We start from the raw sequence: 72,089 nt of genomic DNA on the forward strand, positions 1-72,089 counted from the left end.
CCTTTAATAGTTATGATGCTAATATTTTAACAATTTTAGGTTCAAAAAGTTAGAGTCGAAATGAAAAAATATGAAAGGAAGTCAAGAAACGAGTTGGAAGAACGAGTGCAATGAATGGAATAAATGGAAAAAGAACTTAAGGAAAATGTAGAAAGGAGGCAAAAACAATTTGATGAGTTTATGAGAAAGTTTGAGGTCGGTAGTAATTAGTAGTAGTTTCAAATATTTTGAATTAATAACTTATTAGTGAAGGTTTGTTAATGTAAACTTGTTTTGAATTTATGTTATTGTGTTTGTTAAACTTATGAAATAGCCGCATTTATCTTTGTGTGACAAAAATTATAAGTATGATAATAGGCACACTTTATATTACAAAAGCATTATGCGTGACAAACGATAAGACAATGGCCACACCACAAACTACAAAAGAGTGTTTGACTGGCAAGTTCACATTTTTAGCCACATTGACAATAACCTCCAGTGTCTATATGATAGACACACAATACCTCACTATGTGTGACGAAAAGTTTGACAATAGCCACACTTTAAATTACGAAAAGCATTATGTGTGACAAACAGTAAGACAATAGCCACACTATAATCTACAAATGAGTGTTTGAGTGGCAAGTAAACATTTTTAGCCACTTTTAATGTAATATCCAGTGTCTATATAATATAATTAGCCACACTATTATTAAATTTAAGTGGCCATTGCTTTGCTATTTCCACACGGTATAGGTCACAATTCACGCTTAACACAACCCTATTGGCCACATTATTATAAAATTCGTGTGGCTGAAACATTAATTCATGTGGCTCTATACGTGCAATGGTCACTCATAGTAAATTGTCATGTGGCCATTTTCTACCGTTTAGCCACACTTATTGGAGAGGCTTCTTGATGGCCAGCAACTAATGTCTGTACCCTTTAGCCACACTTATTACCACATAAGGCCGCTAAAACTGTGTGTGGCCATATCATACCCACGGTGTCGCGACCTTTGGCCACATATGACCTGAACCAAATGTGTGTGACTAAAGGCCTACGGCCACACTTTTTTCGTGTGACTGAAGGTCAATATTCACGTAGTGATTTGAGTTGGCAAGTAGTCTAGTAAAGTAAAAGGATTAGGATTGACTTCGATTTCTCAAATACCAATTCTAACAACTTTGGGTGGTTATAGTTTAGTCACACAACCTCTCATTGGTTGATTTAAGTAGGTTATAATTACACATTCCGTTAACATATGATTTCTTTAACCAACATGATAACCTAAGAAATCGTGTTAACGATGTTAATTCAGAATTACCAAAACTAGAAAAATAGATCATAACTTATATCTCATCATTTCTAAGTACAATATAAGGATCCATGTTTCGATGAATTATCAAAGTATTCTATCTTTCAAGAACATGAATCGATCATTAATGATTGTCAATCACCAACTTTGAATTGTTGAATTAAGATAGTGAAACATTTCTCATCAAAAGATAATTGCAAAATAACCATGTACTTTACTAAACCAAATCACATGTTTTATATAATCATCAAGTAAAACAAAGCTTCTTCATAAGTTTTAGATGGTAAATGGAGTTTAGCTCATAATGAGCATGGTTGTAAACATTAGAATGGACGATGATAACAAACACATGATTAAACTAGAACAATCTAACCAAATGTGGATGAATCTTCCTTCTTAATGATGATGATGAAGGTTGATGATGATGACCTCCAAGCCTTCAAATTCTTCACAATATCTTCAATATGAGTGTCAGTGGGTGTTTTTATAAGTGAAAACCGTATAGAACTATTTTCAAGTCACACTTCTCAAATGACACAAGAGCCACTATTTATAGGCTGTCTGGAGGAAAAAGCACGGCCCCGTGCTCCACTAGGCACGAACCCGTGTCTACGTATCCCAGTTGCATGTTGTCAGATCGTACATGATGACTCACCACGGGGGTGTGCTTTCAGAGGCACGCCCCCGTGCTTTTATTGACATGTGCTTCAAATCCTTTTGTCTTTATCTGGAGGTGACCACAGCCCCGTGGCCAAGTAAGCACGGCCCCGTGCTTTTATTAACATGTTCTTAAAATCTATATTTGTTTTTGTCTTTTCTTGTTTCCAGAAGCATGGGGGCGTGTTTCTTGAGGCACGGGGGCGTGTTTCTTGTTTTTCTTGTGTTTTCTTTCGTTTTTCTTCGTCTTTTTGCTTGTTTCTTCGTTTGAGGCTTGGGTTTACCTGAAATTACATTTTATTATGTTAATTAGCTATTTGTGCTATGTTATTTGATATAAGTTGCAGTTTTTTGAGATTATTTGATGCTTAAAAGATGTATAATTTTATATACATCATCTGGCCTGGGTGAAAGGCTCAAGGAGCCTGTCTACTGGACCCAATTAAAGATATAATGGATACATGGGGGAAAAGGAAGACTCAGCAAGGAAACAAAGGGACCGGAGGGGAAAAGCCCTTCACCTAGGATTTCAATATTATACCCCATGTAATTAAACTCCCCTTCTCTCGTATAAAAGAGGAGGATGAGAAACTTGTAGGTAGGGTGTTCATGAGCCGATCTGAGCTCGAACGAGAGCTGGATCGGGCTCGACTCGAATTTTGATCAAGCTGGCTCGGCTCGAGCTCGAATTCTAAATCGAGCTGAAACCTGAGCTCGATTTCGGATCGGTTTTAAAACGAGCCAGCTCATCTCGATTCGAATTGGCTCGAAATACAAAAAAATTACGCAATTTTTAAGCTTAATAGCTTACCTTAACATACAATATTTAATTTAATAAACCATATGCAAAAATGGTTCAACCAAGTAGATAGACGTCCAAATCAGGTCCAAATACAAAAAGGTTAAACATATCCAAATTAAGTCAAACCAAATATAAAACTTCAAAGTTCAACAAAATAAAAAATGACTTCAATAGCAAGACCCGAATCAACTTGCACTTCCGTAACTCCAGCATTTCAACAACCTACCTGTTAAAGAAGAAAAGAAAGTTGATAAGTTGTCATTTAAGCTAAAAATATAACTTTTTCAAAACTGAAATATAACATTAGGACAACAATAAGTCACTCTTTGACCTGCATAATATAACAGCAGCCTCAAAACTCTCACAAAACTGAACTCTTTCAAAAGCATTAGGACTTTAATAAGTCACTCTTTGACCTGCATCAAGGCATCAGATTGCTATTTCTCAAAATGTTACTATTAATAATTATTAAAACAACAGTTAAGCATTTTTTTATGTACAACAATAATGTCTAAACAATAACAAGTAAACATAGTTAAGAAATACCTTCTATATCAACAAGCTAGTAGTAAGATAATTTGTTGCAATCTTTATTTCCAAATCTTCTTCTTCTTTTGCAGATTGCCACAAATGAAAATATTACCAGTGTTGCTACAAAAAAAATAAAGAATTATAAAATTCATAAAAAATATTAATTTAAGCTTACGTATAATGTTTGAATGATTGCTTTTGAGGCTCCCTTTATCCCATCACTTCCACATACAAGTGTTTCCACATTATCTTTTGAGAGAGAGCTACGATAATCATCCAAAATACGCCCCCGGCACTAAAGACAGATTCCGAAGCAACAATTGTAATAGGAATGCAAAAAATATCACAAGCCATTTTGCTTAAAATAGGAAACTTTGAAGAACTTTGACTCCACAACAACACATCAAAATCTTTGTCCACCAAACCTATGTAATTGGGTTCTTCCATCTACGCCTCAAGTTCTGATTTTTTTGGTGTACTTGCAATGGGTTTAGATTCGAGATAAGCGAAAAAATCTTCTTTTTCTCCAGCTTGATAGTTAAAGGATGTAGAGGTTGTCGAGCTACTTGTGGCAGCCGTCGCCGCCATAAATGCATTAGAATACTTTTCAAAAAAAGACTTTAACTTCAAAGTTACATCTTCAACTTGACTCTTAAGCTCACTGGATGAATACAACCATTGAAAAGTCCAAGTTGACTCTAACTTAAAACGTGGATCTAAAATTGATGCAATTGACATAAGCACACTAATTTCCCCCCAATACTTCTCAAACTTAGCATGCATTGGAACACTCATGCTTTTTAAAAACTCATTGTTTGATGCAAAAGCACTACTTATCACTTTCTTCACTTTAATATTTTCAATAAGAAACAAATTTTGTGTTGGATATGAAGTGCCTGAAAACAATTCAGTAGCATGTATAAATACTTCAAGCACCTTGCACACTTTTTCAGCTCGAGTCCACTTGTCATCTGTGGGGGACCATTCGAAGTTTGAATCTCTTAATGCATAACCTTGAAAGGCTCGTTTGTAGTGAATGGCTTATTCAAGCATCCGATGTGTAGAGTTCCACCTAATCTTTACATCGGTACATAAAGACCGACCATTGTTGATACCCAAAGTTGTTGCTATTTCACCAAATTTTAACAAACGACCAGAGACTTTTTCAAATACTTAACTCTTTCTCTAATTTTCAAAAGACACGAATCAATAGTCCCCAAACCATCTTGCACTACCAAATTCAAGATGTGAGAACAACATCTAACATGAAAAAATAACCCCTCAAAATGTAATTTTCCTCTCCCTTGAAAGTTATTTTTCAAAAGGCGGTTGCCCTATCATTATTTGAAGCATTGTCTAGAGAAATCGTACCTATTTTGTCCTGAATACCCCACTTAATAAGACACTCTAGAATGCTATCCGATATAACCTCACCACTATGGGGTGGAGAAAGCTCATTGAAACCAATTATAGCTTTTCTTAGTTTCCAATCAGAATCTATAAAATGGGATGTCAAACACATGTACCCTATAGTTTGATTTGATGTCCAACAATCACTAGTAAGTGAGATCATATCAACTTTTTTTAAAAGTTTTTCATCTTCTCTTTATCCACATCGACAACTTTAATAATATCTCTTGTAATTGTAGGCCTACTCACTTTTACATATAAGGGATTGAGATACTTCATTAACTAGTTGAACCAATGGTACTCAACAAATGAGAAAGGTAGCTCATGGGCTATGATCATCTTTGCAATCAATTTTCTACACTTAATAAGATCAAAACCCCCATTCAAGTTAAATTCAGATCCATTATCATTGCTAGATTGTTCAAAATTAATGAAACCTTTCTTACCTTTTTTCCTTTTCAAATGCGTACATTTCCTCAAGTGTCGCAAGAGATGTGATGTAGACCCTGACGGTTGTGGTGTGTACTTTTGCTTACAGTGCATGCATTCAAATTTCTTGACCATCTTCCCGTTAGCCTTTGTGTCAACGGTTACAAAATGACTCCAAACCCCAGATCTACCTTTCGTTTTCGGCTATCTTGATCATTTGCTGGATCTTCATCATTTGCTGGATTTTCTTCATTTGCTGGATCTTCATCATTTGTTGGATCTTCATTTTCTTGTACTGTTAGGTCAATACTTTCTTCGTCAATTAACTCGAAATTATCACTTGGGGTTTCGACACCACAATTGACTCTTTGAGGGAAGACATCCTACAATTAAGATTAAATAAGAAAAAAAAAGTTGTATGGTCATGTAATTTGGCATTCAGCTGGTCAACAAGATGTAAAAGTCGGTTTCTAAAAAACCAGTAAATCAAATGGTGCTCAAGCTTTAGGGTATAGAGGTCGAGTTCTCAATGCTTCTCATTTGTTACTGTTGGGCAAGAAATGATATTATGCATACAAATTTAAATCCAAGAAATTTGTTCCAGAAACTAACAAAGCATTTGTTACTGTTGGGCAAGAAATGGCAGTGAAGGTGAAGGGGTGTGGGGCTGGAGTCAGATGATGATAGTAAAAATGACTTAGGGTTACGGCTATAAGATATAAATATATAATAATTAATATTAATATATACATATATATACATTATTAATTATATATATATAATCATCAAGCTATGAGCCGAGCCAACGAGTGACCCACGAGCCGAGCCGGCCATGGCTCGGGCTTGGCTCCTTTCGAAACCGAGCCGAGTCGAGCCGATCCGTTTTTGTTTGAGCGTTTTTTGAGCTGAGCTTTTTTCAAGCGAACCACGAGCCGCGAGCTTTTTGAACAGCCCTACTTGTAGGGAAGCAGAAATACATTAATAAAAATTAGTCACTTGAATCACACACTAGACAACCATTCTACAAGTACTCTCTAACCCATGAATTCATCAAGGGTTTCAACATGTAATAGTAACTTCAAAACAATTTTGCACTTCGAATAGTGTAACATGAACATTGCGTGTGTACTCATTGCTTTCTTAAGTGACATAAATTGTAATAACAAGACCATTGGGTGTATCACTAGTAATTTGATTGATTGTTGGGAATTGTTTGTGTTTTTAGTTTTTTATATCTCAAACGGCAATCTTGGCAATATGTAAAAATTTTTATAAGAATAGGGATATATGCTGAAGAAATTACCCTCGTAATGGGCTAGTACAGAAACAAGAGAGGCAGACCCAATAACATAGGGTGGCCCAAAGGGCCTGTAATTGGGCTTCCGAGACAAGAAAAAAGGTAGGCCCCGACAATAGCCCAGTCAAAGGTGGCCCACAAGCAAGCATATGATGAAAAACTTTAGTAGAGACCCAACAAAGGCCCAAGAAAGGAAGCCCAAGTGATTAATGAATATTAGAACGACGAAAGCAGGTCAACAAGGAGGAGTGAAATGAGGGAAAGGAATCTCCTGGGACCTTAAGCTCCGGCAAAAGGATTCCACCAACAGCTTCTAAAGAATGGCCGACGACCACCATCAAATACACCACCGCCGCCATAGTCTCTCCGGAAAAAGGTTTTTGGTACTGTTTGTCCACTATTTCGGTAAACAAGCATCAACCCAGTTCAGGTTCTCCGGCAATATTTCCATTGTCGGAATCTTTTACCGACACTTCGTAATATTCCGTGAAGTCAAGAATCTTGAAATATTCTCTAGGGAGACTTGAAAAGTCAAACATAACGACTTATTTCAACCAAAAAGACACATACCTGCCACCCCCCGTCGGATTTCATAAAAGCTAACGCTACCAAGTTGTTTGCGCCGGTAGGCCCGTACCCTTACCTCCAAAGCACGAGATACACTAGAGAGTTGATGTTAACTGAAAAAAAGAAAAGAAATTGACATCGTGCTTGGACACATCACGACAAGCCAGAACCAACAGAGGACCGATGCCTATTCGGTGGGACGAGAGAAAACAACTTCGGGTTTATGAACCCACAAACGGTGAATCCATGCCTAGTCGGATTCGGAGAAGTTAGTTATGAAGCCCCTTCAGCTCTTTGTATTCCCCTCCCCTCAAGTGTTGGGTTCGTTCAGCCAGAGACATATTCGTATTCTTCATGAAACAACCCGATTTGAAGTTTACGTAAGCCTTGCACAACGTCCGGATCTACATCTTTTAATCAGTCACCAGGTTAAATATCTATTAACTGCCAATGCTATAATATGTTTTATGTGTGTGTGTGTGTGTGTATATATATATATGATTGAGTGCTTAGACCCAAAATTCTTGATTTATTTGATAAAATGAATGGGTCAATGGCCATTTGTATTATTATAACCATTCTGTTATTTAAGTAAACATAAAAAATCATACTCATATAAAAGATAATAATCAAGGATGGTCATGTATAAATTTATTTGATAAAATGGATGGGTCAGTGGCCATTTGGATTTTTATAACCATTCTGTTATTTAAGTAAAAAAACTCATACTCATATAAAAGATGATGATCAAGGATAGTCATGTATACCATTGTAAGCGTAAAATACTATAAGCTATGCATATGTGCAACCAATTAACCAACTGGAAGTACATGTGGTTTATCCTACAAAAAGTTTAATAGTAAAGGGGAAAAGACTGAGGGTATCTGTCGAATCCAAATTTTTAATAGATAATATTATATGCCTATGTTATGACATAAAGTAACCGATTCACTAGTGTGTTTGACTTTTCAAACAAGTTTCACGTTTTACAAGAACAGTAGAGTGATGAGAAGTTATGCTTTTCAAAAAGGTGACGTGACCTTATGTACTCGCCAACAACATTGTTTCATCTCTTGGGTCAACTATTACCCCCCCCCCAAGATACCCCTCTGCATTATCGTAAAAACTTTAGGGTGAGGCCCTTCCCAAAGGGTCCCCTCCAGTCAAATCCTTTAAAAACGAGACCTTTTACAACAAACCCTCTTCCAAGGCAATTCCTTCCGAATGAAGCCACCTACTAAACAATTGCCTCAGAACATGGCCCCTTATGGAACCATTCCTTCATAATGACCCCCCCCCCCCTTAGAAAACTATACATTTGGAACGAGGTCCTTACCAAATAATCCCCTTCATAATAGAACCATGTCCAGATGCTCCCCTCACAAATAACTTTCCATAGAGAAGGAAGACTCTTCTGGAAACATCTCATAATGCAAGAATTTCCTCCAAGAAAAAATAATTCCCTTCCATTGGATGATATATTCGAGAATACCCTTACGTGAGGAAGGAGAGCCTTCTACAATAACATTTTGCATTAAAAGAGTTTTATCCGAAGAAGAAGAATCCCCCGCCAAGGGATGAAATGTTTGAAGGTATTTCTTTCCGTCAGAATCTCATTACTACAACAATGACATCCCATACTACAAAATTTTTCTATGAAGAAGAGAAATTCCTGTCCAGGGGATGAAATATGCAAAAGGTCGCATCCATTTATAAGAAACCCCCTCCCTACACCAAAAGGGGGTTAGGGGACTAATTTGACATGACATCATTGTGTCGTGGGTTTTCGTCATTGAAGTGTCTTTAATAAGGCAAGAGGGAGCCTATTCATAAGCTTTTGTGCACAAAGACATATCTCATAAAGAAATAGCCATCTTAATATTATCCATATGGGAAGGGAATGATCCCCTTCCAAAACATTCCCTTCATTACAAAACCCCTTCTCGGACAATCCATTTGTAATGAAGCCCTTTTTAGAAAGTCTGTCGGCAAATCATTTTATGACAATGCCCTTCCCAACAAATCATGGGGATGCCACGATGGTTTTGTTCGATTCACAAGGAGCCGTGGTACAACTTTCCATTTTACAAGAACTTTTCCCTTAGAAGAAGATCCATTTTCAAGATTTTTCTCAAAAAGAATACTCCCCTTCCAATGAAGGAGGTATTGGAAAAGTCCCTTCCAAAAGGAAGGAAGGCCTTTTGGAACAACATCTCATGTTTCAAGAGTTTCCTTTTGAAGAAGAAGAAGAATCCCCTTCTAAAGAGTGCCAATGTCTCTATGGAAGGAAAAAAACCTCATGTAGCAACACTTTTGCAGCCCATGGGGAAAAAACTTCCATATCCATATTATCTTTTATAAGAAGGGAGTGGGCCCATTCCATCATCCTTCATGTGTAAGACTTCTAACATGTATTAAAACTAATTATGCTTTTTATATTTATGACTAACAAATATAATTGGTCGATCATTACTTGTAATTCTCCCACGTGGGATAAAACCCTCTTTAAGAGGCATAATACTTATAATTCCCCCGGGTAGGATAAAGCCCTCTTTAAGAGGCACGCTACTTATAATTCCCCAGGTGGGATAAAACCCTCTTTAAGAAGGCACAATACTTATATTTCCCCCAGGTGGGATAAATCCCTCTTTAAGAGGTACAATATTTATAAATCCCCATAGTGGGAAAATGATATAAATTCTCCTTCATAATGAGTGAAAGGAAGGCCCGGCAGGGGGACTTGGATCCATATACAAAGTAGCCACATTTATGAGGCTCAATAATTATAATTTCCCCCGAGGAACATAGCCCCATCTTTAACGCTTAATGCTCATAATTTTCCTAGAGAAAAATAGCCCCATCTATGAAGCTCAATACTTATAATTTCCTAAGAGTAAATAGTCCCATCTATGAGGCTCAATACTTATAATTTTCCTAGAGGAAATAACCCCATCTATGAGGCTCAACACTTAAAAATTCCCATGTGGAAAATAACCCCATCCATGAAGCTCAGTAATTATAATTTCCCTAGAGGGAAATAGCCCCTTATAAAAGGCTTAGAACTTACATTCCTCCCAAATAGGATATGTACCTTATAGAAGGCTCACAACTTATATATTTCCCAGTAAAGGGCACCATATATATATGCTACCTCCCATAATGGGGAAAAGAAATCGAGTCTTCTTCAACAATGAGTGAAAGGAAACCCGGCTACAAATAGAGAACTATCCTACTACACCCACCTCACATGTTGGAAACCTTATAATACATCCGCATACAATTTGAAAATATCATGATACACCCGTCAGCAGGAGGTGAACCATATAGCCCAAAATGTGCTTAAGGTTTAATCATTAAGCGGCCATATAAGCATAGAAACGCGTAATATGAACGTTGAGCTGAACAGTATGCCGTATAAGTTAAGCGGGCGTATAAGTTAAGCGACCGTATAAGCATGATCAACGTGTAAGTGTGTCAAACGTATAAGGTAGACCGTATATGTACATGGCGTATATGTATGTAGCGCATATGTGTAACGGCGCATAAGTAATTTGTATATGTGTGAAGCGCATATGTATATAGCGTATATGTATATGACCGTGTATGTATAGGTAACGCATAAGCAAGTACCTGTCGTATATGTATGGACTTATACGCCGAAAATGACTTATACACCCATAGTGAGTTATTGATGTGGGCCCAAGTATTGAAGACCGGGCTATTATGTTTTTGGAGGCCCAAGATCGCGCTACAAAAGGTGGCCCACGAAAACAGGCATAACTTGGCCCACAAAGCTCCGTTTCAGGCCTATTACTAGTCAAATCGAAGCTTGAGACGAGGAGCACATTGTGGCAAATGCCTACAATAGTTTGGCCCATGTCCGAAGCCCAAAAACGCCTCCTAAATAAATTTTTGGGCCTTTTATGTTTTTTCAGCACTTTTCATGTTTTTGTTTTTGGGTTTGTGTTCGGCCAATGGCCCATTTTAGGCCCATTTCGTATTAGACTCTTTATTTATAAGTTGGTTATGTAATCTGAACAATCAGACTTGAATTTTATAATAATTATTTTTCTCTTCAATTTTCCTGACCTTTGGGTGAGATTTTTAGGGTTTTGGAAGTTCATCACGGGTATTCGTTAAATCAACGTGATTCGATCTTCACTTTCGTTTTACCGCTGCATCCGTTATACGGACTTGTTAATCATATAATTTCTAGTCTTATTGACTTTTATGTGGTAAGGTTTAATCGAGACATATAAAGGTAATTTAACCATAGTATTTTATTTTATATAAACTTTAATTATTATTCTAAAAGAAATTTAACACAGGCATATTATATATTCAATATGAATAAACTTGATATATCAGAAATGCCTAAAAATATCCTGTTCATAAAGCAGAAACATAGATGTACTTATATAAACGTGGAAATATACCTTATTAGTAAAGACTTGAAATTTTTAACCCACACATAATAATTACTTACAAAAGGATCAAATATAACTTCACATTTCATTTTTTCTAATCAATGGTCGAAATCAAAGTGTAGGTAAAAAAAGAGATAATGAAAGTTATTTTACATATAGTCATTATTATCAGGCTTTTTTCAAGTTCCCCAACTTTTTTAAACATCTATAACTCTTTTACATGACAATTTTTTTAAAAAATGTTACCATAAAATCGAGCAATTATTTATCTTTAGTTTGATTACCATATTTTTTATATAAAACATAATAATTAAAAAAACACAAAAAGTGGAACATAACTGTACTAGGTTTTTTTTTACTAATTTTTATGCTGAAACTTTTGTATTGAAGTTTTTGCTATATTTTTTTGTGTTGGATTTTATGTACTGGACTTTTTGTACTTAATTTTTGTATTGAATTTTTTACTAGCCTTTTTGTACTAGATTTTCTTTCACTAGATTCTTTGTATATGTTTTTTGTTGTATTTTAAGCAATGTTGTAAAACTCGCTAGACGGTCCCCAGGCGGTTGACCCCTTGTAGGGAGTAATCGGAGTACTCGGCTTGTACTCGGACATGATAAATATAACTTTAGATAATTATTTGATATTATATATATGTTAAGATAAGCATAATTCATGTCAAAATAAGCATAATTCATATGAAAGAAAAACATAATTCAAAAAATTCATGTTTGTTGTTATTTATAATTTTTTATTAAAAATAAAAAATTAAAAAATAAATTAAAAAAATTAAAAAATTGTGGCCAAGTTGACCTTGGAGGCCGAGTAATCTCGAGTACTCCGACTTTTGTTCGAGTTGGACCTTGGGGAGTAATGGTGGCCGAGTTAGGAAAAGGCGACAAGGTTAATGTCCGAGGACCTTGGAATCGCCGATTCCAATGCCTTGGAATCCGACTTTTACAACACTGATTTTAAGAAAACAAGCGGATGAAACTTTGAACTTTAAGACCAAAATGCCATTAATTCTAAGAGCGCCTCATGGCATCTTCATAATCTTTCTTAAACTACTTAAGCAAAAACACCATTTTAAAAAAATTCCACTCCCTAATTACCTATATTTAGGGATGAAAATGAAACTCAAACCCGAAGGAAATATCCGAAACCCGACATAATTGGGACGGGTAAAACCCATCTCATTAGGGTTTAGGACGGGTTTAGGATTTCTAAAATACCCGGTTACCCAACCTGATAACATTAACATACTTAACCGATTATATACCCGACATAAACTTATTATTATTGTTGTTGTTTCTAAATTGTTTCTAAGTGGATACCTCAGCATAACAAAAAATAAAGAAAATCAATCAACATACATAAATCTATATGAAACTTGTTTAAACAATTATTTGAGAGATGTTACACTAAATATCATTGTTCATTTGTTATAATCAATTAGTTATAATTTGTTAAACTCGATAGATACCCGATGGGCTTTTAGTTGGGCATACCCGACGGGTACCCGAAACCCGATAGGTTTGCCCGATACAGACGGGTAATTATCCGACAAAAATCCGACGGGTTTGGGATTGCATAAACCCGTCCCAAACCTGACTCATTGTCATCCCTACCTATATTTAACCATTAGTTTCTTTTCATTTTAATAGTAACTAGTCAGGTGCCCGCGCTATGCAGCGGAGTACGTGCGCAAACCCGATGACGGTGCGTTTGTAACTTGAAATTGGACGCGTAACAAGTGCAAAGCCAGTACGTCTGTAACTGACAGTTGAAAACTAATCGGCACCTAAATGCATGTTACATGCATTAACATGCTTAACCGACATCATTTGTGTAACTCACGTTGATTACTTGTGCGTTACGTGGTTTTGGCCTATTGGGCGCTTACCAAGGTTGGGTAACGCTCGTTACGTGGTGTTGAAACCTGTTTATCGGGTCTGGTACGTGTAAACAATGTAATCACAGAACTGATGCCCAAAATGTACAACAATTTTAAATAAATCGATTTTTGAACTAACCTGTTTTGACCCGAAACCCATCTGGACCAAACATCGTTTTAACTCGAAACCTGTTTCGACACGATACCCTTTTGACATGACCCCTTTCGACCTGAACCCATCCCGACCCGAACCAAATTAACCAGCTATTGTATTGACATTTCCCGACTCTAATTCATTTTGACCCCATGATTCAAACCGCCCAACCTGACCCGTTGTCTTTATAAACCAGTAATCACATAAATTTTAATTTTTTGAAATTAATAAACTCTAGTAATATCATACTCAAATTAAAGAGAATAAAATGCTCGTTTTTATAAAATAATTTTCTTAAAAAATATTAACGTGTGAAAAAGTTATGGGCGTTTAAAAGTCGTGGAGGTAGTTTATTTTAAGTAAGGGGTAAATGTGTAATTATTTTATAAATTAACAAAATTTGACTAAAGTTAGAGGATCAAAATTGACTATTATGTAAGAAACTAAATTAACCGTGCATGTTGTGCTATAAAGACAACATTACCCTTAAAATTTCTTAAATATATGCATAGTATGTTGTACAATAAGCAACAAGTTAGGTACCTCTTAAAATTTAAAAGGTCCCTAACTCATGCTTTATATATAACTAGTTTTTATCCCCCGTATTACGGGGGTTATTTTATATTGTTTGTTCTAATATTTATTTATTTTTTGAATTTATATTTTTTTATTGTATGAAAGTTAATAATATAGTTATGGTTTGATGATAAATTGTTTCACAAATAAATGAGATGTTATAACCTGGTTTTAAAAGCTATATGGTTTTGATGAAACCCAAGACCCGTTTATTTTTTTACTATAAAATTGTTTTTTTTAATTATAAATAATATTTATGAAAGTTAATAATATATTTATGGTTTGATGAGACACAAGACCCATTTAGTTTACATACTATAAAATTGGTTTTTTTAATTTAAATAATATATATATCTTTTTTAAAATAAAGAAGATATTAATTTTTAGTATATCCTATTTTATAGAATTTTTACATCAATAATTTGGTGAGAATATTTTTTTTATTTAATGAGATGTTATAACCCGTTTAAGGAATATCTGGGTTTGGTAAGACTCATACCCATGAATTCGGGTCAAATGCATGAGAAACCTTAATTTAAAAATCAAGCAAATCTGATGACTCCAAAAAAAGGGGGAGCGACCACATCACGACACGTAAGATTTTTATGTTTTCGTTTATATATATTATAGATAGAGATATAAAAAATATAATTCTAAAATAATTATATTGAAGATTAGGCCTAAATTACCCTCCTCTACCCAAATCTCCCTACAAAACATTTATTATTAATCAAACCATATACAAATTCATTAACCATATATATTTCTTTTAAACCACATTCATTAACCATATAAGTTGTCATTAATTAAAGCAAAGGCACATTCATTAACCATACAACTTGTACACCCACGTGTCATTTCCAAAACAGCCAACTCATATAACATGAGGGGTGTAAATAATAATATTAACCGTTAAACTCGCAGAGATGAAGTCATGAACTCAACACCGTTGACGGTTTTACTTTATATTTATTTCATCATCATTATTATTATTATATTCTTATTATTATTTTCCCTAAATTTCTTAACAAGTTAGTCTGCAACTGAAGAATAATGGTAGCAGCCTCTCAGTAAACAAACCAACCCTAGCTTCAACAATAATAACTGTAAGTATATAAACCCTAACTAGACTTACGCATTGTTAGTTTGTTAATTTGTTTGTTACTCAATTCACTTGATTTTAGTGTTAATTTGTTCGAATTAGCTGTAAGTTAGGGTTATTTGAGGTTTGGTTGTGTAGGAGGTTTGAATTGGTGTTATGTGGCTTGGATTTTGGGTGAATTAGGTGTAAATTAGGGTTATGTGTGAATTTGCTGTTTAACTGTTATTAATCACATTGTTTTTAGTAATTAGGGTTACTAACATTTATACAGGATTCGTTTTGTCATCGGATTGATTTTAGTGTATTAGCTGTAAGATAGGGTTACTGGATGTTTAATTTTGCTTTGTTCATTCAGCAGGTTTGAATTGGTTTAATGTAGCTTTGATTTTGTTGAAATCATGGATTTTCAACTCAAGTCTGCATGTTTTCTGTTTTAAGTTTGTTTTTGTTTAGTTATGTGTTTAAATTTGATACAATTGGAACGTCCAGACAATGTGTAGTCTTTAAATGTTATTGATAAGCTGACATTGTTTTCAGTAGTTAGGGTTTGTAGTATATATGCAGGATTTGTTTCTTTGTTACGTCATCGTATTGATTATGTTTCACACAATCGAATTGATTTTAGTGTAAATTAGCTGTAAGTTAGGGTTATTTGATGGTTAATTTTGGTTCGGTTGTATAGCAGGTTCGGGTTGGTTTTATGTAGCTTCGATTTTGTTGAAATCGTGAATTTTCAATTCAAATCTGTGTGTTTTCTGTTTGAGTTCATTTTTGCTTAGTCATGTGTTTGAATTTGGTGCATTTGAAAGGTGTAGACATCTTGTAGTCGTTGAATTTGATAAGTTGACATTGTTTTTAGTAATTAGGGTTTGTAACATATGTAAATGATTGGTGTAATGGAAACAGGTAGTTCGATGGAAAGTGACGCTGTTTGGATACCGTTAACACCAGGAAAGCCGGCATTGACTTCTGAACGAGGGACTGGGAAGGAAAATATGAATGGGGAATTTCCGTGTACGGATGGTTTTGATAGCATGCGTGGATACACGCAAAAGTGTGTAGTGAATGAGATGTGTGAATTTCCAGTTGGCATTCTTGATGAGCTTGAAGCTGGTTTGGGTGTGGCTGGAACGGAACCTAAAGGTACTACGACGGTTCATGGTAAGCTGTCTTTACTTTTTAAGGTTTTGGTGTGTGAATAAGGGTGGTTTGTGCTTTTGGACTTGATTTGGTATGTTGACAGTTGACTAGCCATCTGTTGACCGGTTTCCTTTTCGACGTTTGAGATTTAAAACATAGTATTTTCAACGTCAGTATATGGTTTACTTGTTCTTTTAGCACCAAGCTCTAACAGTTTGTTTTTTTTGGTTGGTGCAGATGACTCAAGCTATGTACAAGATGAGACAGTCAAAGTTTTTCCTTCAGAGCATGACAATAATAAGGCTCGTGATGTTGATAAGTCACGAGATGGTATTGGCTCAATTCCAACACCATCCAAGACAAAAGAGACCCTAAAAAGGCGTAATAATAGGAATGACATTAACAAAAAGCCGAGTCAAAGGCCTCGAGTGAAAAAACACAGGCCTAAAATATATGACGATAGCAAACCTAAAAAGGTCCCAAAGGTTCAAACTCCACGGGCGACCCCGAGATCAAAGACTCCAAAACCTTCAACTCCAAATCGGGTACAAGAGAGGAGGATGCCATCAAGAAACTCAACCAATTGTACTCTAAAGTCTACCAGCTTTGGCGTTGAACACGTTGGCCAAGATGCTCAAGAAGCTTCTAGGGCTACAGTTGTTCGTTCATGCAAGCGTTTCTTGGATTTTGACCACCATTCGGTTGTTAAAGAATCAAAATCACATGAACAACCTCTGACACTCGGTTTTGATTTTGAAAAATTTGATTGTTTTCGTGGTAAGATTGTTACTTCCAAGAGATATACGCCAAGGAGGAGTAAGTTTCAAAACAAACGCCCTAAAGCTTCTGACAATCTGGTAATTGATAATAATGAAGAACAACACGAGCAAGATATTTGTGTAACAAGAAATCAAGAACAAGTTGATAAATACGGTAGAAAATATGTTCACTTCTATCACCGCCGAAAGAAAAGCAGTTCAAACTCAACCAGCCCCGTTTCTACAACCCCTACACTGCTGGTATATAGGCGGTCGTTTAGTGGAGGAAATCAATGTTTATATAATAGCAGAAAATGCGGGCCTGTTTTTCCAAAACTGTTCAAGAAATATAGGACAATGAGGAAGAAAGTGTCTACAAAGGTAAATCAGTGGTACATCATAGCTGATGAACTTCGCAAGAATCTTGTGGAAAGATCTCAAAAAGTCACACAAAGGAAAAATGTACAAAATAGGGTTAATAAATCCAAAGGCAAGAAAGCAGCGGTGAAATCCCATTTTTTCACAGATGAATTTCTTAGTTTGTTTTGGCAGACAAGAAGGAAACGATCCATAATGCACACTCGATTCAATGAAAATATTGCAAACTTTCCTTATGATCTTGAAAATGACCTTATAATGCACACTCGTTTCAATGAAAATATTGCAAACTTTCCTTATGATCTTGAAAATGATCTTCTTTGTCAAGAGGAAAACTTTCTTGACATTACAGAACACCTCCCGCTGTATGATATTCCCGTACAAAGAATTAAGAGTTTTACCTCACCGCATCAGGATTTCCCACGGTTTGATAACTATTTTGGTAACATGAACTGGTTTCAACTACAAGAGGTTGCAGTGTATGGAAGTCAAAGTTTGCCACCTCAGCACCAAGATATCTTGTATACCAGAAAAGGTAGATAAGGTAAGTTCTATATTGCTAGTTATTAGGTCACTCATTATGTCTTTTTTCATGATTGACGCAGATTTGAATGAATTTAATGCAAGCGAAGTGGAGCATTTAATATGGAAGATGGCGAGTTTGGACATTAAAGATCAATGCAAAGAACTCGTGGTACGGGCTCGGAATGTCAGTGGGGCCCTTGTAAAGATTCCTCCCAAGAAGCGTAAAAATATTCCCAAAGTGGATCTTGACACCGAGACATTAAGAGTTTGGAAACTGCTGATGGAGAATGATGGTAGTGAACCGGTTGAAGAAACGGATAAAAATAAGGAAGAATGGTGGGAAACTCAGAGAAATATCTTTCGTGGACGAGTTGACTCGTTTATAGCTAAAATGCATCTTATCCAAGGTATATTGAATCATCATTAAATTTAGCATACACATGAAGTGATTTCATTATTTACCCTTTTTGCTCAATATTTTCACTTGAAAAAGCATCTGCTGACTTAAGCATATCTATCACAGGTAACAGGCGTTTCTCGCCTTGGAAGGGTTCGGTTACCGACTCGGTGGTTGGAGTTTATTTAACTCAAAACGTATCGGACCATCTTTCAAGGTACATACATTGTATATCTTCATGCCATAAATTTCAAATGTGATTCCATATTTATTCTGTAAATAATCTTTCTTTGCAGCTCTGCTTTCATGTCTGTAGCAGCCAGATTTCCTGCTTATTACAGAAGCAAAGAAGTTGATAATGACTTCGAAGTCCCAAATAGGCAAGAATCAGTTGCAAGCAATACACAAATTTGTGAAGGGTGTTCTAAGATTAATGAAATGGAACATGATGTGAGTGCTTCATATGCTGATGGCAGTGATGCGACTCCAACTGTGGAACCTAACCAAAATCCACTTCAGGTTCAAGATAAGAATAACGAAACGAAACAAGATATGAGTGCTTCGTATGCTGATGTCAGCGATGCGATTCCAACTGTTCAACCTAACCAAAATCCACTTCAGGCTCAAGATATGAATGCTGAAATGGAACAAGATATGAGTGCTTCATATGCTGGTGCCAGTGATGCGACTCCAACCATGGAATCTAACCAAGATCCACTTAAGGTTCAAGATAAGAATATTGAAATGGAACAAGATTTGAATGCTTTATATGCTGATGTCAGTGAAGCGACTCCAACTGTGGAAACTGACAAAAATCCGCTTCTGGCTCAAGATAATAACAATGAAATGGAACATGATGTGAGTGCTTCATATGCTGATATTAACGATGTGGCTCCAATGGTGGAACCTAACCAAAATCCACTTCAGGCTCAAGATAAGAATACTGAAATGGAACAAGATATGAGTGCTTCATATGCTGACGCCAGCGATGTGACTCCGACAGTGGAACCTAACCAAAATCAACTTCTGGTTCAAGATAAGCCATGTGCCAATGAAAATTCTAATACCTTCCGGAAGTTTCTAGAAGCAGAGGAGGTGAACTATCTCACACAGTTTTGTAGGGTTGACATTGATGAATCAGAATCATCTCTAAGTGAAAACAAACCTTCTGCTATTGCATTTGATTTGAATGTGAGTTTATTTGAGACTTCAGAAGGTGAATTCACGGGTCAACAAAAGTCAAAACCTGTAGAGGGACCAAAAGCCACCACTCCAATTTGCAGTCCCCAATCTGAAGTTACTACTGAGCAAGGAGTAGTTTCAGCAAACAATATCAAGTATGCAGAAACAACTTTAGAAAATAAACCAAAGGGAAAAACGAAAAACAAAAAAGAGAAAAAGCAAATACCCAAACGTAACTGGGACGAAATTAGAAAAACTTACTGCAAAAATGGAGAAAAAGAAACCAATGTGAATTACAGGGATATAGTTGACTGGGAAGCAGTTAGGTGTTCTCCACCTGAGGAAATTGCAAAAATCATTGAAGACCGAGGGATGCATAATGTGATAGCAGGACGGATTAAAGTATGTAACTTCATTTAAATAGTAATGAAATAATGTAAATAATGGTATCTTGTTTAGAACGGTTAGCAATTTGTACAAAGTTTGACTTTTGTTTTTGACTTTTTGGCAGGAATTTTTAGATAGAATGTATGAAGACCATGATACTCTTGATCTTGAGTGGTTAAGAGATGTTCCACCAGATACTGCAAAGTAAGCGATTCAATTAACTATATTCATCAAACTAATCTTTTAAGGTTTATTATTTACTGAAGATTGAGTTTAATAATTTTTATGTTTGTAGAGAATTCTTATTGAGCATACAGGGGCTCGGTTTGAAAAGTGTGGAGTGTGTACGGCTTTTAACTCTACATCATAATGCTTTTCCAGTAAGGGTTTTGAGATTCACTAATTCTATTTGTATTTTTAATATATTCTTTTTCGTTTCAATGTTTTCTGTTTTGTTTGTGAAAGGTTGACACAAATGTTGGCCGTGTAGCGACACGTCTTGGGTGGGTCCCGCTGCAACCCCTCCCCGATTCGGTTCAAATCCACCTTTTGAATGCGTAAGTTTCAAGATATAGTTATATTTCTTATATTGTTATTTACCTTCTTTACTCTTGAATCAAAATGTCACAATTATTTCAGGTATCCTATGGTGGACAACATTCAGAAATACCTATACCCGAGACTATGCACCCTTGATCAAAAAACATTGTAAAGTTTATCTTTCTGCTTGCTCAGTCAGTTTTCAGTTTGCATACATATTATACAATCAAGTAACTTAAAGTTTGACTTCCTTTCAGTTTGCATACATATTGTACAGCCAAAAGTTTGGGAAGTCAAACCTATTACTTGTTAGATAAAAATTTGACATAGATTTCTTACCTCTTATTTTTCAGTTACGTGCCTTATTCTTCATAATACAATAACATACTTACACATTTTGAAGTTAAAGTTTAATCTTTTTTTACCATCACCTATATCATGACTTTTAGCATTATTCATAACAATGTATTTGTTAAGAATCTTATTTCAATACTTATGTTGTATACAGATACGAGCTACACTACCAGTTGATCACATTTGGAAAGGTTTGATTCTTTTACCCATCTCATTATTTCCATCATACATTTCTTTCAGTTTTATTTGAAGTTTATTATCTTTACATTTATAGGTATTTTGTACCAAGATAAAACCAAATTGCAATGCATGCCCAATGAGAGCAGAGTGCAGGCATTATGCAAGTGCATTTGCTAGGTTTGTACTAAACTTTCATTGATAACTAGATAACATTAAAAGAAATTATTTGTACTTATGTTTGAACTATTTTTAAGCTGTTGATGATATAAAGTTTTTAATGTAGTGGTAGGCTCGCGCTTCCTGGAACAAAAGAAAGTAGTAATGTGACTTCAATCATCCCAGCTGGAAATGAACAAAACCATTCAATGGGTCAACTGACATCATCCATTGACCTAAAAATCAACAACTCGGGTTCAAGTTATCAAGGTCAAAGTCAAACCTGCGAACCCATAATTGAAGTCAATGAACCAAACCATTCATTGAGTCAATCGCCATCATCCATTGACCAAAAAATCAACAGCTCGGGTTCAAGTTATCAAGATCAAAGTCAAACCTGTGAACCCATGATTGAAGTTCCCCCATCATCTGACCTAGAAGTCAACAACTCGGATCCAAGTTATGAAGACCAAAGTCAAACCTGTGAACCCATAATTGAAGTTCCACCATCTCCCGAGCCTGAAGTAGAATCAATTATAGGCGACATTGAAGATTTATGGTGCGAGTCTGACGATGAGGAAATCCCAACTATCAGACTTAACACTGAAGAGTTCAGGGAAACTTTAAAAGAAACTATGGACACAAATAAGACTCCGATCCCAGATGCTGATGTGTCAAAAGCTGTAATTGCTTTCTCAGCAGAAGCTGAAAACATTCGTGTGCCACCAAAGAAATTTGTAGCCAAATCGAGGACTATGCACCTTGTGTATGTTATTTTAATAACCTCTGTTTTGCTGTTTTTATTGTGAGCATAGATTAATCTGTTTGTTAATTTTTGTTAATGCAGATATGAGCTCCCGGATTTCCATCCCTGTTTGGCTGGGGTACGCTTATTTTTAATGCACAAAAACTTCTAAATCATTTTATTCAAAAAGTTAGATTATTATGGAAATAATATAATTGCATTGATCATATTTGACATTACTCGTAAATTTACAAAAATATTGAACAGTGGTTCGGGTTAACCTAATCCTATTAGAGCAGAACCACGTTCCCTGATTTGTAGGTCTGCAAACGAACCGAACAAACACAAATGCAGCATGTTCCTGTTTGTTCATTTAACTTTAACCGAACAAACGATCGAACAAGAACAGTTAAACGAACAGAGTTTTCTTTTTGATGCTTGTTATGAAGATGAATGTGTTCGTGTTCATTTCTGATTGATCGTTAATAGTATAAATGAACGGTTGATGAATGTAAATGAACGAATATAATTGAACATAGATGAACGGACATAACTGAGCTAAAACAAAAAATTTGTGTTCATGTTCTTTTGTTTATCAAACAAACATAAACAAAAGCAAATATGATGGCACAAACGTTCACGAACATAAATGAATGAATGAGACATGTATTCGTTTCGTTTAACTAGGTTAACAAAAAAATGTTTTTATGTTCATTCGTTTATTAAATAATGAACTTCCTGCCGAACGATTCAGTGAATATTTGGTTTCTTTACTGGTCTACTGATTTAACTCGTTTCCTAACACACCAATTTTGCCACCTATACTTGACTATGCAACGAACCTTTTCGAAAAGGAAAATTTTCGTTTTTGGGGTCAACAGTCAACCCCAGGAATTGTAGTATTTTATGAATCAAAGATATATGGATCCCTGGCTAACATGCTATTTATAATTGTAGTATTTTATGAGTCAAAGATATTTGAATCTCCGCCTAATATGCTATTTATGAATGTATAGTTTGAAGAGCGGGACCCTAATGATCCGACGCCTTACCTTCTTGCTGTATGGTTTACAGGTATTAAATTCAATTGCTCAAAATTGTTATATATTTATTATGAGTTCTTATATTGACTATCGAAAACAGGTGAAGTTACCAACTCGTTAGAATATACAGAAAACAGAGCATGCGTAGCAGCTAATAATAATCTAGAGGAAACCGTTAAAGCAACTGTCTTGGTAACAAAAGTCATAAATCATATACTATAATGCTAGTTATGAATTTGTATGATCTTTTTACTAAAATTATGCATCAACAGATCCCTTGTCGAACTGCAAATAGAGGATCATTTCCCCTTAATGGAACATATTTTCAGGTTAACGAGGTATGTGTACTTTTCTCTAAGTTTAACGGGTCAAAGTCGGTAATTATTGTGGCAATAAATCATAATGGTTACAACATTTTTGTTTTTTTTTCCTATTTACCTGTCTGACCAATTACATATTATTATTTAGGTATTTGCTGATGATGAAACTAGTCATGTTCCAATGGATGTTCCAAGACGTCAGCTATGTAATTTGCCATTACGGGAATTAGGTTGCGGGTCATCTGCAACATCAATTTTTAAGGGTGTGTTTTTAACGCATTTTCATTTTTCCAAATTTTGAATATTTTTATAAGCCGTACATAATACTAACTCTGCATTTTGTCAGCCCTATCAACCGGTGCCATTCAACGCTTGTTTTGGAGAGGTATGAAGCCAAAACTTCTTTTGTTTGTTTAGATTTATTTCTAACGCGTAAAATTAAAACTGTAGCTTTGTACTAGTGGTATTGATATATAGTTTGGTAAATATTATTGCAGGTTCAATATGTGTAAGAGGATTCAATAGAAAAACAAGGCGACCTAAACAGCTTAATCGAAAATTTCATATTTCAACAAGCGTAGTCGCAGCCGAGAACAGAAAATCAAAGAAAGAAAACAAGCTGCGGTAGATAAGTCACCATGTAATATTACTACTAGAACTAACAAAGTAGGGTTCATATTTTGACAATAGTAAATTCCTTTATATAGTTAGTTGATTCCCAGTTAATTTTTATTCTAGCCGGGGTGTAAACGAGATTAGCCGCTAACTCGAGATCGGCTTGGTGAAGCCTTGAATCATACTGAGCTAAAACGATGTCGGCCTGAGCTATAGATATCGAGCTTGACTAGTCTCACGACCCTATATATTCTTTTATTATGATAAATATATATTTTTACATAATAATAATAATAATATTATTATTATTATTATTATTATTATTATGTCATAAAAAACGATTGTATAATGTATATTATGTTATGTAGAAAATAGTTATGATAGTATAATCGATAAATGAGGCGAGCCAAGCATATGTTTGAAAAACTACTAGCTAATCGAGCTTGGTTTCTTTCTTTTTGAATGTTGAATTTCGGTCATTTGAGAGACTTGAACCCAATATCTCGCAACCCCTGGTCCTTCAAAACCTCATTGGTAATCGAGCTTGGTTTCTAAGTAATGTATTTTGACCTAATAATTAAGGTAATATATTTATCTTTTATTCATTTTCAGCCACCTTAATACATGTCTACGCTATATGGCCCAATTTTATATATGCAGTTGACTAATTGTAATACTAGAGACTAGAGAGCGTGCCCTAATCAACACAGATGCACCTCATTTGAGGCATCCTTTTGTTTTGAAAGAGTGCATGGCAAGACAACCACACACCCTACCCTGGTTCTCTGGGTCAACCCCACCGGCCACCACCACAAGCCACCCTATATAACCAATTCACCGAAAGCCCCCATAACTCATTCAAATCCCAAATATTCTGTCACCTAAAATCATTACAAGATTTATACCTTCTGTCACCAAAATGTCCAAGATTGTCAAAGTACTCTTCTTGGTGGTTGTAGCCATCACGCTCACAATCATCTGCATAGGTGACACTTGTGAAAAAACACTGATTGAATCACGACATGTGAAACCATTTCCTAAGCGGGTAAGTCGGTTCCTAGCTGAAAACAAAAACCCTCGGGCGGCAGACCACTGCAAGAAAGATGACGAGATTTGCTACATCTTAGAAGGCAAAAACTCGACTTGTTGTAACAATAAGTGTATGGATTTGAGTGAGGATAAACATAACTGTGGCGCATGCAAGAACAAGTGCAAGTTTACAAACTCATGTTGCGGAGGGTCGTGTGTGAATCTGGCTTATGACAAACGGCATTGTGGGTCGTGTGGTAACAAGTGCATGCCCGGCGGTTATTGCATATACGGTCTCTGCAACTATGCCTGATTAAGCTATTTCATATGGTTCATTTTGTCATGACGAGAGATTCTTGATTACTAACTATTTATACATCTTGTGTAAACATGCTTGTGCGACAATCCTATTGAAGAGATTGTGTGGTATATAATATAATTATATTTATTTCCTAACGGTTAAATTACATATTATACAAATCATATTGAACTTTGACTCTATTCATTTATCTCCATAACGTATATAAAACTTTAAATTTTATTAAGAGTAATTTCAGATAACAGGAACCAAGTTAATGGCCTCTTCTCCTAGTGACATTAAGTATAAATCCTACCATAGTGGTGCAGATTCAAGTCCTACAAAGTTGGCATTAGTTTTTTTTTTTTTCAAACGGTAACTTTCATTAAAAAGGCACAACTAGCAAGTTGCTAGAGGCTAAACCAAGAAAGTACAACTTAAAAAGAAAAATTACACCAATCATTCCAAGACAAAGATTTGAAAGACGATCTATTTTTTATCCAAAGATATGCCAAGGACTTGATGTTCTCTATTACTTTTAAGAGGTTAAACGAGCTCCTTGAAAAAATGACATCGTTCCTCGCCTTCCAAATACACCAACAAGCCGTAACAATGATGCCTAGGAGAACCTTTTTCTTTTTGTAACACAACAGGGTCGTGGTGTGAAGATTGAGAAGGTCCCTAATAGAGTGAGCATAGATTGGAGGTGTCCGACACCAAGAGCTAATAGCATTCCAAACTGCCATTGCCAGGGGGCACGGAGTAAAAAGATGGCAGGAGGTCACAACACCTTCACCACACAAATCACAGCCAATCGAACCAACAGGTATGTTTCTGAAAGAAAGGGCCTCTTTAGTAGCCAGTCTATCCATTGCTGCCTTCCACATGAAAATATTTAATTTCTTTGGCACCCAATTGTTCCAAGGTAACACAAACGAGCCAGAATGACCATAGACTTTAAACAAGGTTGTCTTCATGGAAGCCACCGTGAACGTGCCCGAAGGGTCCCCAAGCCAAACCCAATTGTCTTTAACATCTGAAAGCTCAACCTGCCTTAAAAGATTGTTCAAATCTGTGAATTCAGCCGTTTCAATAACATTTAAGTTTCGTTTTTTCCACTTCCAAAACCACGGTTGGTTTTGCCCGTTAAAATATTCCGCAACCATCCTGTTCTTGTGACGTTCTATAGAAAACAGATTCGGGAACTGGAGTTTGAGCGGTTGTGGCGCGACCCAACAATCAACCCAAAACCGTATATTTTTCCCGTCTCCAATTTTACCTGTGATAAGATTGGATAGATTGATGTTAGAGGAAACAAGGTAATTTTCCAGCTTTGCAATGGTGTTCCACACTCCAGGGAGACGTTTGGAATGTGGCAAAACAGGCAAAGTTCGATTTGTTCCATGTATCGACAAAATAATTTTTCTCCAAAACGCATTTTGCTCGGTTTTAAACCTCCACCACCATTTCATAAGGAGGGCGGTATTTATATCCCGTAAAGGCGTGAGTCCCAAACCGCCCGCTTCGATCGGAGTCGTAATTTTTCCCCAACTGACCCAACAAATTTTATTGTTCTCCTCATCGCCCCCCAAAAAAACTTCCTGCGTTTAGCCTCCAATTTGTCGATAATATTAACCGGGGCCTTATAAAGCAAGAAAAAGTATGTCGGCAGGGTCTCCATAACTGACTTCAACAACGTTAGGCGACCCCCGACCGACAAAGTAGAGGACTTCCATCTAGAAAGCCTGGTATTGAACGTATCCAAAATGTCATCCCAATTTGAGATTCGGTTCATATTAGCTCCCACCATGAGACCGAGATATTTGAACGGCATCGAGGCAGGAGAAAAACCAATAGAGTTGGCTGCGTCTGTAATATCCTGACGATCGACTTTTATACCAAATAAATTAGACTTGTTGAAATTGATTTTGAGCCCCGAGACCAAATAAAAACACCTTAACAAACGGATCAAGTTCAGCACGTTATATTGAGACCACTTGCCAATAATAAGGGCGTCATCTGCGTAGAACAAATGGGATAGCAACGGCCCGTTGTTGGGAGTTTGAATACCATGAAAAATACCTTTTTCGCTGGCACACGATATCATACATGACAAAGCTTCCATTGAGATTATAAACAGAAAAGGGGAAAGGGGATCTCCTTGACGAATGCCTCTTGAAAATTGGAATTCAAAACTCGGCGACCCGTTGACCAACACCGACGACCGAGCCGAAGATAGGATACCCCTAACCCACCTGCGCCATTTGTCGGGAAAGTTCATTTGGGATAGGACCGAATCCAGGAAGTCCCAACTAAGGTGATCAAAAGCTTTCTCAAAGTCAATCTTGAAAATAAATGCTTTTTCTTTCTTCTTTTTTAGCCATGAACACACTTCATTAATAATCAACGGCCCATCTATTATGTTCCGATCTTTAACGAAGGCCGATTGGGTATCCGAAATCACAGAACCAATCACCGCTTTTAACCGATTCGCTAAAAGTTTGGAAATAATTTTATTCAAGGAACCGATTAAACTAATGGGGCGGAAATCATTGAAACCGTAAGGGTCGGACACTTTAGGGATTAAGGCGATAAACGAGGCACCGCACCCTTGAATTCTTTCAAGGACCAATAATCTCCCAGAACCGTTTGATAAATCTGAAGTTAAAACCGTCCGGACCCGGGGCACGGTCAACCCCGCAATCCCACACCGCCGCTTTGATCTCAGAAATGGTAAAAGGAGTGACCAAAGAGGAGGCGTTTGCATCCGAGAGTTTCTTGATATTATGACAATTTAAGAAAGGTCTGTTACGATCAGTTTCTTTGAAGCGCGAAGAGAAGAACTTTAGAGCTTCTCGTTTTACCAACTTCGGGTTGTTGCACCATTCTCCATTAACATACAACCCATGAAATCGGTTTTTCAGATTCTTGGCGTTAATGATCCCATGAAAGTAGGCGGAATTGTCGTCTCCAAACGAGGCCCATTTAACCCGGGCTTTTTGTTTCGCGTCTTTTACCCGTTGCGAACCCAAATCTAAAAGTCGAGCCATACATTCTTCATGAACCCATTGATCTTAGTTCTTCGGATAAAGGAGAGGATTCTAAAGCTTCATCTAGGATAGACAACTCTTTAGAAAGACAAACACATAATTCCTCTTCTTTAACCTTCGTCTCACCAATCCATTTTTTAAGCACCTGTTTGAAAAGCTTCAGCTTTTCGATTAAGAACGAGTCAGGGTTCCCATTAAACTCGAAGGTTTCCGAGGCATTCTTGAGAATCATCTCAATATCCGGTTTATCAAGCCAAGAATCGAAGAACCTGAACGGGATAGGGCCATAATCCGCCGGTTGAAACGCCAAGACCAAAGGCGAGTGGTCCGAAAGATATCTCGGGCGCGACCAATTTTCTATGAAAGACGGGCACAAAAGAAAATGGTCTAACTTACTAAGCTTTGCCCCCAAGTGAAACGTCTTCCTTTCATGGCAAATTCCGAGAGGTTAACATTGGAGATAAATTCATTGAAATCTCTTGCCTCAACGGAATTAAAAACTGAATTTTTTCTATCTTCCGGAGATCTAACTGCGTTGAAATCCCCCTAAATTCCTTGTCTCAAACTCATAAAACCGATTCTATGAATGCGTTTAATTTGTTGTATCCAACCGGGCTTAGAAGGATCGGATCGCCCATTCCTCTAATATTAAGTGATAAAAAATTCATTTGTTACCAGACTTGAACACCTCACCTGAGATTAGAGGACGCACTCGATGGGCGTGATTTTGCAAGTCAACAGCTTGACCAACCTCCATTTGTTGTGGTAATTGGGAAAGCCAGTTGCTATCACTCATTTTTTAGCCATTTATTTTATTTTATTTTATTTTTCAGTTTAATTTAATTTTAATAATTATAAAACTTGGTTAGGTTGATTTTTTTTATTCGTTATAAATTATCTTCTATTCAGAAAAGAATTACCATTCATTACCAACGAAGATTTATATATGTTTCATTTGGTTTTATATATATAATTTTAAAATGTTTAAACATATAGAAGAAAAATGGTTTTAGAACACCTAAGTTAAATACATATATGTTAAAACTGGCCCACTTAAGACATGACTTCAAAATATATGTAATTCGTAAACATCTCCATCATCAAGGTTCAGGTACTTGCGAAAGTCTCGTTGATGGGTCCATCTGACCGTCTATATGCTATATAGTTCATATCCATAGGGGTAAACTCTAATCGTTTAACTGTGTCAAAACCGAAAACAAAATCGAAACCAAAACAGGTTTGCAACCATAGGTTAATTAGGGATCGGTTAGTAGTTTTAATAACTAGTTATGACCGTTAGAAATCAATCTAAACGTTTTGACCGTTTTCTAGAGATAGGATGCGAATTAACGTACCCAAACATTTTTTTAATATACTATATATACAATTCAATTCTTAAATTTCAATTGTTCCGTTAAACTTTGACACTGCCACCACTAAATACTTAATTAGTTTGGATCATTTATGCCGATTTTAAACAATTAATTTGGGTAATTCGAGTGCTTTCTATCTTATCAGTAGATTATTTGCTAGATTAATTGTTAGATTATTTATTAGTGACATTATTTGGTATATTTGCTTGAATGCTTAGTTTTCAATATTATTGTGTGTATCAGCTTGAACAATTAAAACTTGTTGACAGATTAATTATCGGACTATTAAAACTTATTTGCTATTTGTGACCCAACCCAAGCTGAATCGTTTTTTTTACAATAAATTTTTACAAAATTACTGAAAGTGCTAAATCTACTGATGACATCTTTTATAATTATTTCTACTGATGATGACTATGAAAGGATGAAAATGAAATACTATATATTCCCTTTCAAAGCAAGAAAATATATGCCTAATTGAGTAATTGATTATGCACGGGACCATCTAAATGGACTTTTGATTCTAGTTTTCAGACATGAATCAAAATGTTCTTGTTACAAAATTGTAACTGTATTATGGTTATCGATACGTTAATGCCGGAGAGAAGAGTGACCGAGACCAAGTTGATCTTTGTCTTCCTTGTTGTACTTTATGCATCAATAACCTGTTGTTATGCTGCAAACACACTATCTGCAAATCAAACCATTAGATATAATGAAACAATCATTTCGCCACAAGAAACCTTCGAGCTTGGTTTCTACAGCCCGGGCAACTCCACAAACCATTACGTCGGAATTTGGTACAAGAAAAGAGCGTACATGACAGTTGTATGGGTAGCCAACCGGAACACACCACTCACGCATATCTCTGGCGAGTTAACTCTCACCCTTCAAGGAGTTTTTGTTGGATTAATTTCTATTCCGGGTCACAAGTCGGTGAACCGGGCCTAAGAGGTTTTAACAAGTCGGTTAAAGTCTAAGGGGTATTATGAAACATTCCATATGCTTGGTGGCCAAGTTCACCTTGTTGGCCAAGTTGACCTTGATGCCCAAGTTCACCTTGGTGGCCAAGTTGAGTGGTGACCACATATTATGCTTGGTGACCAAGTTGGGTTACTAGTATAAATAGATGTACAAAGTTAGTGTTAGATACAACACAACAACAACACAACAAACACAACAATCACCACCAAAGTTATTGTAATAAGTTTTTTGAGTTATATTTTCTGGTTATAATATAAGTCGGTTATTTCTAAGTTGTGCGTTAATTATCGTTTATCATTCTTGAATTGGTATCAGAGCTCGGTTCAAGAACGCGATAATTAAAGGCCAACAAAGAAGGTGTCTCGATTGAACAAGTTGGCTTGATTTCCTGAAGAAGTTGTTATCGTGGTTGATCGAACAAGTTGGTTTGATCTCCCAAAGAAGTTGTTGTCATTGTCGATAACATAGTTCGTTCAATTGTTACTTTATTCAAACAAGTTGGGTTTGAGTAGCCATGGGTGACACGACTCCACCGCCGCCGCCAAAGGGGAAAGAGAACGGGCCATCTTCCGTTCAATGTCCAATGTTAACTGCAACGAACTATACCGTGTGGGCTATGAGGATGAAAGTAGGCCTAAGAGTTCACAAAGATTGGGACACCATCAACTCGCGTGTCTCTGATGAAGTCAAAAATGACATGGCTATGGCCTTGTTGTTTCAATCCATACCCGAAACCTTGATCATGCAAATTGAAGATCAAGAAACTGCTAAAGCCATGTGGGATTCAATTAAAACCCGACACATAGGTGCCGAACGGGTTAGAGAAGCACGTCTCCAAACCTTGTCAATGGAATTTGGCAATATGAAGATGAACGAGTCAGATTCCATAGATAACTTTGCAGGCAAGTTATCGAGCATTGCCTCGAAATCCGCAGCTCTCGGCGAAGTTATAGATGAAGCAAGGTTGGTAAAGAAGTTTCTCAAAAGTCTCCCAAGATCGAAGTATATTCAAATGGTTGCTTCGCTTGAGCAAATGTTGGATCTCAATAAAACAGGATTTGAAGATGTTGTAGGCCGACTCCGAGCCTATGAGGAGCGAATCTGAGAAGAAGAAATTCAAGGGGGTGACCAAGGTAAACTTTTATTCGGTAAATATGATTCATCAAGTCATAGAAGTTTTGAATCTGATGGGGGGCGAGGACGAGGAGGTCGAGGCTGTTTTAACGGCCAATACCGAACCCCTAGTACCGAACAAGGGTCATCAAGTCGGGGGAAAACAAAGGTGAAGAAAGATCGGTCAAAGATTTTATGTTACCGATGTGACAAGTTTGGTCACTTTGCATCAGGTTGCCCGGACCGAGTTCAAAAGGGTCAAGAAGCAAACCAAACCGAAGCCCGAGAAAATTTTGATGATGCGGCGTATATGCATCAAGTTGTGTTCTTAAATGAACAAAACCTAATACCAAAGAAATACGAGACCGAGCGGGTCGAAGATGATGTATGGTATTTGGATAATGGGGCAAGTAATCATATGACGGGAACCGGTCGTATTTTTTAGAGTTAAACGCGAACATAACTGGGAGGGTTAAGTTCGGAGATGGGTCATTTGTTTAAATCAAGGGAAAAGGCTCAATTCTTTTCCAAGGAAAATCGGGTGACCAAGACTTGTTAACCGAGATTTATTATATTCCGGAGTTAAAAAACAATATAATAAGTCTCGGTCAAGCAACAAAGTCCGGATGTGACATTAGGATGAAACATGGTCTTCTGGCCATGTACGATGAGAACGGGAGGTTACTCATGAAGGTCAAGAGATCCGAAAACCGACTCTACAAAATACGAATGAAAATTGGAGCTCCTGTGTGTTTGCAATCAAAGATTGAAGATGATGCATGGCGTTGGCACACAAGACTTGGGCACATCAATTTCGAGTTAATGAAATCGATGGCTAAGAAGGATCTTGTACGAGGTTTACCACATGTTGAACACGAAAATCAGTTGTGTGAATCGTGCTTGGTGGGTAAACAAACGAGGCGTTCGTTTCCGGCTACATCCTCGTTTAGAGCATCACAACCTTTGGAGTTAGTTCATGGTGACTTGTGCAGTCCAATAACCCCTGATGTGCGAAAAAATATATATAAATAAAACACAAATCGCAACTAAGCTTTAAAAACCAAACAATCTATCCTAGTTCACACAAACGGCAAGTGTACCGGTCGCGTATAGCACAGATAAAGAAAGTCCGGATATCGAACTCGAAGACACGTGAAAACGTTTATAATTACGAAACTCTAACCAAGACTCACCAAAATATTTAATTGATTTATTTTACAATTTAATTTAACTACTTAACTTAACTGAATGAAAACTTTTAACAAAACTTTGAAAACTTTGGTTTAAATTCAATGAATAAAGACGTCTACCTAGGAATGAATCATGTTGATAGAAATAACAAGACAATGGATTGAAAATATTCACGACACCGGTTATAAAAGATGACACAACTAAAACTTGTTTAAGAAAGTCAAATTACCTCTCAGTCTCTCTAACAAACTCTAACTTATTTTAGTTGATTTTAAAGAATAAACCGGAAAAACAATTATTAACGTGTTCAAATGACGACTCTCCTCTCGGTCTCATCGACACACTATCCTAATGGAGACAAATACTATGCCACCAAGGATCGAGGAACAATTTAACTTAACCCAAATTAAACCAACTAATTGCACATAAACACTCAAACTTGACAAGACAAAAACCCGCTCCCGCGCGGTCTTAATTCTAACAAGTAAAAGCAGCGAGACAATATTACTTCTTATCACCTCTCGGTCTCAAAGAAGATGTATTTTAACTGATTTTAGATGATATTACCCACTTATCCCTACGGTTGTACACCCCGCAAATAAACCCTAAACACCAAGTCAAGAGTCTAACAAGCAATCAATTAATCAAAACTAATTCAATTAACTAATGCAAGAGGATTATAAGTAATAAAACATAAAACACAGCCATCACACAATCTAATTTATGGTTTAGTTAAACTTTACATCAATAATTCAAGTCTTGAACATTAACAATCCATTATACAAGTCTAAACTACTCAACAATCATCTATCCTAGGTAGAACAAGCAAGTTTAGCTACTCATAGATTTTGGACAGCCATGCATACTTAAGAAAAACATCATAAACATAATCAAACTCATTCAAGATTCAAACACGATCAATCACAAGTCAAACTATCAATTACTTGCAAAACAATCCAAAATAAAAGACCAATTCAACAAAGTTAGGGTTCTTGAACAATAACCAAAGTTTAAGATCAATTACTTAGGGTTTATGGCTGAATTAATGGATGTATAAGATGCCTAGCTACTGTACCAAGATCCTCCTTGATGTCCTCCTTGATCTCCAGCCGTCACAGCCGCCAACAGCCTCTTTTTTTTCTTTTTTTTTCTTTTCCTGCTGCTGTCCGATCGCAACCTTGTGAAGAGGTTAGGGTTTTATTGATTTCGGGTTTTCTTGGTGAATAATGGCTGAAAACTCTTTTAATTATCTTCATATAATATTACTTAAGGCTTCTAACTTGTGGGCTTGGGTTGGGCCTTGAGTTATATCTTTAAAACTTGACCAACAAGTCCTCTAGAATCTTCCAAATTGACTCTTTTTTCACCATCTTTCATAAACTATCAAATAACATTTAAACTTTGTAAATTATTTCACTTAGCCCCCAATACTTTCATAAAATAAACAAATAAACATAAAAACCATAATAAAATCATAAGGAAAGTAAGTGTGTTTCACTACACATCAAACATCCCCACACTTAAGACTTTTTCGTCCCTGAAAAAGATTTGACTGCAGTTGGATCAGAATCGGAAAATCAAAGTTAAATCAAACATATAGGTTATATTTTAAAGCTCAGAAAAACGCAAAAACCGCGATCATCGATATTGTTGTCCACCTAAACCCATGCCTTAATCTTTACCGGGACAAATAAGATCCGACAATAATATTACTTAGTGGTTTACACAATTAAGACCCGCTTATTTTCTGCTTTTACCGGACCAGACCACCCCAACTTGACTTAAACCTCAAAATTAGCAGAATTAAAACTTTGTTGCTCAATATTTATGAATAGTTAAGACGATCAAGGGTATTGTTTATCCACCTAAGCTTAAGCATCAAAGTCTACCAAGCAGCCATTAGATACGATTAAGGTTCAATTATTTATAGCCAGTGCTCCCCACAACATGACATACCCCCGTTATCAAGCAATACCCCAAATCCATAACCATAGGTGAGTATGCAAAATTTTATCTGTAGGGCTTACATGTAGCGTGTCCCTTGTGGTCCGTTTCTTAATGGTAATGAGACGCGAGCAAGGGGACCCCACATGGCTAACAGCGTGGATGATCAAGTCTGTAGTGTATTTATACTTTTTGTGATCATGTTTATAGACTTATAAGGGTTTGCTCTTTGGCTTTATTTTAAATATACACAACCCCACTTAGGAATTGTGAATACCCAGATAAATAGATTGCATACAGACCCATGGCCTCCGGACCCGAAGCATCCCATCAATACAGGATTTAAGGTTATAAAACCATACGCCGATGAGGTGTAAAACACTAAACTAGCATTTTAAGATTTATATCACAGGCTACACGGCATACTCTAACGTTAAACCTACCCAAGCATCATATGATAACGTATTCAAATTTTTAAAAACTCATGATACTTCCACTTTTTTCATACCAAAATTTGAGGCTTGAGTATGGCCCAACCTTTCATTGCTTATTTTCTACGGACAAAACGCTTTACCCACAAAAGATTTCCGTTTAACCGTTTTATCAAATTTGCCCTTTCATTTTCAAGGCTGAGCCTACCGACACATCCCAAGTTAAGTACGTTTTCTTTTATTTATCTCATATTATTAGTAGTTTGTAAAACCGATTTCCGATAAATATCATCATCTCCCACTTTAATGCAAAAGAAACTGAAAACAAGGGACATTTTTTTAACAACGTACGAAAACGAAAAACAAGTGAAAACTTTTTATTTTTTTAAATTTTTTAATTTTTTTATTATTATTATTATTATTATTATTATATTTTTTTTTTCTACAACTAAGTAAAATAAATTCCCATCCCCACACTTAGAACGAAATCGTCCTCGATGAGAACAAGGAAAAGAAATAAAATAAAAATAAAACGTAAAGCATAAAATTAAAACTTGAAAGAACAGAAATTAAAATAGAGAACGGGTTACTCCCCTGGTTTAGATGCAAATTCTTCATCAGCTGTGTATGACTCAAACGAACGACCGTATAGCATTTCATTCGCGGCCGCAACCTCGGGTGAACCAGTTCCAAAACGCCATCAGAGCTACCATGCGCATAATAATACCTGTAAAAACTCAAACTCGCTCGCATGTAGCGGCGTACGAAACAGAAAACAAAAACATAAGAAATAAACATATTTTTGTGTTTTTGTATTTTTTTATTTTTTTGATTTTTATTAAATATTTTTTTTTTGTATTTTTATGTTTTTATAAATATAAATAAAAATAAAACAAATAAAAACATATAATAAAAAGAATCATAATACAAACTCTACAACTCGGGCTGTCTCCCGAATGATGCATCCATCACGACTATTCCTCGGTGAATGAGTCAAGGTAGAACACCTCGACTGTTTGATCAGTTATCGGCTCTCCTATGTAGTGCTTCAATCTATGGCCGTTCACCTTGAACTTCCCGCTTCGATCTTGTATCTCAATCGTGCCATACGGGAAAACCTCAGTGACCGTGAACGGACCCGACCATCGGGATTTCAACTTTCCCGGGAATAACCTCAATCGTGAGTTATACAGTAAAACCTTATCCCCACACTTGAACTGCTTATTACCCGTCAATTTCCTGTCATGCAGTTCCTTCGTATGCTCCTTATACCGAAATGATTGTGCATATGCGTGATCCCGGAGCTCCTCTAATTCGTGTAATTGATGGAAACGATTACCCTCTGCGGCGGGTAAATCAAGATTAACCCTTTGAAGGGCCCATGAAGCGCGGTGTTCCAATTCAACAAGAAGATGACAGGCCTTCCCATAAATCATCCGAAATGGTGTGGAACCAGTCGGAGTCTTGTAGGCTGTACGGAAGGCCCACAGAGCGTCATCTAATTTGTCGGACCAATCCCGACGATTTGAACCAACCGTTTTCTCGAGAATACGTTTGATTCCCCGATTACTCACTTCCACTTGCCCACTAGTCTGTGGGTGGTAGGCGGTCGCAAGCCGATGGGTGACCCCATAACGCTTCAACGCCTTATCCATCTGCGAGTTGCAAAAGTGAGTACCTCGATCACTGATCAAGGCTTTCGGGACTCCAAAACGAGCAAACAGACTTTTCAGAAAACGGACTACCACTCGGGCATCATTGGTGTGTAGAGCTTTGGCCTCAACCCACTTAGACACGTAATTGACGGCCACGAGTATGTATTTGTTTCCACGCGAAGATGGAAACGGTCCCATGAAATCAATACCCCATATATCAAAAACCTCACAAACTTGAATGGCATTCTGGGGCATTTCGTTTCGCGAAGAAATGTTGCCGACACGCTGGCAAGGATCGCAACTCTTAACGAACAGGTGAGCATCCTTAAAGATAGACGGCCAGTAAAAACCAGAATCAAAGACTTTCTTTGCCGTAGAATTCACACCGTGGTGACCTCCAGTCGGTCCCACATGACAATGGCTCAAAATTTGCCATCCTTCCTTGACATCCACACACCTTCTAATAAGCTGATCAGCACCAATGCGGAAAAGATATGGATCGTTCCAAAGGTAAAATTTGATGTCAGCAAAGAATTTCTTCTTTTGCTGGTAAGGCATCTTTGGGAGGTATCCGTCAGCAAGAAAGTTCGCGAAATCAGCAAACCATGGAAAACCTTCCTCATGTGCAGTAACGAACATCAGACTCTCCGTCGGAAAACGATCGTCGATCCTAACTCCTGAATCTCCTGAATCAACTCCCTCTAGACGTGAAAGATGATCAGCCGCCACATTCTCGGCCCCCTTTTTATCACGGATCTCTATATCGAACTCTTGCAGCAACAGGATCCGTCGGATAAGACGAGGCTTAGCATCCTGCTTGCTGAAAAGATATCTAATAGCGGCATGATCCGTATAAACAATCGTTTTGGACAAAACCAGATAGGACCTAAATTTGTCGAAAGCGAACACCACAGCTAAAAGCTCTTTTTCGGTGGTGGTATAGCTTTCCTGTGCGCCATTTAAGGTCCGGCTTGCATAGTAGATCGGATGGAAATGTTTATCCTTCCGTTGTCCAAGAACCGCTCCGACTGCGAAGTCGCTCGCGTCACACATCAACTCGAATGGTAACGACCAGTCGGGAACAACCATGATCGGGGCGTTAACTAGTTTGTCTTTTAAAAGATCAAACGCCTCGATACACTGCTCAGAAAAAACAAATGGAGCATCCTTCTCCAAAAGTTTGGTCATGGGTCTCGCGATTTTAGAAAAATCTTTGATGAACCGGTGGTAGAACCCAGCATGACCCAGAAAGCTACGAATTGATCTCACAGAAGTAGGCGGGGGAAGATTAGAAATGGTCTCGACCTTTGCCCGGTCAACCTCTATCCCCGCACTTGAGATTCGATGGCCTAGAACAATGCCCACGCGAACCATGAAATGACATTTTTCCCAGTTAAGGACTAGGTTGGTGTCAATGCAGCGGGACATCATCCTCTAGAGATTTGATAAACAATGATCGAAAGAACTCCCAAATACGGAAAAATCGTCCATGAACACCTCCATGGAGTCCTCGATCATATCATGGAAAATGGCCACCATACACCTCTGGAATGTGGCCGGAGCGTTACAAAGTCCGAACGGCATACTTTTGTAAGCAAACGTTCCGTAAGGGCAGGTGAAAGTGGTTTTCTCCTGGTCGTCGGGAGCTATCGGAACCTAGAAGTACCCGGAGAAACCATCTAGGAAGTAGTAGTACTGCTGACCTGCTAAACGCTCTAACATCTGATCAATGAATGGGAGAGGAAAGTGGTCTTTCCTGGTGGCATCATTCAGTCGGCGATAGTCGATGCAGACTCGCCATCCTGTCACAGTCCTCGTGGGAATAAGCTCGTTCCTCTCGTTGGTGACGACAGTCATGCCACCCTTTTTAGGAACCACTTGGACTGGACTCACCCAAGCACTATCAGAAATGGGGAAAATGATCCCCGCATCAAGGAGTTTAATGATCTCCTTCTTTACGACCTCTTGCATTTTCGGATTAAGCCGCCGTTGCGGCTGGACGACAGTTTTGAAATTTTCCTCCATGAGGATTTTATGAGTGCAGAACGAAGGGTTGATACCCTTGATGTCGATAATCTTCCAAGCAATAGCCTCCTTGTGCTCTCGTAGCACCCTCAACAACTTCTCCTTCTCGACCTCGGTCAACGCAGATGCAATGATCACTGGAAGCTTCCTCTATTCATCTAAAAAAGCATACTCAAGGTGGGAAGGTAAATCCTTAAGCTCTAAGGAAAGAGGAGGACTCTCGACCGAAGGTCGGTCCATCGGATCGTCTCGTACGATCTCAGCAGACACGCCAGATTCAGGGGTATGCGACTCGGTGTCGTCATCTTAGGACTGATTGGTTACGGCAACCATTTCAATCTCCGGAATCTCCCTATCGAAAATCTGGGTGTCGGAGGCAGATCCTCCACAAATTTCGCTGAAAAACTCCCCGACATGCTCCATGATGGTATCAATGAAGTATAAGGAGTCATCAGCAGACTTGGGGTGTTTCAGTGACTGTTGAACGTCAAAGGTGACGTTCTCATCCCCAACTCTTAAGATTAATTTACCCTCGCAGACATCGATCAATGCCTGTGCAGTGGCAAGGAATGGTCGGCCCAAGATGAGTGGGACACTATCGTCATCGTTCATGTCCAGGATGACAAAGTCCACCGGGAAGATGAAATTTTCGACACGAACAAGCATGTTCTCGACCACCCCTCGGGGGTATTTCACAGAACGATCAGCAAGCTGGATACTCATACGGGTAGGCCTTGGTTCGCCTAGTCCCAACTTGCGATACACGGAATACGGCATGAGATTAATACTGGCACCAAGATCTGCCAGCGCATGGACGACCGAATTATCACTCAAGATGCAGGGAATTGTAAAACTCCCAGGATTGGACATCTTTTCTGGTAACTTTCTCTGCAAGACTGCAGAGCAACCAGCACTCAGAGGAATGGAAGAGACTTCGGCTAACTTCTCTTTGTTCGAAAGAATATCCTTAAGAAACTTTGCGTATTTGGGCATTTGTGTAAGTGCCTCAAGGAAAGGAATATTAAGATGAAGTTGCTTCAGAAGATCAAGAAATTTGGAGGTCTGCTCCTCCTCTCTATCCCTACGGACTCTCCCGGGAAATGGGAGTCTAGGTTTGTAGACTCTCGGTGGTGTGCTGGGTGATGGTTGGTTCTCGGCCTGTGCTGTACTTCCTGGGATGTGCCTTTGATGCACCCTGGCCGTTGGAGACTCCAACTGAATCTCCTCGTCTACCTGCTCCTCTACATCTACCGCAGGCTCGTTAACGACTCCTCTCGTCGCCTCTTGAATCACGGGCTTGCTACGTGCCCCCGCACCGCTCCTTGTCGTCACAGCCTTCGCGAACGCCTTCGGATTTTGTTCAGTGTTACTTGGAAGTGTACCTGGCGACCTCTCATTTAGACGACTTGCTATCTCTCCCATCTGACGCTCAAGATTTTGAATTGACGCTCCTTGATTTCTCATGAATGACTCGTGCTCCCGGAATTTCTCTTGAGTTTCTTTGTGACGGGAGTCCTCTCGAGTCATGAGTTGCGAGGACTTCTTCTCCCCACTACTCTTGAGTTTCTGTGTCTGCTGTGCCATCATCTCCTCTAACGTGGGCTTCTTCTCCCCACTACTCGGTCCCTCACCGGAATCCTGGAATAGGCTCTGACGTTGCTGGAAGCCGGACTGATTTCCGTTCCTCCAGTTGGAATTTTGGTTACCTCTCCACCCCGAATTATAAGAATTGAAAGAATGTTGATTTCGGTTTGGATTATTAACGAAGTCGACTGCCTCCTCCTGGAAACCTACGGGGCATTGAACGGTATTGTGTCCCCCTCTACAGATCTCGCATAACTTACTTTTCACCTGCAGGTCCTTCACGATCTTTGCTAACGCTTCGACTTGTGCCGCAAGTGCGGTGCTCGTGTCGACCGAATGCATGCCGCGTGATAGGGAATCGACGGTTTTGGTGCTCTTAACTGGTGGTCATTGGTATCCACTGATGGCTAAACCGTTAAACAAGGCAATGTACTCATCCGTATCTTTCGTCGTCAGTAGGTTGCCTCCTGCAGCTGTGTCGAGCATACTCTGAGTTGCGTACGTCACTCCGTTGTAGAACTTCTCGACAACCACCCAGTCTTGTAGGCCGTGGTTTGGACATAATGCGAGTAGATTTTTGAACCTTTCCCACACCTCGTAGAAGCTCTCGGTGTCCTCCATCTGGAAGGAATAAATTTGGTTACGCAAGCGAGCGGCCTTAGCCGGAGGATCATATTTTTGAAGAAATTGGGTCTGCATGGAAGCCCAAGTAGCAATGGATCCCTGTGGGAGGGACTCAAGCCACAGACTCGCATGATCAACGAGTGAGAATGGAAAGATTCGGAGTTTTATGGCGTCTTCGGATACGCCGGCAAGATGAAACGTGTCGCAGATACGTGCAATACGAGTGAGATGAGAATGCGGGTTCTCGTTGAGCAACCCGTGAAACTGAGCAGAATGAGCAATCGTGTTCAGAACATTAGATGGAATCTGCCAAGTCGTTTGAACTCCTATAGCTGGTGGAGCAATGCTGGATCTCGCGCCAGCATCGACCGGACGGGCCCGGTCTGCAACTGTCCTCCTCGGTGGTGGATTCGCGTCGCCCATAATCCTATCCCTAATGACGGGTTCAGAAAAAGTAGGAGAAGAAAACTTATTACCGACGGATGTAGATGAACTGGAAGACGGTTTTGTACGACGTCTCTCAAGAATCTCTCTCTCTGGTTCGGGAAATCCTTCAACTTCTGGTGGTCCTAGAGATCGAGTACGTCGCATACAACTATTAAAATAAATAAAAGAAATTATAATTAGCTAAACTATTTTAAACTAACAAACAAAACAAATAAGAAAGACAAGTAGTAAACAAGGCAAGTCCTAACTCGAGTCGTTCTTAATACGCCTCTAACCGTGTCCCCGGCAACGGCGCCAAAAACTTGATGTGCGAAAATATATGTATAAATAAAACACAAGTCGCAACTAAGCTTTAAAAACCAAACAATCTATCCTAGTTCACACAAACGGCAAGTGTACCGGTCGCGTATAGCACAGATAAAGAAAGTCCGGATATCGAACTCGAAGACACGTGAAAACGTTTATAATTACGAAACTCTAACCAAGACTCACCAAAATATTTAATTGATTTATTTTACAATTTAATTTAACTACTTAACTTAACTGAATGAAAACTTTTAACAAAACTTTGAAAACTTTGGTTAAATTCAATGAATAAAGACGTCTACCTAGGAATGAATCATGTTGATAGAAATAACAAGACAATGGATTGAAAATATTCACGACACCGGTTATAAAAGATGACACAACTAAAACTTGTTTAAGAAAGTCAAATTACCTCTCAGTCTCTCTAACAAACTCTAACTTATTTTAGTTGATTTTAAAGAATAAACCGGAAAAACAATTATTAACGTGTTCAAATGACGACTCTCCTCTCGGTCTCATCGACACACTATCCTAATGGAGACAAATACTATGCCACCAAGGATCGAGGAACAATTTAACTTAACCCAAATTAAACCAACTAATTACACATAAACACTCAAACTTGACAAGAAAAAAACCCGCTCCCGCGCGGTCTTAATTCTAACAAGTAAAAGCAACGAGACAATATTACTTCTTATCACCTCTCGGTATCAAAGAAGATGTATTTTAACTGATTTTAGATGATTTATATTACCCACTTATCCCTACAGTTGTACACCCCGCAAATAAACCCTAAACACCAAGTCAAGAGTCTAACAAGCAATCAATTAATCAAAACTAATTCAATTAACTAATGCAAGAGTATTATAAGTAATAAAACATAAAACACAGCCATCACACAATCTAATTTATGGTTTAGTTAAACTTTACATCAATAATTCAAGTCTTGAACATTAACAATCCATTATACAAGTCTAAACTACTCAACAATCATCTATCCTAGGTAGAACAAGAAAGTTTAGCTACTCATAGATTTTGGACAGCCATGCATACTTAAGAAAAACATCATAAACATCATCATAAACATAATCAAACTCATTCAAGATTCAAACACGATCAATCACAAGTCAAACTATCAATTACTTGCAAAACAATCCAAAATAAAAGACCAATTCAACAAAGTTAGGGTTCTTGAACAATAACCAAAGTTTAAGATCAATTACTTAGGGTTTATGGCTGAATTAATGGATGTATAAGATACCTAGCTACTGTACCAAGATCCTCCTTGATGTCCTCCTTGATCTCCAGCCGTCACAGCCGCCAACAGCCTCTTTTTTTTCTTTTTTTTTCTTTTCCTGCTGCTGTCCGATCGCAACCTTGTGAAGAGGTTAGGGTTTTATTGATTTTGGGTTTTCTTGGTGAATAATGGCTGAAAACTCTTTTAATTATCTTCATATAATATTACTTAAGGCTTCTAACTCGTGGGCTTGGGTTGGGCCTTGAGTTATATATCTTTAAAACTTGACCAACAAGTCCTCTAGAATCTTCCAAATTGACTCTTTTTTCACCATCTTTCATAAACTATCAAATAACATTTAAACTTTGTAAATTATTGCACTTAGCCCCCAATACTTTCATAAAATAAACATAAAAACCATAATAAAATCATAAGGAAAGTAAGTGTGTTTCACTACACATCAACCCCATCCGCTATCTCGGATAATAGGTTTGTCTTTTTTATTATAGACGATTACTCACGATACATGTGGACGTTTTTATTGAAAGAAAAAGGTGAAGCGTTTGAAAGTTTTAAGAGGTTTAAATCCCTGATCGAGACGGAGGCGGGTTTACCAATGAAAACTCTCCGAACCGATAGGGGAGGAGAATTCACTTCACGTGATTTCAATAGGTTCTGCGATGAAAGTGGAATTATTCGGCATTTAACCGCCCCGTACATGCCACAACAAAATGGCGTGGTAGAAAGGCGAAACCGGACTTTAATGGGGATGGTGCGGAGTATTCTAAAGGCGATGCATGTACCGAATTATATGTGGGGAGAAGCGGTCCGACATTCAACCTTTTTAATCAATCGGGTCCCAACCCGGGCCTTGGTTGATCAAACTCCATATGAACGGTTCAAGAAAAAGAAACCGATTATTGAACACGTTCGAGTATTTGGGTGCATGGCGTATGCTAAAGTTGATAGTGTACATCTAAAGAAACTTGATGATAGGTCAAGACAGCTCGTTTATCTCGGGTCAGAGACGGGTTCAAAAGCATATCGTCTCTTCGATCCGAACACCCGGAAAATTGTTGTTAGTTGAGACGTTGTGTTTGACAAAAACAAAGGGTGGAATTGGGTAAAGAAAGTCGAGAAGAATGACTACAAACCGGGTATGCTTTCTATTGTTGGGGGGGGGTGCGGTTGACAATGGTCAAATCGAACCCACCATTGAAGAAACGTCTGGAAGCAACCCGGGTAGCCCAAGCTCTGAACCTGCATCATCAGTTCAACCAAACGACTCAACCAAACCAAGTCATATCGGGCCTAATTCCACAACCCGCTCTCAAGTTCAGTCGACGAGTAATGGGTCACAAGTCCATTCGGGGTGATAATGAGGCCCAAATAGGTCTAAGACGTTCAACCCGAGTCTCGGTTTTACCAAGAAGATTACAAGAAGATTATGTGTTACATATTGACTCTGACTATGAGCAATTGCTTCTCACAGCAAGTGGTGAACCGAGTAGCTATTTTGAGGCTAAGTCGAACCAAGAATGGGTTCGAGCTATGAATACCGAGATCGATTCGATAAACAAGAATGAAACATGGAGGTTAGTTGAACTTCCAAATGGTGCAAAATGTATCGGGTTGAAGTGGGTTTTCAAAATCAAACGAAATGCGGATGGAACGGTAAACAAGTACAAAGCTCAGTTGGTTGCAAAGGGTTACGTGCAACAACCCGGGATTGACTTTGATGATGTTTTCGATCCGATAGCCCGAATCGAGACCGTTCGGCTACTAATCGCATTGGCTGCATCTAACGGGTGGGAAATCCACCATCTTGATGTAAAGACGGCATTTCTACATGGTACAAGCTCGAGTATAATTTCCGATTTCAAAAAGGGTATGGCGACCAAGTTTGAGATATCGGATCTCGGGAAGTTGACCTACTATCTCGGAATCGAAGTAGTCCAACAAGAGGACGGAATAGTAATTACACAAGAAGGATATGCCAAAATGATTCTAAAGGAGACCGGTATGCAAAACTGTAATCCGTCTCAAGTCCCGATGGATCATGGTGTGAAATACTCAAAAGCCGAGAATGAAGTCGAACTCGATGCAACCGAGTATCGAAAGGTAGTGGGTTGCTTACGGTATTTATTACACACTCGTCCGGATATGGCATACTCTGTAGGTATTGTTAGTCGATATATGCAAAGCCCACGAGAATCTCATGGTATGGCAATACGACACCTATTGAGATATTTGAAGAAAATGACGAGTTATGGGATCAAGTACGGGAAGAATGGGTCCAAACGACTTGTCGGGTATAGTGATAGTAGTCACAACATAGATGAGGATGATGGTAGAAGTACCACGGTGCACGTGTTTTATTACGGGAAATCTCCAATTACATGGTGCTCACAAAAGCAAGCAACAGTTGCACTCTCGTCGTGTGAAGCCGAGTACATGGCGGCTTTAACAGCCGCATGTCAAGCTGTATGGCTCCTACAGTTGTTGAGTGAGTTGACTGGAGAAGCATTGCAGAAAGTTATATTGAAAGTTGATAACACGTCCGCAATAGCCCTTGTAAAAAATCCGTTTTTCACAACCAAACAAAGCATATAAAGTCTCGCTTTCATTTTATCCGAGATTGCTACAACGACGGCGAGGTAGATGTTGAGCACATTAGTGGGAAAGAGAAACGAGACGATATCCTCACTAAAGCACTCGCAAGAATCAAGTTCACGGAGATGCGCGAGTTACTTGGAGTTGAAGACCTTTCTAATCCGAATCAGAAATTAGGGGGGTGAATGTTGGATTAATTTCTATTCTGGGTCACAAGTCGGTGAACCGGGCCTAAGAGGTTTTAACAAGTCGGTTAAAGTCTAAGGGGTATTATGAAACATTCCATATGCTTGGTGGCCAAGTTGACCTTGATGCCCAAGTTCACCTTGGTGGCCAAGTTGAGTGGTGACCACATATTATGCTTAGTGACCAAGTTGGGTTACTAGTATAAATAAATGTACAAAGTTAGTGTTAGATACAACACAACAACACAACAATCACCACCAAAGTTATTGTAATCAGTTTTTTGAGTTATATTTTCTGCTTATAATATAAGTCGGTTATTTCTAAGTTGTGCGTTAATTATCGTTTATCATTCTTGAGTTTTAGTTCTTCGGGACACCACCACGGGCACTGCCCTATGGAACTCATCAAGGATGACGTCAGTCAGCAATCCTATCGGTCAGCTTCTAGATACAGGCAACTTCATAATTTACGAAGAAGGCGAAAACATCAATCAAGAAATCCCATATGGCAAAGTTTCGACTTTCTGACAGACACTTCACTTCATAGAATGAAATATGGCTGGAATTTGGTTACCGAGATTGAAAGGCACTTCACGTCATGGAAATCCGACGATGATCCTGCTTCTGGTAATTTTTCTTATGGGATTGATACGAGAGGTTATCCTCAAGTGATCGTATGGGAGGGCCCAAAAATATGGTTCCGGGGAGGTCCATGGAACGGACTCTGGTATACTGGAAATCCCAATTTTAGACAGAACCCGATGTACAACAACACCTTTGTTATTAATCAAAAAGAAATTTACTTCCAGTTTGATCTTACAAATACTTTAGTTTTAATGCGGGTGGTGTTACGGCCAAATGGTCGTATGGAGCGCTTGTTATGGGATGATAACAAGCAGAAATGGAACATCTTTTTGGCCCCAGAATTCGATCAATGTGCTCCGTATGCTGTGTGTGGGCCAAATGGGATGTGCAACATTGACAACTCCCCGGTTTGTGAATGTTTGAAGGGGTTTGAACCAAGATATCCTGATCGGTGGAGTGCTGCAGATTCGTCACAAGGGTGTCAACGCACCATCCCTTTGGATTGTGGACCGGGGGAAGGGTTCAACAAATATTCTAACTTGAAATTACCCGACAATCGGTGGTCATGGTATAACCAGACAATGACTCTTGTGGTCAGTGAGAAGATGTGCAAAAGCAATTGTTCATGTAGTGCTTACACAAATTCCAATGTCTCGGGCGCTGGTAGTGGTTGCTTGCTATGGTTCGGTGACCTAGTTGATATCAGAACATTTTCAAAATATGGGGACACTCTTTATATACGAATGGCACCTTCGGAGCTAGGTACCTCAATACATTATTTTTAATATGGGGCCATCTATACAAACACGTTTGATATCTATTCCTACATTATTTCAAATGACCGTCTGGATAGCTGTTTTGTCCATAAATTTTTGAAGTTTGATCGTCTATGGCCTTCCAACGAGTAATTTTCAAAGTTCGACCCCCAATGGTTAGCACGACTACCTGAATGTTGTTCAAAAGGTCGTACTGATCAATAATTTTCAAAGCTTGATTTTTTTTATTGTCAAACATGTAGTCTAAATGTTTTGTTGACGGCCGTTTGATGGAGTGAAATCAGATGAGGATTATGTAGCTATAGCATGACCCCTTTTATAATTATCACTATCTTTATACCGATCACGTGAACATTATGTGTTGTGTAGACTCAATAGAAAGAAGGAAAAGCTCAAGTACAAGGATAAAAGTACGAGTTATGGTCCCCATAGTATTTATGGTTTCAGTCATCCTAGTTTTGATATGCTTATATTATCGTTTCAATAGGAAGAAGCAACCTCAAAAAGGTATGAAGTAATTTGAATACTCTTTATAGGTTGGCTTATAACATTGTGCTTTATTATCAAAACAAAAACCGTTAAATATTACCCAAATGTACTGAATCATTTTGCTAGTTATAAGAATTATCCACTTTACAGGGACACCCAAAAACTTGTTTGAACATGATCCTAAAAACAGAAGTGATGACGAAGATCTAGAGCTTCCACTGTTTGGCTTGTCTACATTACTTAAGTCTACAGACAATTTTTCAGTGAATAACAAACTTGGTGAGGGCGGTTATGGTCCTGTTTACAAGGTATTTCCACGTTGTACATATGGTGTTCTTAACTTAATGTGTTACTATACATGAATTTAGATCAAATACAAATGAAATTAATATGCTATTGTGAGAATCAAGTATAGTAATAATATATACAAGTAGAATAATTATGTAATTACATCATAGAGTAATTACATAATTACTCTACTTGTATATATAATTACTTTGTTTGATTCTCACAATTAACACGTTAATTTCATTTGTACGTTAACTTTTACCTATTATATATAACTAGGAATTTACCCGGCGCGTTGCGCCGGACAGGTCGGTAAAATATAGGTGGTGATAAAACTCACACGTTGTCGGTCTCGAGCGTTGAGATGATAAGTCGACGTGAATTCAGTCGGCTTCTTACGATACCAGAACAAAAACAAAAATGACAGTTGGTCGGTTTTCGTTATGGTGGTACTGGAACTAAAACAAAAGGCACTGACTTTACGCGTATTTTGTTAGTTTCTTTCCCGTTCGTTACGGTACTGGAACTAAAACAAAAAATAAAAAAGAAATTTGGCATACGGTCGGTTTCGTTATGTTCGTTATGGTACCGGAACTAAAACAAAAAAACCAAACGGCACCAAAGCCCTAGCATTGTCAGTCTCGGACATTGATGCAATGAGTTTACACGAATTCAGTCTGTTTCTGTTACGTAAACAAAAATTGACGTTAGGTCGGTTCTCGTTACATTCGCTATGCTACCAATAATAAAATAGACAATCAAAATAGTATGGACAAGTTTGGTGCCGCACTTAGTTAGCGACACCAAACTTTTCATTTATATATATAATATATAATAATACTATAAGTTAATCAAATAATGCCGGCCTTGACTTCTGAAAACATACATTTGTTGCCTTCACTTCTTGGATTTATTTACTTGTGGTTTTATGACTTTTTCTTCATTGATTAATTAATTAATAATAACCTTTATATATAAGCTGATATAATTAAAAATTCATTGCATTTGTATTATGGTCCTCTGTGACAATAACTTTTATTTTTTATTAACAATATATATATATATATATATATATATATATATATATTCGTGAATCTCTAGTTATACAAGTTTACTTACCGATTTTTTAATGGTCAATTAAACAAATATAATTTGTTGTATTTTAGGGTGTACTCGAAGATGGAAAAGAAATAGCAGTGAAGCGGTTAGCAAAAACATCCACTCAAGGAATTCACGAATTTAAGAATGAAGTTATTTCAATATCTAAACTACAATATCGCAATCTTGTAAAGCTCTTAGGCTATTGCATAGAGGCAACAGAAAATATGTTGATTTATGAATACATGCCAAATAAAAGCCTCGATTTCTTCATATTTGATAGAACTCAAAGCAAACTCATTGATTGGCCAACACGTTACCACATTATCAATGGAATTGCTCGCGGACTTATGTATATTCACCAAGATTCTAGACTTAGAATCATACACAGAGATCTAAAAGCTAGCAACATTTTGCTTGACATGGATATGAACTCAAAGATATTAGATTTTGGCATAGCTAAAAGTTTTGGAGGAAACCAGATAGAGGCAAACACAAATAGAGTGGTTGGAACATAGTGAGATTCGCGTACACTCATCTCATTCCATTTTATATTGCGAACTATTTACAATGACCTTGATTCATGGCAGCGGCTACATGGCTCCAGAATACGCAAGAGACGGTGTCTTTTCGATCAAATCAGACGTATATAGTTTCGGGGTAGTGGTCTTGGAAATCATACGTGGAGTGAAAAACAGAGGATTTGTCCACAAAGAACACTACAATAACCTTATGGGACATGTAAGTTTTTGCAAGAAATTTAGAAATGCAAATTATATGAATGGTTTAAAACATTAAAAAAAGAAAAAGAAAGAAAAGGTAACTCCAGTTATGGTTTAAAACAGATGATGTGCGACTTTGAACAAAGCTAGTAATCTGAATAGAAACGAGAATACCAAAACATAACTTGTGTTCTTTTATCTTGATAGGCATGGGGACTCTATAATGAAGGCAGATATTTGGAGTTGGTTGCTAAGTGTCTAGGTGAATCAATCAATGTATCTCAGGTTCTAAGATGCATTCATATTGGTTTGTTGTGTGTCCAACGTCGCCCAGAAGATAGACCGACCATGACTTCCGTGATCTTGATGTTGGGGAGTGAGGGTACCTTGCCTTCACCCAAAAAACCTGGTTTTTATGTTGGAGAAGGTGTGCAAGATACTGCACAATCATATGGGAATAATTCTAATAATGAACTAACCATTTCAATGTTAAATGGTAGGTAATAAGATATTTGCATGTACTAGAAGAAACATCACCATATTATCCAGGAAAAAACTTATTATGGTGTAGTTAATATATATACTGTATTAAGTAAGGAAAATAAAAGGCTCGGGTATTAAATTTTGATCGACTAAAGACCTCACTAGCCAGTATGTTAATAGTCATATTTCATGTCACTAATATTAGTGATCAACAACTCTACAAATAAGGTGGTTTGAATTATATCGATTCGGGAATCCCAAATTTCACTAGTGATCACGTTATCCCTTTCGTGGTGCGGGTGTCCTAAAGTTAAACATTCAGATGAGATACGACATCTTACAAAATCCTTTTTTTTTGTGTGTGTGGGGGTGGGTTCTGTTACTCATTACAGTTTCACCGTTGCTAATCTATTCCAAGGACCATTCTTCAATATCGGAACCTTGAATTGGTTAAAACCAGTTGATTGCTGATTTAGCTTTGTTTCAAGTTATGAGAGCTACAAGGTGCATGTATCTCAAGAAAGGAACATAACGTGTCAGATTTATAAAAACAACTTAGCATTAAGCCCCATTTTATATTGGCTGTTGACTTGTAGCATTAGAGTGTGCTCTAATCAACACGCATGCACCTCATTTAAGACATTCTTTTGTAAGAGTGCATGGCAAGACAACCCCCCCCACCCCCACCCCCCGGTTCCTTGGGTCAACCCCACCACAAGTCACCCTATATAGTCACCAATGGTCCCCATAACTCAATCAAACCCCAAACATTCTTTCACCAAAAATCATTACAAGATTTATACTTTCTGTCACCAAAATGTCCAAGATTGTCAAAGTACTCTTCTTGGCAGCCGTAGCCATCACCCTCACAATCACCTTCATTGGTGTCACTCACGAAAAAACACTGATCGAATCACGACATGTGAAACCAATTCCAAAACGGGTAAGTCGGTTCCTAGCTGAAAATCAAAACCCTCGAGCGACAGATCATTGCAAGAAAGATGATGAGATCTGCTACGTCTTAGAAGGCAAAAACTCGACTTGTTGTAACAACAAGTGTATGGATTTGAGTGAGGATAAACACAACTGTGGTGCATGCAAGAACAAGTGCAAGTTTACAAACTCGTGTTGCGGAGGGGAGTGTGTGAATTTGGCTTATGACAAGAGGCATTGTGGGTCGTGTGGTAATAAGTGTATGCCCGGTGGTTATTGCATATACGGTCTTTGTAACTACGCCTAATTTATTTAATCCTGATGGATCGATGTTTTCATTTTGTCACCAAGACAGATCCTTGATTACCAACTAATCTATACATATGATTACAATATACATTTTTGTGATAGGGTACATGCTGATCGGGCATGCATCTTATTAAAGAGATTGTATGTTATGTAATATAAAATTATAATTATATTAGTTTCCTAACATTTGAGTTACATACTTCATTCTACACTCCATAGTTAGAATTTGACTGTATTCATTTATCTTCATAACATATAAAACTTACAATACTTGGTATTATGATTATTTAGAGTAATTTCCAATAACAGGAACCAAGCCAATGGCCTCTTGGCCTTGTGACATTAGGTGTAAATCCAACGAAAATGGTGCAGGCTCGAGTCCTATACAAACTTTGCATTATGTGGATTTTTAGAGTATATTTTAGAGGTTTGTGTGATTGTAGTTTAAAAACATAGAGAAAAAGAAAAAGGAAAACGATAAGTGAATCCAAGTTTCTCAAATATTCCACTAAGGTTACTCAAAGTATTTTTGTTCATCTAAAGGCATTCAAATTTGATCAAGTATTTCAATCGTATGTAAACTTTTTAATATATGTTAAAGTAAAATTTAAAATTAAACGAGAGAAATAAAACTTATATGAGTCTTCTTTTATTTACTGATTATTTTATATTCCAATTTGACCAAAAATGTAACAATTATGAAACTGCTATTAATTATTATTATTTAATTTATTGTTTTTTTCATTATTATTCTTTATTTCAAGTTAACTAGAAAACAATTACCACTCATCATTAATCAAGTTCATGTATTATATATTTTCCATTTTAAAATGTGTATATATATATATATATATTCATTTTAAAATATTATTCTTTATTTTATTCTTTATTTCAAGTTGGCTTGGTTCCTGTTATTGGAAATTACTCTAAATAATCAAGTTCATGTATTATATATTTTCCATTTTAAAATGTCTATATATATATATATATAGGGGTGGGATTTAGAGAGAACTCTTATAAATGAGAGAACTAGAGAACTCTATTATTTCCATTGATTTCACCTAATCAAAATTGAAAATAAAAGATGATTGATAACAAAACCCATTTTTATCAAGAAAGGGCAACTAAAGAATTAATAGAATATAACAAAAACCTGCTCAAAACCATGGCTTTCTATCTCTCCTCTCTCTCTCCAGATCTCACACAGATCTATCAGATCTATCGTTCATCCCAACCTAGAGTTTCTTCAAACCAGACGAACGCGATTAAAACAATCCGATTAAACGCGAAGAACACATAATCGAAGCCGAATAACAAATAATCGAAGCCGAATAACACTACCAGGTAATCATTCGATAGCCGATTCTCTGTTTTTCGTGCTTTATATCTCAAAATCGGCTCGTATACGTGTAATTGTACATATGTATTACATGAGTCATTAGTATATTACACATAATCGAATAAAACATATGATATTATTGTGCGTTTTGGTTGTAAATCAAACATTATTTTGTGTATACCACTACACATACGCATTTTTCACTATTTTTCGTGTTTTATCTCTGAAAATCGAGTAAAAATATGCTATTAATAAGCTCGTATAAGTGTGATTGCACATATGTATTACATGAATAATTTGTATATTACACATAATCGAATCAAACATATATATTATATTATTGTGCGTTTTTTGTTGTGAATCAAACAATATTTTGTGTATACCACTACAATACGCATTATACTCTGTTTTTCATGCTGTCTCTCTGAAAATCGAGTAACAATATGTTGTTAATAGCTCGTATACGTGTGATTGCACATATGTATTACATGAGCCATTAGTATATTACAAATAATCGAAGCAAACATATGATATTATTGTGCGTTTTTGGTTGTGAATCAAACATTATTTTGTGTATACCACTCCACATACGCATTATACTCTGTTTTTCGTGCTTTATCTCTGAGAATCGAGTAACAATATGTTGATAATAGATCGTATACATGTGATTGCACATATGTATTACATAAGTCATTGGTATATTACACATAATTGAAACAAACATATAATACTCTGTTTTTCGTGCTTTATCTCTGAAAAAGATGACAATATCAAAACTTACAAAGAAAGGCAAAAGGAACAAAACAGAATAATTCATATGTGCACTACACATGTAGTACACGTATTGTATACGTGAGCAAACATAATAACAAAATTGTTTTATTGAATCAACAGGCAAGAAAATGTGCGGGCAAGAAAGGAAACAGTGCATGAAACAGGGGAGGACAACAGGCGACGAAGATGTCAATCCAGGTAAATACATATTTTCTAATCATATTAACAAGCATGCGTGCAATAAATTAGTAATACATATTCTCTTGATCCCACCATTGATTTCTTTTTTATTTATTACAAATATGTCTCTCTCTCAATTGTTTACGCTCTGCCCAAGACACAAGCCCACATCTCTTCACATTGTTGGTCTCTTCAGCTAGGGTGTTAATTGGTTCAGTCTGATGCAAAATTAATCATAAATCTGAAGATTAATATCAGGTAACTGATCGCATTACGTATTAATGGTATTATCACCATCAATTAGTCGTATTACACCAATATAATGTTCGATAGTCTATACTTTTCGTTTTTTCGATGTTTAGGGTATTAGTTGGTTCAATCAGTTACAAAATCCAACATAAATCAAAAGAAAAATATCAGGTAACCGATCATATTAGTCAGTTTTACTCGTTATGAACATCAATTAGTCATATTACACCAATATCATGTTCTATAATATCTATTTTTTGTTTTTTCTGTGTATAAGGTTTTAGTTGGTTCAATCTAATGTGTAATCAAGCATAAATAGGAAGAAAGATATCAGGTAACAGATCGTTTTAGTCAATTCAATGCATTATCAACAACGATTAGTCATATTACACCAATATCATGCTCGATAGTATATGTTCTTACTACATATTTGTAGTTATATTGCATATATGTAGTGTTAAACATAGCAATGTTAATGTAACTGTACATGTTGAGTATGCATATGTGTAAATAAACATTTGTTTTTTTTTTTTGGCTTAGTTGATCGATATAGACTTAAATTATCATTCGTTTTCGGTATGCCCTCCAACTGTTCGATGAAATGTCTAAAGGAACTCGTTTTGGTAATCACATGCTTGCTTGATAATATATGCAGAAATTTTGTTTAGAACTTAGTAAATTTGATACTTGATACTTGAGTCATAATCCACTGTTGTGTTAACCTTTCTTCATAGATAATGCAGCTACATTTTGCTAAAATATTTGTATATTGTTTTAGACTACTACATTGCAATACTGATGTATTTCATATATGCTACACATATGAAGTGTTGATGTATAACATTTATGTAGTACATAAATGATGTACTTTAATGCATATTTTAGTTGTATTTCATATATGTAGTGTTTGAAGTGATAATGATGGTGTAATTGTATATGTTTAGTTATACTGCGTATGTGTAATATGCATGCTTTAACTTAACAATGTCAACGTAGCCACACATATTAATTAGTAATTCATATATGCACCGTATCTGGAAATTATGATAATAATGTTAATGCGACATTTGTTTAGGTATACTGCATATATATAATATTTCCATTACATATAATTTTTAAAGCACTATTATATGTTTGTATTAACTGTGTATTACATATATGTAGTATTGTTGTATTACATATACGTGTTACACTAGTACTACTATATTACATATTTGCAAAACTATTGTATTACATATAAACACTAACTATTTATTTAGTTTATATGTAACCAAGTGATGGAGATATGACATCAAGGAAGTGACAAAGAAAAAGAAAACGCGTTGTTGAATAATAATAATATCAGTTAATAAAACAGAAAGAGGACTATAAAGCCTCATGCCAACATTATATATGTATTACATATGGGCAATGTATATTTAACTTACATTTTCTAAGCATTGTATCTTTGTACTTCATAATATTTAGTTTATCTCATTTAAAGTTTATCAGAGGTGAGCATTACACGGGTCCCACACGCCAAACCCGTCTACCTAACCAACCAAATCCGTTTAACAAACCTACATTCCATATACGGTCGGTTCTGGTTTAGAAATTCAATTTAAGCGAGAAACAGTCTGGGCTGGGTCGTGAACCCTCGAACTTATGAAACTCTTACTGCTACTACATATATTCACATTCATATTGAGAGACAGTTTGCATATAAACTGGTTCCACAAATTTTATCATGCAAACCATTAATTCATCCAGTTTGAATGGTAGAAGTAGGTTGACGGTCCATTTAATGCAAACCATTCAGCATTCATACACATAACCTATACTATTGTTAGTCAACCATCAACCGTGTCCAAGTATGGGAATTTTGTGACCAGGTGTACTACTTTTGGATATGTAGCTGATGGGTTCTCACAACTAATAAACAATACTTGGATATACATGATATAACTTTCTATTGAGCACACAAAACAAACCATATTTATGCATAAAAAACACACTAAAAATAGTTTGTCAAAAAACCAGTTATGGTGTAAAGCGGTTCCACAAATCCCGTTTAAGACGTGGTTTAGAAAATCAACTAGCTACAGATTGGTGGCCTGTAACATACCCATCAACTCGTACCTTAGACCCGTTTCAAACCCGGACCGACCCGTTTGTAGATGGTCTGATTCCGATCCAAATCGTACATGTTGCACACTCCTATATCGGACAAATAATTTTGGAACCATTACTAACACATTGTATTCAAAACTAAGTATGTTAATACTATAATAATGACCAAAACATTCACAACCCAATGTATCTTCCTTGTTAATTTACTCCTCATCTATTTCTTGCTCATTACATCATGTTAATATGCATGCATCAACGCCTGATTTATGTGTACTCTCATTACCTGAGGGTGTGGACTTTGTAATGTGATGTAGTGGGCCGCCTAAAGGGATGATGGTGATGGTAATTTCGTGTACATGGGAACAAAACTTTACTCGTATAAAGCTCAACCAACAAACCACATATCAACTGTATGATCTAAATCAACTCCAAATTGCATAACACAAAGTTTGAATAGTCAATAAACTGCATATCCTAATTTTTATTATTATTACGGATATGTAATATTAGCAATTACAAATATATGTAATAGTCTGTATTACACGTGTGTAATCACATCGGTAATACTTAATACATATATGTAATATTTATAATAGGGGCGACAATAATTAGTGCTGGATATAAAATCCCAATAATCCAAACCATGCCAAAACACGAATCTGCAATATTACATTTTGTTCTTGGTCATGTAATGTTTCCCGAGTTTTTCAGGTCCCACCTAAATTTGTAATCAAATATATAAAAAAACATTTATGTTGTTACCATATTTGTGGGCATGCTAATCTCGTTCCTTCCCTTTAAGCTTTATCCCCTTAAAATATGAGTTGATCACTGTCATAGTACTTATTTAAAAATCAAATCATAGCTAAAAAAACAGAAGCAAAAATCAAAGTTCAACCTTGCATCAATTTTCGTTTAAGATAATCATAAATCATCTCTTTACTTCGTTGATTTTCAACTAATTTTCATTGAGACATTTCATCAAACAGTTGGAGGGCATCCTTAATCAAACAATTGATTAACGCACGTTGATCGATTAACCACAAAAATTGAAACCCCATATTGCACTAATCAGTTAAATAAGAAGAATCAAGACCCAAATTTAACATATACTCACATAGCAAGAAACAAATGAACCCCCACTATATAAGTAAAATACTACACATGTGTAATACTTTGTATTGCACGTACGTAATACATGTATTACGCATCTTGTTCATTTACCTAATTCGTCGATTAAATCAATTTATTAATACATGTGTGTGATGTAAGTATCGCACGTATGTAATACATGTATTACACATCGTAAAACTTATCCAAAAATTAGGTCAAATTGAGTGCCCTGTCATACTAATTCCAAACCAACTTATAATTAACAATCAATTGTCTACTAATCATGTCGTAAATCGCGAGTAATCAATTGAACTATCAAGTTAATACATGAAAGAAGAAGATTATCAATCAATTTATTGATTAAGGTAAAAAAAAATAGAAACAAAATATTCGAATAGAAATACCTGCAATTGACATGTTAAACGACTGAAATAATCGATCATTAGGGTCTTGAACAATTGAGTTGTCAGGATTTGCTGTGTTAATTTCTATAGAAAGATGGTTTGCGTCAATATCATTCACATGGAGGCCGACGAGTCGTCTAATAGGGAAGCGATGCTGGGTTTTTTTTATTAGAGGCAATTTACAAATCTAACCCTATAGTTAGGAGTTTTTTAGTTCTCTCCCTAAATAGGAGTTCTCTCTTGATCCTTTCTCTATATATATATATATGGGAGGATATTTTGAGAAAGTTGTTAGAACTTTGAGAACCAATCTCAGCCACATATTCAATTAATTGTTTGGTTTTTTGTGGATGTGATTAAAAGAGATTAAAATATTATAATGTTTGATTATAATTATACTTAATTGACTGGAGGGGTGGTCTTTTAAACAACCATAAATTTTTTTAATTATTAAATGTCAATCTATCATATCAACTACTCATTTACATCTTTGTTTATATTTTTTAGAACTAACTTTTTAATTTCATTCAAAAGATACGTAACAATTTTTTTAAAAATAATCCATGAAGTAAACGACAATATTTGTAGAATAGTATAAATTGGATATGTGTAATTTGATACACCTACGTACGTAATATGTTTTGATTATGGAAATGACAAAGTTTTTAGAATAGTATGAATTAGGTATATGCAATTAGATAAATGTAAAAATTAAAAAATTTATGAAAACACTTATTATGATATTAAATATGTTTAAAATTTGTAACTTATAAGAAAATCATATATTTTTCAATAAAAAATGACAGTTAAAAAAAACGAATTTTACAATTAAAAAAATGTAATTGTTAACATACTTATATATTCTATATTTAGTACACAATTATTTTTTAAACAAAATAACCTAAAAAGTACAAACGCAAAAAACGGAAAAAAAACAAACCTTTTCAGATACCTTTATCTCTACACCAATTACACAAATTACCTAAACACAATATACATAAAATTACATACACAAAACTATACAAATTACTCAAACTACACATATATGGAATTGTATACACAAACACATAAGTTACACCAATTACAGAAATTATAAATTACCCTAATTACTCACATTACAAAACTACACAAGTTACTGAAATTATCTCAATTATACAAATGACCTAAATTGCTACACAATACACAACTTATATAATTTACCCAAATTACATCTACACAAATTACTCAACCACAAAATACAAAAATTACAAATTACATGTGTTACACTAAGTACATAAATTACAGGACACAAAATGCACATATTACATAAAATACACAAATGACTCAAATTACCCCAACTGAACCTCAAATGTAATATTGTACCATAGTTTTGAATGAACCGAAAACGAAATAACCAACGTATGAGCTCTATATAAATTGTGTAATAACGTTTAACTGAGTATTAGAAATAACCAAACTGTATGTATCTATTATTATCTTTTCAGTTTTAATAAATTTAGAATAAAAAAAACACGTGAGCAAACAAACAAAAAATTAGATTTGAATACATAAAAGTAGAATATATGCTAAGAACTACATATCCATCTCTAAACATAGAACCCGTTTCAATTTCTAATTGTAAGTATTAAGACATGTTCAATAAAAAATATTTAATTCTAATTCTAATTTAACTTAACATGATAAAATAAATTATAAGAACACATAACACACGTATCTACACATAAATAAATAAAAGAAAAAATTACAAATGGAGAAAAATTGAAAGATAAACACGATGTTGATTATTTATTTATTGTAAGTACTTTAGAAACAGTTTGTGAAGAAAAATAAGAATGAAATATTAAATGAATAATATGAAAGATCTTCACACATGTCTTGTCCATTTTTTACCTTTGAACACAAATAAATCATTCTCGTTAAATTCAACTCGGATTCTTTATTTTTTTTTAAAAAAAAGAAAAGAAATGGATAGAGAAACAGAGATGGATGAGACATTGATTGATGTGTATTTTGGTCAAGGGAGAGAGAAAAAAGATGTAAATTACCATCATGCCCTTACTAATTTCTAGCCACATATAATTACTTAAAAGTCAAGATTAAATCACAACCATTGATATAATTAATCAAGGGTTAAGATGAGTTCTTAAATTCTTACAACTCAATTAGGTTCTTATTTGAAATCATCCCTATATATATATATATATATATATATATATATATATATATACAGGGGAGGGTTATTCTAAAAATAAAAAGTTTTCTAAGAATACTAGGAATAAATCTTAGCCACTAGATCATGTTAATCAATGGTTAAAATTTAAAATTACCAAAAACCGTCATAGTTTCCTTGAATTACTCTTTCACCTCTATAAGCGACATAGTTTCCTAGAATTGTTCTTTCACCATAGGTTGTAGTGCCACATGTCAAAAATCTATTGGTTCTTATCATTCTTAGGAAACTCTTTATTTTTATTTGAACCATTTATATATATATATATATATATATATATATATATATATATATATATGTAGAGAGAGAAAGAGAGAGAGAGAGCAAGGCTATAATAAGAAGTAGATTTTTCCTAAGAAATGTAGAAAGTGCGTTTTCACCATTAGATCTAATAAAAAAACCGCACAATAAACACACCACAACTAAAATAAAACACACCGCACAATAAATACACTTTTCATATCCACCATCAGATCAACATATCTAACGCACCAGATTACTTCTTACACTTCTTAGACACTCCACTTTTTATTTTAACTCCACCCTATATATATATATATATATATATATATATATTTATGTTAGGATTAAACACACACGAACTGAACACAAACACAGACGAAAAGCAATAAATAAACACGAGGATTTGACGTGGTTCGGTCTAAACTGACCTACGTCCACAGATGGCATAAATATTTCTTTTATTGAGTGACAACGATTACAAGTACATAACATCAAATATATATAGATACACTTAGGGTTTGTATCTTATTAAACAAGAAATCCACACCGGGCGGGCTTCGGTCTGGCCACCCTACACCCGTATGCCGTTTAGACTTCGAATAATAAACCGGGACTAAACAAAATGTCTACGAACCCAACAATCTCCCACTCGGAGGCCTTGAATACCAATGTTTTCAGACCCGGCCCGGACGTCGACCCGGGCGTCTTACTGGGTCAAAGGTCGGACCGACCCGGAAGGGCGGATCGGTGTTTGACCCGGATGACGTCATATATATATATATAACTAATAAAATTAATAATAAATAAATAATAAATTAAAGTAAGATGTGAAGATAGAAACGTGTACTTAAAAGTTTTGTAATTTATTTAAGCTATAAATAATATAAAAATTAAAAAATGGTTGAATATACCTATAATAATAATATTAAAGGTTATAAAACAAAAGATGCACTTTAACCTAGATCTAACATTGACGGCTTACTCTTCTTCTTCAGAAGTCCAACTCCAACCTAATTATCTCATCTCACACCTTAGACCTCAGGTAATTTTAATGAGTAAATCGTCTCATTATATTCATCTCCATCTCTTTCATACCCCTAAGCCCTTTTCTCATTCACAATCTCTCTTATTTTTAGAGTCATCAGATGTAATACAGCGGGAATTGTCGCCGGAGTATGCCAGAATTTTGCAACATCGTTTAGAATGTTAGATTTTATACATCTTACCGGTTCACCCGGTGGTTCACCGGGTCCGGTTTGACCCCAAACCGCGAGAACCGGCCGGGTTTTTAGAAAACGGGCTAAATACATAAACCAGACCGGTGTTTGTAGCGGGTCCCGGTCGGACCGCTCCGACTAGCCGGTCCGGTCCGGGTTTCAAAACATTGTTGAGTACACTCATCTTCACTCATCATCGTACTTATGTAATCTAAACATTTTCTAGTTGCCACCGCCTTCTCATCAATTAACCTGAAGGCCCGCTGAAGCTCCCCAGAGCACCAACATTAGTCACGGCTATAACTGCCCCTGACCCGTTCTCTGTCCCTACCGGCTCCCACCGTAACGAACTACCGGATCCTATGATAACCTGAGAACAAACACTCTCCATATTTAGCAAGATTTTCACTGGAGAGAGTTTTACAGCTGGAATACTGGTTTTCTTAATCCATTGTCGACATGAAACTGTAATTGAAACACGGCATGTGCTCCCACTGTTACGATGTCCTATGTCTGATTTAACCTTCTTAGCTCGTTCATCCTGAATCTTCACTCTGGCTTTGGTTTGTTACTTGCAAAACGAACCTTATTCTACACACGAGATTCTATGAACCGGACTTTGTCTTTCACCAAATTAAATTGGATTCACTCCTTTCGGTGACATATCGAGCATATACAAAGAACCCATTTTCTTGTCACGAGCAACCATGAGATTCCCTTTGACTACTTTCCACTGCCCATTCCCGAACTTAACATCGTTCCCCTGGTCATCCAACTGCCCAACTGAAATTAAACGTTTCTTTAAACTTGGAATAACCCTCACGCCTTTCAAAGTCCAAGAAGTACCTCCTGAAGTTATCAAATCAACATCTCCCATACCCGTAACTTCTAGAATATCATCGTTCGCAAGTCGAACCTTTTCAAAATTCCAAACCTTAAGATTTTTCATCGTTTCACTACACTGAGTGGCATGAAACGATGAACCAGAATCCATCACCCAAGCATCAACGTTAATCTCAACACTGCAAACCAAAGCCTCATCACTAGTGACCTCGCCATCTGTGTCGTCATCTGTAACGTTCACATCTTTCTTACCATTCGGACACTGATTTCTGAAGTGTCCCTTTTCTTTACAACCCCAACATTCAGACTGACTCCTCTTCCTGCTCCCACTACCTCTTTTTTTTCCTCTACATGTGCCTTCAGTGACTAACATATTGTCTAATGATTCACCTGAACTTCTGCGTCTAGATTTTTCTTCAAGTATCAGGTCCCGAATCCCGTCAAACGTAATTTTTGTAGATGAACTACAAACCGCAGTCACTATTTGAGACCAACTATTGGGAAAAGAGGATACTAACAAAAAACCTTGAACTTCATCATCAAACTTAATGCCATCTCTTTCATTTTTGTAGTCACTAGCTCTTGGATAAGATAGACCTTATTTGTTGCCGAAGGCTTCTCATACATGTTGGATAATGTCTCCATCATACCACGGGCTGTAGTTTTTTCATGACGTTAGACGCCACATCTTCCGACAACGACAGTGTAATACAAGCCCTAGCTTTCTCGTCTAACTTCTTCCAATCTGCTTTCTGGCAACTTTTCTAGTTTTTCATCCTTAAACACTACATCCTAGTCTTTCTGACAAAGTAGTGCTTCAATTTGCATATTTCACCAACCAATTTTCTGTCCATCAAACTTTCGAAACATTTCCGTCTTCTGCCATAACAATGATTAATCGAAAACCTGGATAAAAAACAGAGATAGACACAATAATGGTTCGGGCCTGAACTTAACGGTTGTTCTACTGAACTCTGTTAAACAATCAACCTATTTAAATGGCAGCGGAATAACGAACTGTAAATCTAAACGTTGAAACTTTAAACTGAAACGATAAAACCTGACAAATGCGGTTGGCACTGGTCATTGGTTTATTTAATGTTCAATCTGATTAATAACGGTTCTTCACAAAAATAGGATCTTGGTTCAACTGTTCTTGGCTCGTACTTTGCAATTAGGATATCAACTCGCAATCGGAATCAGACTATGCTTGGTGGTGCTTGTAGTTGACTTTTCCTTTTATTTTTCTTTTCACGTGGGGACCCCAATTAATATGAAAACACAAGTAACATACAAATAATAATATTTGTGGTAGTACTGTTGTGCTCTCACGCACACTACCTAAAATAATTTTGTCCCACACAAATGAAACCAACTAGCCTGCCGTGAATTTATGGCCCAAAAATAAAAAAAAATTTGATTTGCAGTCGAACCAAAAGGATGAAACTTTTTTGTAATCTGACGCAAACAACCACAAGATCGACGGCGACTCTAAGGTTAGCGGCGACTGCCCTAGCAGAACCCTTAACCGGCGGCAATGGAACCCTAGCGCAGTAGGTTGGTGGCGGCGGCTGCAAGGTTTGGCGGCTAAGCGTGTTCTTCATGTGATCCCGAACCTAAGCTCTTGATACCACTTGTTAGGATTAAACACACACACGAAAAGCAATAAACGAACATGAGGATTTAACGCGGTTCGGTCTAAACTGACCTACGCCCATGGGTGGCAACTAGATATTTCTTTTATTGAGTGACAACGATTACAAGTACATAACATCAAATATATAGAAATACACTTAGAGTTTGTATCTTATTAAACAAGAAATCCAAACCGGACCGGGCTTCGGTCTGGCCACCCTACACCCGTCTGCCCTTTAGACTTCGAATAATAAATCGGGCCTAAACAAAAGGCCCACAAACCCAACAATATACACATACACACACTAGTTTTTATCTCCGTATTACGGGATTGTTTTACATTATTCATTTATAATATTTATATATTTTTTTAGATTTTAATTTTATTTATTGTAAGAAAGTTAATTATAAATTTAGGATTTGATAATGAAAGGTTTCATAACTAAATGAGATGTTATAACCTGGTTTAAAAGTTATTTGGTTTTGTGAGACTGATAACCCGCTTATAGTTTTACTATAAAATTGTTTATTAATTATAAATAATTTAAAAAAAAAATCAAATACTAATTTTTAATATATCCTTATTTTATAGGATTTTCATATCAAATATTTGGTGAGATTAATTTTTAATTTAATAAGATATTATAACCTGTTTAAGGGCTATTTGGGTTTGGTGAGACCAATACCCGTGAATTAGGGCCAAATGCATGAGAAACCTCTATTACAAATAAAACAATCTGGTAGCTTGATATAATGTAGGGAGGTTTCGTTTATTATATATATATATATATATGTTTAAGTTCAAGAAAAAAATCAAATTATTGCAAGAAATGAGAGAAATGAATATGAGCCACTAGTTTTATTTTAGATTTTAAATATTTAATAATAAATAAAAAAGATGTAAATGCAACAATAAATGCACTCTCTCTCTATCCAATTAATACAACTAATATAACCATAATAAATATCTTTAATTAATAAATCTAACTAATTTAACTATAATAATTAAAAAGATAAAAACACTACTTTAGTTTTATTTTTTATTTACACATTCTTTATTTTATTCAACATAAATACAAGTTATTCATTTAATACTATTTCTTTATATTAAAAAATAATTTTCACTCAATATATTAGCATATATCAACGTATTTAAGTTCAATAAATATACAACCTACACAAATTTATATAACCTACTCTTGTATTGAGCAATAAAAACGTACAACATACTAAAAACATATAACTTACATATGTAATTCGACATCAACAATTATATAAACTACACAAAGATACACATACTCTACACATGCGTAGGTCATATGTTTTTCGTATGTAAGCTATATGTTTTCTTATTCTTAGAACAAGTGTAGGTTATACGTTTTTGTGTAAGTTGTATATTTTTTATTGACATTTAATGCAACCATGTGTAAGATATGTTTTTTGTGTGTAGGTTATATGTTTTCGTGTGCGTGTGTATTTTATTGATGATGAATTTTGTGTGTAGGTTAAATTTTTTTCGTGTGTAGGTTATATATTGTCTTATTCTTAGAACAAGTGTAGATTATATGTTTTTGTGTAGGTTGTATGTTTTCTGTTGATATCTAATGCAAACACATGTAAAATTGTTTTTTGGTATTATTCATCATAATGTAAGTATGTGTTGATGGATATTAATATATTGAATTGGAAGAAATTAATTTTGGATAGAAATAAATTTTAATGCATGAATAAATTATACTTGTGTAAGATAAAAATTCAAGAAACAAAAAGTAAGTTATTAAAAAAAAGGAGTTCTTAATATTTTCTAATTATAATAATTTAATTAGTTATATTAATTAAATAAATAAGTATTATGGTTTATTAGTTATATTAATTGAAGAAAGGAATAATTAATAGTTTATTTATTTAGCTTTAAGCATTTAAAACTTAAAACAAAACTAGTGGTCCATATTCATTTCTTACATTTCTTGCAATAATATCATTTCTCTCTTGAACCATCCCCTATATATATATATGAGTGAGATCTAGAGAGAACTCCTTTATAGGAGAGAACTAGAGAACCCCATTAACACCATTAATTTTATTAGACCAAAGGCTTAAAAAAGGGAAGGGGAAAAATAAAAACTGTTGACTTTTTTTAATGAGGGAGGGTAATGTTGGAATTATTAAAATACAAGTGTTTCTTTCTTCCCTCTTATCACAAACTCACATCGATTCACTATTCCCAGATCTAGGGTTACAGTTTTTCCTCAATAGATCGTATGGTTCATCCAAATTGGCTGCAAAATTAATCATGAATCTGAAGAACACCAATAGGTAAGCGATTGTAACTGTAGATTTCCCACATTTTTTTTGTCAACTGGGGTTATTATACACCAATCGAGCATAGATCAGAGGCTATCGTGTTCGATAGACTCTGTTATTGTTTTGTTTCTGTTTTTGTTTTTTTTTAATTGAATAATGATATAGCGTAGTTGAACATTAATTTGTAGATTGATGCACATATTGACCGGTTCATATATTTTACATGATTTTTCAAGTATTGCATACATGTATTACTGGTGTACTGTATGCATATATAGTTTTGATGCATACATACATGTAGTTATGACGTTTGCATATACGCAATATATATAATCTCCAATTGTCGTTCAATTCAAACATTATTAGTGTTAATTAGGTGTCGGACGCTCAACAATCTAACAAGTCCAGTTAATCGCAAAATTAAACAAGAAAGAACAAATAATATGTACATACTCATAATATGTCAATTCATATGTTATAAGTGTCAATTATGTGCACTACATTCATATAGTTTTGATGCTCTGTTTTTTTTTATTGAGCGTATATGAAGTATCAAAATTTGATATCAATTTAGGTGTTTTACATGATAAGACGAATATTATATACATGTAGTTCGTAAATGATGTATTTAACTGCATATTTCTAGTTATATTGCATATATAGTGTTGAACGTAGTATTAGAGTGTCGATGAATATTAATTTGTTCATTGATTAAGCTATGACGATGTATTGATATCAGTTTGTGTATTTTACATTACTTGTCAATTCATCTAGGACAACTGCAAAATTGAGCACAAATCAGTAGAACAATAACAATTTAACAATTTTAATCTTCAATATCACATATTAACTTATCGATTAGGCGTATTATATACCCAATCGAGCAAAACAGAGGCAATTGCATTCAATAGGCTATGTGTTCGTTTTGTTTTGTTTAATCACATTACAATATAGTGTCGATGAATGTTAATTTGTTTACTAAAAACAAGCGAAAGCTATGAACGATGAACATATATATTAGTTCATGTATTTACATGAATTACTAAGTATTACATATATGCATCTTAGTTGTACGGCATATATATATATGCGGTACATGTGTATTATATATATCTAGTGATGTTGTAAATACATGTATATACCGAGTTGACAGATTACACATATGCAGTACTACATATTTTTAGTTAAACTACGCATATGTAGTGTTAAACGCAGTAATGCTAATGTAACTGTATAGTTTTAGTTATATTGCATATGTGTAAATGAAGTCGTTTAATGATATTGCGTATTTAGTTGTCCAATTTTGGTGCTTAATTGATTAACATAGGCTTGATTTACTATTTGATTCGTATGCCCTCCAACTGTTTGACAAAATGTCTAAACGAACTCGTTTTGCTAATCACATGTTTGATCGATAATTTTTTGTATAGAATTCTTGTTTGAGACTTAACTTATCCTGCAAGGTAAAACACAGTAAAAAAAATCTTATTATAGTGCATTTCAGCTTTTAGTATTGAATCATGATTCATTGTAAAAATTATTCGTCATTAATTTTCCGAGAATATGCAGCAGCATGGCAAAGCAGACGATAGCAATGCATCACCAGAATCTCAGACCACCTATATCCTCATAAGTTGCAGGTTTTCTTATTATACAATTATTCCTTTTTTAACAATTTTAAATGCTTGATAGATATGTTGTTCCCTCAGTTTGATTTATGTTATTAGTTTAATTCTACAAAATACTATCTAAATTGTGATACGTGCATTGAAAACAAACTAAGTGACAATAAATATTAATGTACGCACCCTTGAGAAGTTAATAAAACACAAACATCTCAACAAGCAGTATTAATGAGTAATTGTTGCTCTTAACCTTGTAATTTTGTCCGACCCTATAACACTAAGGTATTACATATATGTTACTATTGTATCACATACACATAGTTTAAGTTTGATTTAGTTTGTAATTAGGTTATGAAAAAAATTAAATCAAAGATAAAAAGAAACCATGATGCTGAATTATATATATGCAGTAATATTGTATAACATATGTTCAGTACTATTATATTACATATATGTGGTAGTAGTGCATTTATCTATTACTATTGTATCACATGTATGCAGTAATACAAATTTACAATGTGTTCAGTACTACTGCATATATGTATCGTTGAATAAAGTAAGGGTATGAACCATGTTGGCATGTTGCATTACGTATGTGAAGTTTTATTGTATGTTATATCGCATATACACAATGATTAGCTATTACATGTATATAAGGTGTGTCATATTACATATAGGCAGTGTTATTGTTTGTTGTCACACACGCATGCATTACTTAGCTACTAGAACATATTAACCAAGTTGTGTTACATATGTGCAATATTATTGTACGTTGTATTGCATATATGCATCACTAAAGTATTGTGTATATCTATAGTACTATATTAGATGTGAATACTAAATGTTTGCTTTATTTTATAGCCAGGCTATAAAGATCGGACATCAAGGAAAGTACAAAGAAAAAGAAAAGGCAATGTTGGAAAAAAGAGTTAATAATACTAAAGGATAGCCTAAAATATAATCTTGTTTGTCTTTGTGTAAACCTTTTGTTGGTGTTTCTTCATATTCAACTTATAACCTTAATTCAAGCTTATTTGTTTGTGTTACATATGTGCAATGTATATTTTTCTTACATTTTATAAATTGTGTCTTTTTATGTGCATGTTGATGCTTTCTTACACTCAAATTGTACCCCCAACACTAGCTTATTTATTTGTATTACATATGTGCAATATATATCATATTACATTTGTGCAATGAATATTATGTTTTTAGGCAGTTTAGAGGCTAATAAAAAAGATGTCATTGAACTAAACTTAGGTTGTAGCCCACCGATATACATTATGACAATGCAAGGCCCCGCTACCGGTGCCGTACTTTAGCGTTGGATTTACTCATAAACACAGTTCTAAATATCAGAGTTAATTAAAACTTTAGCGGAATAAATAAAAATTTAAACATTCATAACTTGTCTTTAAAACACAACTTAAAACATGTCTTTTAGTTCAAACATTAACAACTGAATCTTCTGATTCCAGCTTCTTTATTCATCTGCCATGTGTCCCCTTTCAAGCCAACTGTCTCATCCTACTTACCTGCGTGCATACTAAAAGTCTACGCTGAGTAAGTTCTAGTTAATTAGGCAACATAAAATGCATTCACATATTTATATATATGTATCTGTAGATACATATTACATATTTAGCATGTTATCTTTCTTTCATTCGTGCATACATACTTTCTTTTTGTCTTTCATACCTTCTTACATTCATGATACATACATAACTATCTTTACCATCTCAGATATTTTTAGGGTCTGGTCCCTTCCTTCTCTATCTCAGATATTATTAGGGTCCGGTCTCTTCCTTCTCTATCTCAGATATTATTAGGGTCCGGTCTCTTCCTTCTCTATCTAATCAACCATTGCTACGCTTCTTCATACATACATTCTATTATATACATTCATATATATTCTTGCTCATTCATACATCATTCATGCATTTTATATAAGACACACCCTTCCTGGAGATATGTGCAATATTCGAAGATCGTTCACGTACCAGCAAGCATACATTCATAATATTCGTACATACTATCACATCAATCATCATAGCATACACTTACCATTTAAGGTTAGTGTATTAACAATCACATTGAGTATGCACACAACCCCGAAAACATAACAAGGAAATGGGGCTAGAAACTCACCTGCGTTTTGTTACGTTCACCGTTAATGGTTATTCCTTTCTTTAGCTGTGCGCGACTAACTGTATAACAATTATATGTATCAATTAACTATCACTACCCATATCTCATTTTTAGTTTCACTATAACCCTCAATGAACCGGGGTCCATGGGCAGCTCCCCTGGCATCAAGGTTCTAGGGGCGGCAGCCCCTAGCGGGGTCCAAGGGGCAAACCCTTTCTCTGTAGCGAATGGGCTAACGAATGTAGCTCATTCGTTACTTTCTCCTTAACGAACAAGCATAGCGAACCAGCCTAACGAATGGGGTTAGTTCGTCACTTTTTCTTAGCGAATGGGCATAATGAATTAAGGCTCATTCGTTAATCTTCCGTTAACGAATTAGGGTTAGGTCAGGGAATGTCAGAAACATTCTCTGACATGCTTAACCTCGTATGCCACCTTTCTGGCGCCGTCTTTCCGGCACCGTCATCGCCGGAAAACTGGGATCTCGCCGGAAAAGTGAGATCTCACTCGTTTTCCACCGTTATGACCGTTTTTCGTCCCGTTCGATCCAGATCTGAGCTAGGGTGACCCCTAAGCTCATATTTTGATCAGTTTATACCCGATTCCATCCGGATCCCATGACTTTATTGGTTTAGGGTGTCGGCTCGTCGTTTCATGACCAGATCTAGCGGGTTTGGATCCATATAATATCATAACGTTATTACCTCGAATCGATGATCGGGTTTTCTTGGTTATTTCGGCTAAAGAGAAGAGAAAGATGAAAGAGAGCTTAAGTGTGTGTTTTTGATGGTGTATGGAATGAGTGGAATGAATAGATTATGGGTTAATTAAGGTTTATATATCATGGGTCATGGAGTTAAGCCCATGGTCTTTTCTTCCTTCCTTTTTAATCCAAGTCCATAATCCATATCTATTTAACCCAACACTAGCCCGACTCATAAGAACTCATATTTTATTTTATTAACCGAAACGAGAAAACAGGATGTTACAGACAATACCAAATGGAAACTCCCAAAATAAGAAACCATGCCGCCATTAAAGAACCACCAATAGTTAAATTATAATATTAATAATTTTATTAAATGTAGCAGAAACCAGCTTCAAATTTATATGAAATCTGAAAAATTTATGCATATCCAGCAAACATAACACATCATCAAATAAGTTAAACTAAACTTCTTTAATTACACTAGCAATTTGACCCGTGCATTGCGACGCCTACGCTAGCAAATTTACACAAGTTTTCTTCAAAATTCAAAATACAAGGTTGTCCAATTCCTAATATCACCACTAGTATGCCCTGATTTGAATGGGAACACGCTTTAGAGTATCGACGTAACATAGTATCGTTTATGTGTCTGTAACATGACATATATATCCTCACTATCTGGAAAAGTAAACTATAGTCACAAAAGGTAATTAACAAAATTTGAATAGATGTACAAAATGTAATTTTCAAACCTGCTTAATAATGTGGTATTGCAGCTACCAACTTAGTATAACAATAATTATGGGGAACGTGTGTTTCTGGCCATCTTTACTCCGACTCGTGTAAAAGGTTGTCATGTTGACATGTAACTTGACAGACATATTTCAAAATATCCCTAAATAAATAAAGAAATTGTTACAGTATCTAATGAGTGAGTGTTGCAGCTTAAACACACAAAGTAAAGCTTAGGGACATAGAAGGACCAACATAATCATCAACTATACTTTTTATTGAAAAACAAAACTAACATTGCATATTAAACATAGCACACCATTTAAACTAAAACTAGATTGTTGTTCAATTACCAGTTGATTTAGACACTACAATCTTCAACAATAAACTGGTGAATCATGTACTTAGATTTAAATTTGTAACAATTAATGTATTTGAACAAATTGAACAATTACATAAACAATAAATCTAGATGAAATTGTATTTGGAACTCGTTATAAGTAAATGGGCCAGTTTTGGCTTGCTGTGTGTAAAGTTCAATTGCACATGCCACTAATTTAAGAGTGACCATAAAATTTAAAGTCCATATGTACATA

The 72,089-nt window shown here is 36.0% G+C and overlaps 3 protein-coding genes and 1 pseudogene across 3 annotated transcripts; all 4 read left to right on the forward strand.

Moving 5' to 3' along the window:
• The first annotated feature begins 14,790 nt into the window (after positions 1–14,790).
• On the forward strand, positions 14,791–24,010 carry LOC143593636 (DNA glycosylase/AP lyase ROS1-like). Its single transcript, XM_077073209.1, has 20 exons — positions 14,791–15,151; positions 16,054–16,308; positions 16,525–17,958; positions 18,029–18,355; positions 18,472–18,562; positions 18,642–19,929; positions 20,039–20,118; positions 20,210–20,294; positions 20,380–20,471; positions 20,554–20,622; positions 20,963–20,999; positions 21,083–21,165; positions 21,272–21,910; positions 21,992–22,028; positions 22,906–22,963; positions 23,033–23,124; positions 23,205–23,270; positions 23,401–23,515; positions 23,599–23,637; positions 23,750–24,010. The coding sequence occupies exons 2-20, from the start codon at positions 16,062–16,064 to the stop codon at positions 23,878–23,880; spliced, it is 5,010 nt and encodes a 1,669-aa protein (XP_076929324.1). The 5' UTR covers positions 14,791–15,151; positions 16,054–16,061; the 3' UTR covers positions 23,881–24,010.
• Positions 24,011–24,786: 776 nt separating this feature from the next.
• On the forward strand, positions 24,787–25,209 carry LOC143593632 (uncharacterized). The gene has a single exon (XM_077073206.1). It carries the CDS (start codon positions 24,787–24,789, stop codon positions 25,207–25,209), a length of 423 nt encoding a protein of 140 aa, XP_076929321.1.
• A 4,984-nt stretch (positions 25,210–30,193) lies between these two features.
• On the forward strand, positions 30,194–50,461 carry LOC143593634 (G-type lectin S-receptor-like serine/threonine-protein kinase At4g27290; annotated as a pseudogene).
• Positions 50,462–51,214: 753 nt separating this feature from the next.
• LOC143593633 (stigma-specific STIG1-like protein 3) lies at positions 51,215–51,637 on the forward strand. The gene has a single exon (XM_077073207.1). The coding sequence runs from the start codon at positions 51,215–51,217 to the stop codon at positions 51,635–51,637; it is 423 nt and encodes a 140-aa protein (XP_076929322.1).
• The last annotated feature ends 20,452 nt before the right edge of the window (positions 51,638–72,089 follow it).

Source organism: Bidens hawaiensis, unplaced genomic scaffold (assembly GCF_021521415.1).
Source record: "Bidens hawaiensis isolate Kalapana, Puna unplaced genomic scaffold, B.hawaiensis_p1.1 tig00042420_1, whole genome shotgun sequence".
Classification (NCBI taxonomy): domain Eukaryota; kingdom Viridiplantae; phylum Streptophyta; class Magnoliopsida; order Asterales; family Asteraceae; genus Bidens; species Bidens hawaiensis.

Excerpts from the sequence above, each read along its gene's own strand:
- LOC143593636 (XM_077073209.1), top strand. The coding sequence starts at position 16,062 with ATGGAAAGTGACGCTGTTTGGATACCGTTAACACCAGGAAAGCCGGCA. Across the intron at positions 16,309-16,524 it reads AGGTACTACGACGGTTCATG|ATGACTCAAGCTATGTACAA; the intron begins GTAAGCTGTCTT and ends TGGTTGGTGCAG. Across the intron at positions 23,516-23,598 it reads TGCAACATCAATTTTTAAGG|CCCTATCAACCGGTGCCATT; the intron begins GTGTGTTTTTAA and ends GCATTTTGTCAG.
- LOC143593633 (XM_077073207.1), top strand. The coding sequence starts at position 51,215 with ATGTCCAAGATTGTCAAAGTACTCTTCTTGGCAGCCGTAGCCATCACC.
- LOC143593632 (XM_077073206.1), top strand. The coding sequence starts at position 24,787 with ATGTCCAAGATTGTCAAAGTACTCTTCTTGGTGGTTGTAGCCATCACG.